The sequence below is a fragment of the Salvia hispanica genome, chromosome 5 (genome assembly GCF_029641045.1).
Source record: "Salvia hispanica isolate PSC_SH4W2 chromosome 5, Shi_PSC_v1, whole genome shotgun sequence".
Taxonomy (NCBI): Eukaryota; Viridiplantae; Streptophyta; class Magnoliopsida; order Lamiales; family Lamiaceae; genus Salvia; species Salvia hispanica.
In genome coordinates this window covers 19,962,613-20,027,506 of record NC_142696.1, presented here as the reverse complement: position 1 = coordinate 20,027,506, position 64,894 = coordinate 19,962,613, and the positions used below count along the sequence as shown (strand labels likewise).

The 64,894-nt window shown below is 37.5% G+C and overlaps 7 protein-coding genes and 1 non-coding gene across 11 annotated transcripts; 5 read left to right on the top strand and 3 right to left on the bottom strand.

The window, feature by feature from the left end:
- The first annotated feature begins 13,906 nt into the window (after positions 1-13,906).
- On the top strand, positions 13,907-14,170 carry LOC125186266 (hydrophobic protein RCI2A-like). 2 transcript variants are annotated; one of them, XM_048082621.1, is made up of 2 exons: positions 13,907-13,985; positions 14,085-14,170. In XM_048082621.1, the coding sequence occupies exons 1-2, from the start codon at positions 13,907-13,909 to the stop codon at positions 14,168-14,170; spliced, it is 165 nt and encodes a 54-aa protein (XP_047938578.1). The 2 variants fall into 2 exon arrangements, with proteins under 2 accessions (XP_047938578.1, XP_088914012.1); XM_089057886.1 differs by having other exon boundaries at positions 13,907-13,987; positions 14,093-14,170.
- Positions 14,171-21,316: 7,146 nt separating this feature from the next.
- Positions 21,317-24,871, top strand: LOC125188826 (CDPK-related kinase 5-like). The gene is made up of 11 exons (XM_048085886.2): positions 21,317-22,111; positions 22,387-22,517; positions 22,644-22,685; positions 22,767-22,875; positions 23,064-23,142; positions 23,220-23,516; positions 23,605-23,717; positions 23,800-23,907; positions 23,983-24,045; positions 24,137-24,304; positions 24,402-24,871. The coding sequence occupies exons 1-11, from the start codon at positions 21,524-21,526 to the stop codon at positions 24,540-24,542; spliced, it is 1,839 nt and encodes a 612-aa protein (XP_047941843.1). The 5' UTR covers positions 21,317-21,523; the 3' UTR covers positions 24,543-24,871.
- A 2,680-nt stretch (positions 24,872-27,551) lies between these two features.
- LOC125188963 (BTB/POZ domain-containing protein At3g50780-like) lies at positions 27,552-30,797 on the top strand. Of its 2 annotated transcripts, XM_048086095.2 has the most exons (3): positions 27,553-27,879; positions 28,403-29,015; positions 29,635-30,797. In XM_048086095.2, the coding sequence occupies exons 2-3, from the start codon at positions 28,605-28,607 to the stop codon at positions 30,619-30,621; spliced, it is 1,398 nt and encodes a 465-aa protein (XP_047942052.1). In that variant the 5' UTR covers positions 27,553-27,879; positions 28,403-28,604; the 3' UTR covers positions 30,622-30,797. The 2 variants fall into 2 exon arrangements, with proteins under 2 accessions (XP_047942051.1, XP_047942052.1); XM_048086094.2 differs by having other exon boundaries at positions 27,552-29,015.
- Positions 30,798-35,669: 4,872 nt separating this feature from the next.
- Positions 35,670-39,121, top strand: LOC125188377 (protein DA1-related 1-like). Of its 2 annotated transcripts, XM_048085177.2 has the most exons (13): positions 35,670-35,793; positions 35,898-35,975; positions 36,331-36,452; positions 36,542-36,629; positions 36,748-36,886; positions 37,193-37,313; positions 37,426-37,509; positions 37,619-37,738; positions 37,824-38,036; positions 38,110-38,172; positions 38,247-38,362; positions 38,434-38,492; positions 38,641-39,121. In XM_048085177.2, the coding sequence occupies exons 3-13, from the start codon at positions 36,339-36,341 to the stop codon at positions 38,961-38,963; spliced, it is 1,440 nt and encodes a 479-aa protein (XP_047941134.1). In that variant the 5' UTR covers positions 35,670-35,793; positions 35,898-35,975; positions 36,331-36,338; the 3' UTR covers positions 38,964-39,121. The 2 variants fall into 2 exon arrangements, with proteins under 2 accessions (XP_047941134.1, XP_088914840.1); XM_089058714.1 differs by lacking the exon at positions 35,670-35,793 and having other exon boundaries at positions 35,800-35,975.
- Positions 39,122-39,264: 143 nt separating this feature from the next.
- Positions 39,265-41,720, top strand: LOC125188376 (serine/threonine receptor-like kinase NFP). Its single transcript, XM_048085176.2, has one exon. It carries the CDS (start codon positions 39,711-39,713, stop codon positions 41,535-41,537), a length of 1,827 nt encoding a protein of 608 aa, XP_047941133.2. The 5' UTR covers positions 39,265-39,710; the 3' UTR covers positions 41,538-41,720.
- A 51-nt stretch (positions 41,721-41,771) lies between these two features.
- Positions 41,772-43,574, bottom strand: LOC125189721 (GDSL esterase/lipase At1g54790-like). The gene is made up of 5 exons (XM_048086964.2): positions 43,331-43,574; positions 43,066-43,266; positions 42,679-42,845; positions 42,336-42,606; positions 41,772-42,253 (listed from the first exon to the last, which is right to left on the bottom strand). Exons 1-5 carry the CDS (start codon positions 43,554-43,556, stop codon positions 41,985-41,987), a joined length of 1,134 nt encoding a protein of 377 aa, XP_047942921.1. The 5' UTR covers positions 43,557-43,574; the 3' UTR covers positions 41,772-41,984.
- Positions 43,575-46,221: 2,647 nt separating this feature from the next.
- Positions 46,222-47,913, bottom strand: LOC125187241 (GDSL esterase/lipase At1g54790-like). Its single transcript, XM_048083795.2, has 5 exons — positions 47,626-47,913; positions 47,355-47,552; positions 47,090-47,259; positions 46,751-47,009; positions 46,222-46,678 (listed from the first exon to the last, which is right to left on the bottom strand). Exons 1-5 carry the CDS (start codon positions 47,861-47,863, stop codon positions 46,413-46,415), a joined length of 1,131 nt encoding a protein of 376 aa, XP_047939752.1. The 5' UTR covers positions 47,864-47,913; the 3' UTR covers positions 46,222-46,412.
- An 8,159-nt stretch (positions 47,914-56,072) lies between these two features.
- Positions 56,073-56,179, bottom strand: LOC148926421 (small nucleolar RNA R71). The gene has a single exon (XR_016131904.1). It is a non-coding gene; the product is annotated as a small nucleolar RNA R71 (small nucleolar RNA).
- Between the last annotated feature and the right edge of the window lie 8,715 nt (positions 56,180-64,894).

Here is a 64,894-nt window from a genome sequence, read left to right as displayed (position 1 = left end):
AAGATTTGGATGATCAATAAACACAACAAAAATAGCTTTTTTGGGACGAGTGAAGTTTATTACTCCCTTCGTCCGAGATAATTGGATCCAGTATTCTATTTCGGGTCGTCCCACATAATTTGTCTCATTTCACTTTTACCATTTTTGGTAGTGGACCTCATATTCCACTAACTCATTCCTACTCACATTTTATTACTCCCTCCGTCCCACTTTAGGAGTCCCGGTTTACCATTTTTGGGTGTCCCACTTTAGGAGTCCCGGTTGGAATATTCCATAAATAGTATTAGGCCTCATATTCCACTAACCTTTTTCCACTCACATTTTATTACAAAACTAATATATAATAGTAGGACTCACATACCACTATCTTTTCTCACCAACTTTCCGTTACATTTTTTAATACCCGTGCCGAACTCAACCGAGACTCCTAAAGTAGGACGGAGGGAGTATAAAACTAATACTTTAAAAGTATGACCCACATCCCACCAACTTTTTCAACTCACTTTCCATTAGATTTCTTAAAACCTGTGCCGGGTCAAAGTGTCCCAAATTATCTGGGACGGAGGGAGTATCTTGAATTTGGCCAAATATATAAATATCAAGTGGAGCAAAAAAGGATTATTGAACCTAGAAATAAAGGAATAATTTTTTTTTTCCAATATCCATGCTTGGAATTCGAATGTAACTCGGGCATGAAATTCCCAACCTTAGCCCTTGTTAGCAAGTTATTCCAACCTATGGCCCAAGTTTGGGATCCTTTAAGCTGCCCCCTAATGGGCCATACCTGCTTAGCTAAGTGAGAATGGTCAACCCAATTATAGATTAAATACAAATATATTGCGGTGAAAATTTAAATTTTAAGAGCATCTACACTGGATGCCCGATCACACGAGATCGGGCTCAGGCGTCCTCGGGCATCCACTGCAAATGCCCGAGCTCGAGTCGCGTGACCGAAAGATCGGTTGTCCCGATCTCGAGCCCGATCGGGCATCCATTGCAGCGTCAAGCCCGATGACGCCTTTTCCCCTTTTTTTATTTTTATCTATAAATATACCTTATTTTCACTCATTTTTCACGCATCTCTCAACCCTCACACAACATCTCTCCATTTCAAATTCTCTCTTTCACTCATTTTTTCTCTTTCACTCAATTTTCCGGTATGGCCGTAGAAGATATAAGTCGGGCTATGGAACGCGCAATGCTTGCTTTCGGGAACCAGATTCTCGCAGGTACTCGTGCAATACAAGAGCAAGAGCAGGCCGAAGAGCAGGTCCCGAGGCCCATCTGCCATCGGACACCCGTCCGTCGAGAGCATCGTCTAGCTCATCAACGTTTGTTCGAGGACTACTTCGCCGATGAGCCCCGTTGGGGAGTGATGGTTTTTCGCCAACGGTTTAGGATGTGGCGAGAATTGTTTCTCCAGATTGTTCACATGTTGGAGGCGCGCGACGAGTACTTCCAGCAGCGGCAAGATGCGGCCCACAGAAGCGATCTATCCCCGCTCACGAAGTGCACGGTTGCGCTTCGTCAGTTGCCATATGGCACCACAACGGACATGTTCGACGAGTATCTTTACGTCGGGGATACAACTGGCCAGGAGTATTTGGGAAAATTTTGTGAGGGCGTGATTGACGCCTTCAGCGCCACATATTTGCGCAAGCCGAATGCCGAAGATTGCCAGTTCCTGATGAGGATGCACGATAGGGTGCACGACTTTACTGGAATGTTAGGGAGCATTGTTTGTATGCACTGGGAGTGGAAGAATTGTCCGACAGCGTGGAGAGGCCAATTCACCAGTGGGTATAAGGGTACCTACCCGACGATGATCCTTGAAGCCATCGTTGACCACCGTCTTTGGATTTGGCATGCTCATTTGGCGTGGCGGGGTCAAACAACGACATCAACGTGTTGAAGACGTCGGGTCTCTTCATCGAGCAATGCAATGGCAACGGTCCGGTAATCAAGTTCACTGCCAACGGATGACATGTACCCGAGATGGCCAGTTTTCTTGATGACGATCTCCTTCCCAACGGATGCGAGGAGAGGCCTTTTTGCACAGCGACAAGAGTCTGCATAGAAGGACGTGGAGCGAGGATTCGGTGTGCTTCAAGCACGTTGGGCAATAGTGAAAGGCCCGGCTCGGTCTTGGTACATGCATCATATCGCCAATGTCATGGACAAGTATGGTTTAAGTGTGAGCAGTTTGATAAGGCTAATTTCATGCATTAGTTATAGGGATAAATTTTGTGATTTCCTGGGTCTAACAAGGTTTTATAAGCCAGGTGTGTAGAGAAATCGCCAGCCCCAGGAAGAAGACGAAGATTGCCTAGAAGAAGAAGCTGGCGAGAAAAGTGAGCGGAAGAAGGAAGAGTTACTAGACTGAGGAGCATCCAATTGGAGGGCAAAATGGGAATCACAGGAACAGTCTAGAAGCTCTATCCACTATAAATAAGAGCACGCGATCAACATGAAGATATCTCTTTTTCCACATCGGCTCTTAGCTTAGTTTTTCCACTGTTCTCTACACACACTTGAGGAGAATCATTCTGGGGAGTTCACGTTTCGGATCTAGTTGTGGTGTAATACCGTCTCTACGGAGGCGAAGATACAATCTTTTACTGTTTTTCAGTTTATATTCCGTATTTCCCCGAGTCTTCGCCGTTCGAAGCTCGGTTGTGTTTTGATTATTCTCTCGTGGGATACTTCGTATTTTGCTATGGATATTTCTATTTTGGTTTCAGTTATGATATTGTCCTTTTATTTGTTTGCTTTGGTGGATATTGTTGGTTGATTTGAGTTTGGAGTTTGAATTGCTTGGAAGTTGTAGTTGATCGGTTGAATCTAGTTGAATATGTGAAGATCGGAGATGGAAATGGTGTTTGATTGTTGTGGATGGCTTGGATCCGGAGTGGATGAAGCATCCGACGTATAGATCTGTCGCACTTGCATTGTTATGATGTTTTAAATTCTATTTACTTGTTTGCCTCGTCTAGTAGTCGTGGATCTGTGTTAGTTTCAGTGGTTCTTTGAGTCATCGGTTTAATTTCGTCTGTCCTGTTTCGATCTTTGTTTGCTCTGTTTTTCATCGGTTGTTTCGTGATAAAAGTTAGAGAAGATGATGTCGCTGTTAGTTAGTCCTTTAGTTAGTTAATTTGCAGCTTTTTCCAGTCGTACTATGTCGTTTTAGGAAATGGTCCCCACGTTTGGCTTTTCCCATGTCTAGGTTAGCTTAGGAAGTTGTTTACCCAGTCAAGTAGTCATTTCAATTATTTTCAGTCATCATGCATGTTCCTGCCTAGATCTAGCTGTTAGAATAGAATATTATATTTACTCAGTCTAGGAATTAAAGCTCAACCCCGAAAATTGCGTGGCAGCAGCCAAAAATAGCTTCCAGGTCTTTGAGCATGTTTACTTACACATCTGTCTCTGTGGATTCGATCCCTGCTTCCCTATACTAAATTTTTTTAGCTATAGCGGGTTGAGGGTTTTGAAGGGCGAAGGAAGTGATTGTGTGCCCAACGACAGGTTACCCTAGGATTCTCTGAGTTCCTAGACCCGGTGTCTAGTGGATTCTCTGGATCGAGAGATTTAATTTCAAACACACCTCGCTAACCGTTCGACCACTCTTCAATGAACAATAAAAATGACAAAAATAGCTTTTTTGGGACGAGTAAAGTTTATTATCTTGAATTTGGCCCCATATATAAATATCAAGTGGAGCAAAAAAGGATTATCGAACCTAGAAATAAAGGATTAATTTTTTTTCCTATATCTATGCTTGGAATTTGAATGTAACTCGGGCATGAAATTCCCAACCTTAGACCATCTCCAACCATACTCCACAATTGAGTTTTGGTGTAGAAACTTCTTTAACCATACACCAAACTCAAACTCATTTTTGGTGTTTTTTATGAAACACACCAAATATAGTGTAAATTTTGAATTTGGTGTAAATGGTTGGAGTAAAATTAGTTTTTGGTGTGACGTATCCCCAAAAATGGATTTGAGTTTAGTGTAAATGGTTGGAGATGGTTTTAGCCTAGATCAGCAAGTTACACCAACCTATATGGCCCAGGTTTGGGATCCTTTAAGCTGCTCTCTAAGAGCATCTCCAATGGCAATAGGCCAGCCACAAGCTAGCCACTCTCTCCCTCCCATGTCATCAGCACTAAAAATCCACCTGCCACATCATCATTTTAATCAAATAGGCTAGCCTAAGGCCAGCCACAGGCTAGCCGCAATAAAAATGATTCAAAAACAAATAAATTATGGAATTAAATTTACGAGACATATACGGGAAAATTCATTCATTTCATTAAAAAAAAAAGAGGTACATAGATAAAAAAAATACATGATTTTTATAAAAAGCGGGCTTCCACACACGAGCCCCGCCGCTCTCTATTCCTCATCGTCGCCACCGTCGTCGCCGCCGTCCTCGCCGTCGCCACCCGGGACCTCCACATCGGTGTGGGTATCTGAGCCCGCGTCTGAGCCCCCCATCAGTGCCCTCATGGCATCGAAATCCACCTGCATGTTGTCGAGCATCGAGCGAAGAAACCTCTTCTCCGTGGGGTCAGTTGCGGCCCTCCACTCTTGGAAGACCTTGTACATCCGTTCCTCCATTTTTTGACACGAGAATAAGGTGTATGCGCGTGGGGGGGGGTGCCGAGATGACCTCCTGGGGCGATAGGGGGTAGGATCCCCTCACTGCCCGTTGCGCCCGCTTTTGGCCAACCGGGCGAGAGCGACGAGCAAAGGATGGAGGGGACGGAAACTCCTCAGCATCCGGGGGGAGGTCGTGGGATCCGCCGCTGCTGCCGCTGTAATCGCCGGAATAGTTCTGCTTCTACTTCTTCGGCCACCCAGCGTCGCACCCAATCCGGAATTTCTCGGAGTCCTTCAGCACCAGATAGCATTCCCAGAAGGTGAACTCCCTATAAGTCCCCTTCACGGGGAAATGACTCTCCCCTATCCTCCGGACGTCCTCCTCAGTCTGCCCACTAGTCAGCATGCGGAGGGCATTGGTGTACAACTCCGAAAATCGGCCGACCGCGGCCCTGATGCGTTCCTACCCCTTCCGGCACTCCTCCCCGCTGTACTCCTTTCCGTGCGGGCAGTTCCTCCTGTAGACTACTCTAATCTTAGCCCACATGTTAACGATCCGCTGGTTGTTCGCAACTAGCGGATCGTTGCAAACCGACAACCACGCCTTGGCCAGGCCGACGCACTCATCCTCTGTCCACTTCCTCCGCGTGGGGGTGTCGTCAACAGCGGGCTGCGACGACTCGCCGACCATCTTGCTCTTCTTCTTCTTCGGCGCGGCCCGACCCGCTGGAACGGGAGTGTCCGGCTCCCCGATATCGATCCTCATCTAATGCAATGACAAAAGGTCATCCCCAGTGAACTGCGTCTCCACGGGGGTCGACGTGTGAGACGAAGCCATCAAAAAATCAATAGAGGGACGATAGATCGTTTCCCCCCCCCCCCCCCCTCGGTGACCCCTGCATCCCGGGATGCATACCGGACTGCATCCCTCATTGCCATATCGGTATCATCACCATCATCCGCTGCAGCATCTGCTGCTGCATCTGGGGCATACCTCCCCACCCCGGCGTTGCCTGCTCGCCGCTGGCCTGCCCCCTGCCCGGCATCCCCCACTGCATCCCCCCCCCCCCCCCCCCGCGCTCCCGCCATCATCCCCATCAACTGTTGCCAAGGGACGTTAAACCCTTAGCCCATCTACCCGCCCATCTGGCCCCATCCAGATCCCACGGGTACCATGGGAGTCTGAGATCCGCTCGTCGCCGGACTGGACTTGTTGTTGTTATCCATCGCTCGATGTTGCTCTTGTACAGAAATTTAGAGAGAGAGAAAACTCGTTAAAACAAGTGGTGCAAATAAAAATGAAACTAAAATCGCGTATATATAGTTTTTCAAAAAATTTCAAAAATAAAAAATATAAAAGGGGCGCTAGCCGATCGCTCACCAATCGGCACACCACAGTGGCGGCCAGCGCATCAGCCAGCGCCTGGAAATCGGCGTGCGCTCGCTGGTTTCTTCGCCGAAATGCCGCTGGCCGGTTCCAATAATTCGGCTAGCCGACCGGTTAGCGAAGTGAATCGGCTAGCCGGTGGGCTAACCGCTATTGGAGATGCTCTAATGGGCCAAAACTGCTTAGCTAAGTGAGAATGGTCAGCCCAATTATAGATTAAATACAAATATGTTACGGTCAAAACTTAAATTTTAAGAATGGAGTACTATTTAAGAATAAAAATTTATATAGTTCTTGTATTGTGAAAACTACGGTGAATAATTACTCTGTCTAGTGATTTCATGGTCTATATTCTATAATATATTCGAATCCAATAGGAAAACAATATTCCATTTTTTTTGAAATCATTGATTTTGACAACGAATTCATCATATTCTTCTAGAAAAAAAAATCATTATATTTTAGATAGGAAGATTATACTAAAAATTAAAAATATATAGTACCTCAGATTTTAAGGAACCCATATCACATCCTCATTACATAATACTACTATATTATAAAAAACCCCTATATTATACTACTACTTTATATGTCCTTTTACAGATTAAATTCATAAAAATCGTATTTAATACTACTACATGGAGATTTACATATAAATAACATTTTTTAACAAAAATAAGTCTAATCATGCTGTGTTATCCAATAGCCAAGACAATGTATGTTGAGATTCACAACACAAAATCTGTTTAGAAACTGTGTCAGTGCATCGGTGTGTGGCTTTGGTTTCATATAAATTTTAAAAACAAAGTAGCAATTATATGTAGTATGTTCCATTCAAAAAGACAAGTATTCACCCAAAATTTGAGAGTGATGGATCGTTGGTGTAAGCATGCATGAAATGTATGTTTCTTATCAAAGTAAGGGATTTGTTGACCTCTCTCTCTTCTATATACTACTCCTATGATAGATGCTTCAGATTTCAGGCAACCTCGAACTTGAGTTTTGAGTTTATTAGCTCACAATACCATACAATATGGTCCTTCATATTCTCAATTCTTTCTATATGTTCTTTTTTATTACTCTAGATAATGACTAAGCACGTAGTACTATGTGTTAAATCCCCATCATGATTTCAAAGTGATATAGAATTGACATAGGCAAGCCGGATGCAATTAACTCATTATAATTCAAAACGTTGTAAGTTAATTACACAATTAGCTCATCTACACTACTAATCAAACGACCCACCTAAAATTTCCATCATCATTATTTTCAGTTTTCCCATTGTATAGCTGGAAAGTTTATTATATTTTCTACAATATGTCTGTGGGAGATGCAGCACTAATAATTTTGGCACAATGTTTGCTTGTTATTGTGAGTGTGCACGGGCAACTACTATCATGTTTTTAGGTGACACACGAATTACTGTCTAATTTGAATAAATTGACTATGTAATAAACCATTGGAGATGGTCTAAAGCAAAATAGAACATGTATTTAAAACATGGTAAGAGCATACATTTATGTAAAAGAGATTTCAATTCCGTTTCACATAAAATAAGCCATGGGTAAATAAATTGGTCGTCTTTCACTGAAAATAAGATATACAATATGCTTATCGAAATTAGCTATAGTACTACATAACTTATCAAGAATTACTTTTAAAATATCCAACTGTTCAAGATGTGAAAGGGGGAAGGAAGTGTATTTATTGGGCTTCATTTATTATGGATTTGATTCATATCTCTTAAATTTTTATTTTATGAAGTTATTTGCAATCAAATAAATTGTTTAATTATAGTTCCATTTGTTTCATAATTATTAAGCTATAGTAATTGTAGAGTAGAATTATTGTGTGTTTATTGCATAGAAACAAAAGAAATTATCAGTATACTGAAAATACCAGAATACATAAATGAAGTAGTTAAATACTTATATCGCACCATAATTTTAATTTTAGGGTTAATATTTGGGGTGTATAAGCTGAAGATAATGGCACAGGCAACAAACTATGGGGCCCGCCAACAACATTCATGGTAGGTAGTTTTATTTTGTCCACGACGAACTCAACTTTTTTATGTTTAACCTCTATCTCCTCTTTTATTTCAAGTTTTCAACTAACTTAAATCTTATTTACGTTTTACTATAAAGAAAATGATGAACCCAATTTCCTAGGATTGTTGATGTCCAATTCCTAGCAATTTCAGGGCCGCGGGAATGTGCAGTTAATTAGCTAGCATTTATCGGTCACAATTAATGCGCTCGGACAATTTTTTGACGGTTAAAGTTCTCGTGTGCTGTTGCGAATCATTTCCAAGCTCATATGTATGTGCTCGATATTAGAAATGGGTCACTCACTCCTTAAAAAGCCTCATAAGGGGGAGGGTTATCCATCCTTATATAAAAGAGATAGGATCATCATCAAGCCGATGTGGGACAAGATATTAGAATTTTAAAAATGGGCCACTCACCCCTTAAAAGGCCTCATAAGGGGGAGGGTTATCCATCCTTATATAAAAGAGCTTACCATCCTTATATAAAAGAGATAGGATCATCGCCAAGCCGATGTGGGACAAGATATTAGAATTTTAACACGCTCCCTCACGTGTGGGCCGGAATGACACATCGGACTTCCATCACGTGGGTAGGCAAGAGAAGAGATAAAGAAAATAAACTCCATCATCGACTTGGGCCCGCTCTGATACCATATTAGAAATAGGTCACTCACCCCTTAAAAGGCCTCATAAGGGGGAGGGTTATCCATCCTTATATAAAAGAGATATGATCATCACCAAGCCGATGTAGGACAAGATATTAGAATTTTAAAAATGGGCCACTCACCCCTTAAAAGGCCTCATAAGGGGGAGGGTTATCCATCCTTATATAAAAGAGATAGGATCATCACCAAGCCGATGTGGGACAAGATATTAGAATTTTAACACGCCCCCTCACGTGTGGGCCGGAATGACACATCGGACTTCCATCACGTGGGTAGGCAAGAGAAGAGATAAAGAAAATAAACTCCATCATCGACTTGGGCCTGCTCTGATACCATATTAGAAATGGGTCACTCACCCCTTAAAAGGCCTCATAAGGGGGAGGGTTATCCATCCTTATATAGAAGAGATAGAATCATCACCAAGCCGATGTGGGACAAGATATTAGAATTTTAACACTCGACAAAGACATTTTGTCCAAACATAGTTCCGGTGCTCGAAAATTAACGAGAGGTTCCGTGCTCAGTGAAATTGTGTTGCCCGAGCACAAAAGCAGTGCTCAGACATAATGTGAGGTGTTCGGAAAACTAGTTTAGTCAATTTCACACTTCAAATTATTCAAATTTGCCTTCAAAAGGGCATTATAGATGTTGAGCAGAGTGCTGGACATAAAATTGACTCTTCAAACTCATACTTATGCATGTATGCATATGATATGCGTTTTGCTACTAACCCTTAGACTGGAAATAGTACAAATCAATTGGATAAAAAGTGGATTACACACACTTGTTTGGCTACTACAAATTCACTAATATCTTTGATGATTGTTAATAAATAGTGCACCCATTTTGATTTCCTTGCTTTTCTTTACTCGAGTAAAGAAGAAAAGAGTTTGGTAATCTAAACACGGTGAAGTTAATGGATTGAGCAAGCAGAATTAAAGAAAGAAAACAATATTGTATTTTCCTATGATAGATATGGAGGTGGCCTAAAGAATGAGGGGTCCATGCTTTTGACTTTGCATTGGACATTTGGAACACAATACTATTTAGAAATCATACTTCATCATTGTCGGTCTTATTTGATTTGAAGTCAACACGAAGATATATAGGACAATTAGCCTATATATGGAGAATCTAAACACGGTGAAGTTAATGGATTGAATAAGGATCTTTTTTAATTATTATTATAAATAACTAATTTAAGTTATTTTCTGAAAAGTTGAATGCAAGTACAGAGCTAGTTTGATTGTTGCAACTAACAAAGTTTCCTAAAATATGTTAATGTGGAAATATTATAAATTGTGGTCCATGATTTGCCCCTTGTAGGAATGGTGAAACATGGCACATACATAAACTGTGGGATATGACGGAAACATGAAATATATACTCTGTCACAAAATATTTTGTGCACTCGCCGTGACTAATAGCCATGACACTTATTTTAATATAAAACTTAATGATGTATGGTAAATAAAATGTAACTGAAAATAATTTTAATGTAAAATAGAAAATTATCTCATTAAACAAAAACTAAAAGAAATATAAGAGAATAAACTTTTAATACCAGCAAAAATATGACTATTGATTGTGGAGAAAGAAAGTGCTATTAATTACAATGAAGAAATCAAATGATATGAGGCTTGTGCAATAGTTCTTAAGTCTCACATTCCGGTAGAATGGAACGCTTAACTAACATATTGTGGACTTTAGATGGCGGAGGGAGTTACGCGGAGGAGGGGTGAGGTGGGTGACATTTCACCATGTACCGGCCTCTCTCACTCAATAGGATCTCAACATGAAGCCCATTCGTGAGTGTACTTAACTTTTTTAGATATTTAATTTAATTTTTTCAATCGAGAAAAATATTTTTAAATTTAAAATCTGTCACATTATTCAATATATTCATTACTCAGAAGAGTTCTATCCACTTTTATTTTTAATCTTCCAATATCTTTTATACCCAGGTATAACTACTACATTCAACTTAGAACTGACAATTTTCAACATGATACGATATAAAAATCTGACACGAACACGTATGAAATTAATGGATTTGATTAAACTTTATTGGGTTCGTATCTTTGTTAGAAAAACAGGCACGGAGTTTGTGTTCATGTCCGGTGCATTTGCCCAACTAGATGACTACTTATTAATTAAATGTGTTTTGTATGATTAATTAAACGTGTTTACTAATTATAACGGAAAATAATTAATTAACATTATACAGTTATGCATGTGAATGGGTGAAGTGATACAATAGAATATAAATGTATTCATCCACGCACCATTTGACACCTAGGCGTATTTAAGCAAATTCAAATTACAACCACTCTTCATCATATGATTTGTTATCATGATATATTGGATCATCAAAACTAAATGATTCACGCATGAAGAAGAAAACGAATTATTCTTCTAGAATAAAAAAGTCAATTCCATTTACTGTTACTATAGTTTTGTATCAAGTCTATTTTCCTTTTGAATTTTCTTTTCTGCCCTTTGTTTGGCTCACATTCTTTGTTAAGTTTGTGTTTACTTTGGAAGCTTTCATTTCTTTGTTACTAAGTTATTCTCAAATTTTTTATTGTTTTCTAATTCTTGATCTAACTTTGATTCGGACTTCGGAGGATACATGATCTTCTAAATCTCGATTTCATGATAACTTATCGATATTGCATGAAGATAAGTAGAAAAAAAAAAGAAACATAAAGTGGTGGTCGAATTTTCCTTTTATGCGTGTATATTTAATAATTGGTATTATTATTGTTATTATTATTATTATTATTATTATTATTATTATTATTATTATTATTGTTATGGGTATTATTATTATTATTATTATTATTATTATTATTATTATTATTATTATTATTATTATTATTATAGCACAGTCATACTATATGGTTAGAGGACCTTATCGTAATCAACTGAAGCAAAGCAAGTTATTCCATGGAGTTGGTTGGTGCAGTTGTTGAAATAAATTTGAAATCTTGCAAGGATAGTTGTCTATCGTTTTTTCGATGATAAACAAACGCTCAAGCCATAAAACGGCGAGCTATAGAAAGGCAAGCCAGAAGGCAAAGTCACCAAAAAACAAAAAACCCCTACCTCTCAGAAAAAGGAACCAAAACAAGCAAAAAGCAACCTAAAAGCAGCTCCACTAAAGCAACAAACCAACCATCTCCTCATTAATCCAAAAACAACAAAGCCACAAAAGAAGGAAAAAACAACAAGATCCCAAAACTCAACTAAAAGTCAGCATAACCTACCTACCTCTTCGTGATAGTTGTCTATCGTGATTCTATTTTTGGGTAATTTTAAATTTTAGTTATTCGTTCATCAAATATATTTCATGTATGTATATGTGTTAGTGTACGTGATGTATATATACTTGATATGAGATGATGATCGATCGGTATAACTCTAACATCCAATAAATTATGTCATACTCCTATTACATATTTATACAGTGTGGTAGATATCGATCGAGCCAGACCATAAATTTAACAATTTGTGTATGTTGTATGATTTGTTGATTTTTACAACAATTGCTCACCCAATCACATAATTAAGGGTGCGGTGTGGATAATTGGTGACAGAAATATAGTATAAGTAGTAGATATAAAACAGAGAGTATGTTACTAGATGATATGATGAAGGATAGGAGAAGAGCTAGTGAAAGGAATGAATAAGATAGAAAAGGTTTCAACTTTCAACAATGAATTGATGAGGTTCGCCACTTGCATTATTGCAATTTGCTAACGTCTTTATTACAACTAACACAAAAATGGGGTTAAAATATTTATGGGACAAAGATTTTTATGTGCCTGCCATATATCTTCTACGAGTAGTAATTTTCTTTCCTATTTCTTTTTTTTTCCCTCGTGGGTGGGGATGTTCCACTCCTAGGAATTTTACTACTCCTACTATTAATTTTAATTAATAAATTAAAAATAGTACTCTAGTAGAAGTAGTATAATTTTAATTGCTACACCCTACATAATACTTAGTACCACCTCATTTCTGATTTTTCTTTATCGCAAATATTTTAAAAAAAAATCAAATTTCATGTATTTACATTCAAAATAAAGTTTTGGATAAAAGAGAGTATGTATTAAACGAAAAAATAACCCTATTCAATTTAAAATAGATAAATCTAAGCTAATTATATACTACTAAAATTTAAGAGGTTTTTTTAGCTCATATCATACTTAATAAATTAAATCAATAAATATATATTAAATTACTAAATACTCCATATTTGAAATTAACATAACTCAAGAGAATGTTATGGGTATATCAAAAGGTAGAAGAATATATATAACACATTTGATTATCAAAAGAATATCATGTCCTCGTAAGTGTTCATGTATATTGTGCCTAGCTATTCCGAGTTCTATACACCCCACATACAATAAGCCCCCTCCGAATCTAATTTTGTTAGTTTTTATGTTTAAAGTAGAAAAAAATATAACTTGTGAGAATTATAAGGTACATTTACTTATAGTGTGCAAATGGTTGTGTTTGGGATTGGAATTTTATGGAATTGAATTAGATGTTATACTATTTTAATTCAATTTAAAATTTTTTGTTCCATCGAATCACGTTATTGTAATAAAATTGTATTCTAATTCTAAATTTAATTTTTAGTTATTTATTTATGTGCATTATGTATTTCTAGATTAATTTTCAATAGATTTTGAGTTGTTTGTATGAGTTTAAGTGTTCTACTACATTGTTGTGTTTGTGTGTGTGCAATATGTATTTCAGAGGTATAAGGAATTCTAAATAGTACTCCTAGTATTTCTATTTACTTTGGAAGACTGGAAATTATAATTTAATTCCATATCTAAATATTTTTATAGTAATCTATACAATATATAAAAGGACAGTTTTGGAGAAATTTACAAAATTGCCATTTAATTTAAAAAATTATATTAAATTAAATATATATAATTTAAAGACTATTAAATGTGTGATTAAGTGGAGGGAGTGGAGGTTTTATATAGTTATATGTAATTAAGTGGGAGGCTCTTATACGGATGTTGCGGTTTAAAAAAAGGTCGCATGAGGAATCTTTAAACCCATTAGTAACTTCCTCCCCATTCTCACTTATCTTCTAAAATTTCTACATTTCTATCTTCTTCTTCTTGGAAATAAAAAAAAAAGAGAGAGAGAGAGAGAGAGAGAAGAAAAATGGGAACAACAACTTTTATCGACATTATCGTGGCCATTCTTCTTCCTCCATTAGGTGTTTTCCTCAAGTTTAGCTGTGGGGTACTTCTATTTCTCTTTCTAATTAATTTTCTATTCTTTAATTTGATAGTATACAATTACTACTATATTTATACTATTTGATTTTGATGAAATTAACGGGTTGAGTTTTGGATTTGCTTCTTATTGACGCTTTTTGGTTACATTACTGGAATCATTTATGCTATATATATTCTCACTCAGTAGACATATTCACCTCCCTCTCCCATTCTAAGATAAATAAATACTTTTATTCTCTATTTGTCACTTTGATTAATGTTAATTAAATACTTTTATTCTCTATTTGTCACTTTGATTAATGTTAATTTGTAATCACTATAGCTTTATCTTCTTGATTTGAATGGCTAGGGAAGCCTCCACAAAATGGAATAAAATTGACAAGAATAAAATTATTTTTTGTCCTTTCATCGAATGCATGGGATGTGAATTGTTCGATTGTGTATTTTCATGGGACTCATACATCTTATGCTTTGCTCTACGGATGATCGCTTTAATACATATTGATTATTGATTTTGTGCATTGCAAATTGATTTTGTTCTTTATTTTATTGTAGTTTTAGGTGAGGCAAACGACTTATTTTACCTACGAATTCTGTTGAAGAGTGACGAATTGATGAGATTGATTTTAATTTTAAAGTTAATATGGTGTATAAAGAAGTTTTATAAATGATGAGTAATTATCCATTGTGTTTAATTCTTTATTGTGATAGATCTTTATCTTCCTAGTCCAAGATTTAATGTTTACACATTATATTATGTGATTTGTTTCAAATTTATTATTCTTCAATGTTGATTTGTACAAATTTTTTATTCTCATATAACTAAAATTGTTACTCATATTGTTCATAATTAATTTGAAAATTTAAAATTCATAATTAATTTGAAAATTTAAAATTAATATTTTAAAAATAGATTAATCTGTGTATAGCACAGGCGTGATACTAGTATATTTAAAATTTAAGACTTCAATTTCAAATCCACGTTCTCATTCTTTATGATACCAAACGAAACTTAAGTTTTTATTCTGAATAAGTGTACAATCTATTCAAATAATTTTTCATTATACTCAAAATATTGCATCTTAAAATCCTAGCATTTTCTTCCAAATTGTTTTTTAGAGTGAGTTAGGGTGTCTTATTTTTCTTCTAAATTTAGAAAATAGATCATTTGCGGCCTCTCGGCTGAAATTCTGGCTCTCTATTTAGAAATGTGGTTAAATAAAAACATTTTTATTCGAGGAATTTTAGAACTGTTAGAAGTAAGAATTAACTAAAATTTGTGCAGTTCTTGTAAATTATATGCATATATGCAATGTACAAATTATATCATGAATTCACGTTATTTATTAGTATGGACTATAAGCGCATTAACTTATAATAATTTTACCACAGATCTCAAATATATATTTATAGAGAAAAGTTGAATTTAAACATGATCATCAATTAAGATCAAATATCAATTTTACTACTATTTTAATATCAAATTGGGTTAATAATACATGACAACCAAATTTAATTACTAATTAGTAATTATAATAGCTAGTCAAAGACTCAAAATTAATGTCATTCTGATCTAGCTAGATCGCATTTGACCTAATTATCGTAATTTGCATGGGGAAATATAATAAATATGTATCTTTTTTAAAATGTAAAATAGTGAAGTAAATAAAATATTACGAATTTACGATGATATTAATTTAACGTTATAATGATGTTATAGTTTATGATTAAGTAATTGTACTGTTTCTGAGTGGGAGTAATATAAATTAACTTCATGTTTTAAAATATAATAAGTATATTCTATACTTGTTTTAAAAACAATGGACGATACCGACTTATTTATAAAAAAATTATTTTTGCTTTCAAATTTATGTGACGTTCTTTAATGTGATACTCTCATTTGAAAAATTCCAACTTCCCTAGCTGTTCAGTCACTATTTTCAAATCATCATAAGCTGTATAATAACTGACAACCATAATAAATTTAACATTTAAATATTACACCACCAATTAGTAAGCCACGTAATTGTAAGTGAAATTAATACTATAAAATATTAAATGCGATAGGGCAACGTCTCTAATTTTACCAAATTCGTTTCGGAGTTATCCCTTTTTATTTTTTTATTTGGAACACATCCAATTTTACTGACGTACTATCAATATGGACATGGAATTTAAATTACGCAGCTGATGTAAATCGTCGGCTGAAACACCGTCACGCTGTATGTCCTATTTCTGCTTTATTTCGTCCAATTTTGACTATAGTTTGAACATATTGCACATCTATACATATTATATTTGAATAATATTTTATAATTGATAGAAAGATTATTGATATTCTGTGGTTGGATCGACAAGATTTGATTTGCCACCCCAATGTGATTGTTGCGTACAAATCAATGTAGGATTATTTTAATTCATGCATCAACTACTCATGCATATAAAATATCTGTACCTTTGATGCCATAGCGAAACAAAAATATAATTAATGATACAACTTACAAGTCTTCGAAAATGAAATAAGACAAGAAAATGGGCTTGTACATGTACTTGCTGCGGACATAAGAGACAAAATAATTAGATTTTCACAAAATTTATTTGTGTCTTCTAAATGTGAGTTGAATTAGGGATAAATTGGATAATTGTCGAATAAATATAATTTTAATCACATTCAATAATTCGATACAGTACATCATTTGTAAGACTTCAGTATAATATACTCCCTTCGTTCCATAGTAATGAAGACATTTCATTTTGCGCATTCGTTTTGAAAAAATAATTATAAGTAGTTAAAGTGGAGAAAAAGTAAAGTAAGAGAAAGAATAATGTAAAGAAGAGTCTTATCTATAATATTCTTTCTCTTACTTTACTTTTTCTCCATTTTAACTATTTATAATTATTTTTTAAAAACGAGTGCGCAAAATAAAATGTCTCTATTCCTATGAAACGGAGGGAGTATATATATATATATATATATATACATATATATATATAGGGGTGCGATCATATCATAACTCATATTTATGTGATAACCTAATAACCCTATCATTTTATGGGTCAAAAGTATCATTTTTACTAAAAATGATATTTATACACGATAAAATGATATTTTTTCAGCATGCATAAAATGATACTTTTATTCCATAAAATGATATTCTGTTCCATAAAATGATATTTTTTATCCATAAAATGGGGTTATTATGTTATCACCATATTTATGGGTTATGATATAATCACATCCCTATATATATATATATATATATACCACTAGGTTTTGATTAGTCATAAATTTAACATCTACGAGTACTATATTTTGTTTAAAAGTCTATTTCTAAAACGATGTGGTTTATGCGCGCATAGAAAGATGATACTGGTGTTAAAATATTTAATATATGTAGAAATTACAAAATGTTTAAAAGGAGCAAATTACATTAATTATAACCTAATATTCATATGTTAGGGGTACTTGTTTTAGAGTATAGTAAGTATGTTTTTATTTTTAAAAAGAAACAACTCAAACCACTCTAGAGTGTAGTGATCTATGTCAATCCAACCCATAATATGTGAGTCGATCTGAATAGTCTGATAAAATTAGCGAGTTAGGACTGTAATTTCGCAAGCCGAATACAAAACGTGCTAAACGGGTTAGCCCATTAGGGTTGACGAGTTAAACGAGTTGGCTCGAACGGGTTGCGGTCAGCCCAACGGATTGTAGTTTTTAATTGAAAAAAATATTAATTTTTGGGTTTTTCTTGTACTTTTGGAATTCATATGCCACAATTTGCCTGTCATTTTCAATTTCCATTTCACACCTTTTCACTATGTTCCACGCTACCAACTTTCAAGGTCTACATTGACACATTCTTACGTCGTCCCATTATCTGCCACAACCAGTTTACCACCACCAAAGCCAATCAAAACAAAATTGCGAATTATTCCATCAAAATCTCAATATATTTATCGTTTTAATAGTGATTCATCTAAGATATGATTTCTAAGTTTCGTAAAGAATTGATTATGATCAATGCCAAAATAATGACACAAACAGAAACTTTAATTTAAATTGATTTCTTTTATTTTGATTTATATTTGTTTAAGTTGTTGGTAATCAAGATGAAAGACGCAACTCTAACGTGGAGGAGTATTTCAGAAAAGTTATGAAAATCTGAAAATTTTATATGATTCTATAACTAAAAAAATAAAATATCTAATATTCAAAATCATTTTACAGAGGTATATTTTGACCTCAAGAGATTGTTTTCGAAAGCTTTTTAGCCCGAATAGCCCGATGGGTTAGCCGAAACCCAGTGAATTAGGGTTAGGATTGAAAAATTATAACAAAAAAAATTCATAACCAGAATAGCCCACATCCAAATAGCCTGACAGTTCGAATGGGTTGACCCAGTTGACATCCCTACTAGAAAGGATGAGTGGAAGGAAACAAAATCCAGTAGAAAAAAAACCGCATAAGAAACAATCTAGAAGAGATTAAGTAAGAGGTGCACCCTCCAAATAAAAAATTAACAAAAAAGTCAATTTTCAGCAAATACCACATTAAAAATTAATTGTTACAATTATTTATATCAAACTCAAATTAATAAAAATTATATATTTATTTATTTAAAAAAAAAATCAATCATACCCCTACTTTATATTTGATATTGATTACACATTAACTTCACAGCGCGGTGCCGAACATAAAATAAAATAACATAATAAGAATTGGTTATTAATGTATTTATATATTAAATGTATTGTTTATTGGATACAAAACTACATAACTTGAGAATTAAAATACATCAAATATACTACACTTACATTTAAACTTAAATTAGAACATATTTAATAATATCACATTACGAACATATCAGAATACAGACATAAAATTGCTTAATTTTAGGATTCATAAATTTATATATTGGTCATACAAATGATTGCATTTTTAAAAATCAAAAGGTAAGTAATGGATTAAAATAAACGAGAGATGAAAATAAAAAATTATCTATGAAATTAAAATAATTATGCATGATCCGAAAGATCATGCATATTTCCAAGATGAGAAAGAAACATTTAAAAAAATATTTCAACAGCAAGATCAACCAAATTACGGAGTACTATACAACTAATTAATACATATTCTTCATATTTTCATAATATTAGAGAATCTGGTTCTAATTTACCAAATTATTTGATTGAGTTTTTCCTTTTTGTTATTGTAACTTTGTTGTTTGTATTTTATTTCGATTTTTATGTATTTGAAATAAGATGTTTATTGGTTGGATTTTGTGTTATGGTGACTGGCGGAGGAGTAAAAATTCTATGGTCCTTCCAAATCATGATGCATAATGATTTGGTGTGCCTCACCAATACCTTTTTGACAACGAAACACATGCCATATCACTTGGACATAAATTTGGCAACTTTATATTATCTAAAGGGTTTTTGGCTTTTTAAACCAAAACCTTTCCCCGAATTCCGGTTTTTCCCATGAACTATGAGATTTGTTTTTAAAACCACGAACTTTCATTTCGTTGGGATTTTTTCCGGGCGGGTCAACGACGAAACCCGGGTTGTCTACATGTCAATTTTAATCTTATTTGTCACTAAATTGATTACTTGGATCCTATTTGGCATAATAATACATACAGTCACAATTATTACATAACAAATGACAACTTTTGAATAAACAAAACACAACTTTAACATTTTGAATTATGCTATTCGAGTCGGAAATGTGCTATTCGGGTCGGGCTGGGAAAATCCTAACGAAATGAAAGTTCGTGGTTTTAAAAACAAATCTCATAGTTCATGGAAAAAACCGGAATTCGGGGAAAGGTTTTGATTTAAAAAGCCAAAAACCCTTATCTAAATTTGAAGACATCCATTTAATTATTTTATGGAAAGTGAAATAGTATTACATATAAAATAGTAAGAGAGAATTGAAAAAAGTAAGAAAGAAGGAGAAAAAGTAAATGAGAAGTAGTGTTAGTGGAATGATGTGTAGGGTTATTATTTGTTGAAAACTTTTCATAAATGTGTTCTATTTTTTGTGGACGGCCAAAAATGATAATTGTGCTCTATTTCTTATGAACGGAGGAAATAAAATAGAAGAAACGAAATGTTGCTTTTTGCCATGTAAAAAAATGTTTAACTTATAATGGAACGCCACCAAAAGAAATATTATAATACAGTTTTGTTATAATATTGAGTACTCTAAGTCTATACAAATAATCTTGTTAATAGAAGACACGTATTCTAATACAAAATTAATGAAAAATAATTAAAGTAATTGAAGCAATAATAGTGACTCATTATAAATGGACTAATTTTGCGGACATAGTAAAATAAAACTTTTTTTTTGGACGATAGAATAAGTTTCTCTAGCATTTGTTCATTGTTATAGTAGTAATATTTTTTGTTAATTGTTATATTATACTTAATTTTAAATATAGACATATTATAATCTTATTTAATACATACATACCAACTGATTTTATATACGTATAATTTCAAATTTGAGGACCCTTGTTATGATTGGAATATGAATTCATAATGCAAGTCAAACTAAATAAAATTTTCTTTGATTTCCTGGTCACGCAATTGTTTTTTTTTTAAATACAAAACACAAACTAAACTAAACACAAAAGACAAAATGAAATATTTTTAAATAAAATTAATAAAAGTTAATACTACCTTCACATTTGTCATGTTATCGAATTTGAAGTTTATCCAAATGTTTAAAAAACAGGTCTCAATTATACATAATTATATGTAGAAATAGGTAATTTTGCTTATTATTCACTGTGAATTACACGTCTCTTTATAGACAAAGAAAAACTTATACTCCATGCAAGATAAATTCTAATTTGGAAATCATATTTTGTAATTATGGCTACTGCTGATCTGATGTGATTTTTTTCTTGAATTGTAGAATTATTTTGATTTCTTTCCAACATTATATACATCTAATAGGAGTATTCAGTTAATCCCTTTTGGGGTTTCAAACTATTGCGGGAGAAAATACGCAGTAAAAAACAAAAAGAAATATCTTGATAATCCAAAAGAAACAAATCATACAAATTAATCAAGAAATTCCTTCGTCACCCATCCCAAAATATCATTTAAAATCCACTTGTTTCCAAGTAAAAAAAAAAGAAAACAAATTCTATTTCTCACTTGTTAAATAAAAAACCCAACACATCATGCCACGTGGATCTCAACTGTACACCCTGGACCACTGTGCCCTACATTCATTATCGTTAATTATATTTCCAGAATTCGATTTCTTTTTTTCAAATTTTCAGTTTTGATATTCGATTTTTCCTTTATACTCCAAAGCACCCATCGTCGTTTACTTTTTATCACCTTCTCCGCAGATCCCTCTCTCTCACTTGCTTCACTTTCTTCTTTCCTACAGATTCAAAGCTGCAACCCCTTTATGAAAATGTGTTCAAATCTTTGAACTTTCAAACAAGGTTTTCAGCTAATAAAAGAGAGAGAGAAATTAAAAAAAGTTGAGATTTTGGGTGTATAAACGGAAATGGGAGTCTGCACTTCTAGACCCAAACCCTCTCAAGAGCTCAATTGCCATTCATCAGGTGAAATTGGTGATAATTACGCCCCGAATCAGAATAACGGTGAGCACCAAGTTCCGGCGAAGAACAGCCGCGAGAATGGGAGGACTTCTGGAAGCTTCGAGAAGAAGAAGAGCGAGGAAAAAGGCGAAGCAGGAAAAAAGTCTCCCTTTTTCCCCTTCTACAGCCCGAGCCCGGCTCATTACCTCTTCTCCAAGAAGTCTCCAGCGAGATCTCCGGCGCCGGGGAGCGGCACGCCGAGGAGGTTTTTCAAGAGGCCGTTTCCGCCGCCGTCTCCGGCGAAGCACATCAAGGCCGTGTTGGCGCGGCGGCACGGCTCGGTGAAGCCGAATGAGGCGGCGATACCGGAGGGGAAGGAGGTGGAAGGGGCGGGTTTGGATAAAAGCTTCGGCTTTTCGAAGAATTTCTACAGCAAATATGAGGTTGGGGAAGAAGTTGGGCGAGGGCATTTTGGGTTTACTTGTAAGGCCAAGTTCAAGAAGGGGGAGCTCAAGGGCCAGGAGGTTGCTGTTAAGTTCATACCTAAAGCCAAGGTGAGGAACTCCCCTCTCTCTCTCCAATTTTGGTGATCTCATGTTTCTTTAATCGTGGTGGGATTTTGTTTTGTGGAGATCTGTTCTATTCAGAAAGGAGGTTGATTTTGTAAAATGTTTTTGAATTTAGTATCTCTAAGAATATGAGGTCTGGAATTGGCTAATTTTGTTGTTAGTTTTATGGAGATGAAAGATATATGTCCAGAACTCCAGATCTTGCTTGCCGTTTTTTTGATAGTGTTTCTAATGCGTTTTTGTGTGATGTGTGTTGCTAGATGACTACTGCTATAGCCATTGAAGATGTGAGGAAGGAAGTGAAGATATTAAGAGCATTGACAGGTCACAACAATCTCATCCAGTTTTATGATGCTTATGAAGATCATGACAATGTTTATGTAGTCATGGAGTAAGTTCTTGCTTGCCTCTGATTCTCTTTTGAATTGACTCGATCCGACTCCATTTTCGCTTATAAAGTATAGATATTAGCATGATCTTGAGTTTCTAACCCTTTGATTTTGACTTCATTCTTCAGGTTATGTGAAGGAGGCGAACTTTTGGATAAAATACTTTCGAGGTATCAATTTGTATGATTTTACTTCGTTTTGTTTTGAGAGGGCGATATCCTTTAACTTGGATATGTTTCGTAATCTTTCAGGGGTGGCAAGTATACAGAAGAAGACGCGAAATTGGTGATGATACAAATACTGAATGTTGTTTCGTTCTGCCATCTCCAGGGTGTGGTACATCGGGATCTTAAACCTGAGGTAGGAGCTTCTAGTCTTCTATTTCGTGGCTTGAGTTACAAACAGTTTATTAGAAACCTAAGTCACCTTGTCTCGTGTTGTTATAACGTGTCAGAAAATAGTTGGATCTTAGTGTTGTGTTTTAGCATGTTAGATTTGTTAATGCTATTTAAGCAGTATAATCTAACTGTTGCTTGCCTCTTGTTCAGAATTTCTTGTTTACAACCAAAGAAGAAGACTCAACATTGAAGGCCATTGATTTTGGATTATCAGATTTTGTAAAACCAGGTTTGTCCCATTTGTTTCTCTCATAAAATATAATGGAAATGACGATTGATAAATTGACATTGATTCATTCTTTGTAGATGAAAGGCTTAACGATATCGTTGGCAGTGCATATTACGTAGCGCCTGAAGTTTTACATAGGGCATACAGTACTGAGGCCGATGTTTGGAGCATTGGCGTTATAGGATATATATTGTTATGTGGGAGCCGGCCATTTTGGGCTCGAACTGAATCTGGCATCTTTCGAGCCGTTGTTAAAGCTGAACCAACTTATGAGGAACAACCTTGGCCAATTTTGTCCTCTGAGGCCAAAGATTTTGTCAAGCGTTTGCTTAATAAGGATCCCAGGAAACGGATGAGTGCAGCTCAAGCCATGTGTGAGTGTCCAATGCTAGTAACACTTAACTACCGCTGTGAATGACAAAAGAAACTTATTTACTTACAAATACAAGTTATCTATTTCAGGTCATCCGTGGCTCAGAAATACCAGTAACATAAAAGCGCCATTGGATATATTGATATTTAAGCTCATGAAATCGTATATGCGATCATCTCCCCTAAGAAAAGCTGCACTACGGGTGGGTGAAGTGTATATTCCTTCGATTTCTGTGTTAACTTTCTTGTTGTTGTTCCATAATTTCCGTTCATCGATCTCTGCAGGCTTTATCGAAAACACTGACAGCTGACGAACTCTTCTACCTGAGGGAGCAGTTTGCACTGCTCGAGCCAAACAAAAACGGCACCATATGTTTAGATAATATCAAAATGGTTGGTAATCATGTCTCGTTCTTGCTATTGTCTTTTAGAATCAAAACTCGGTCTTACTATCTGTAATATCCGCAGGCCTTGAAGAAAAATGCAACTGATGCCATGAACGAATCCCACATCTTCGATTTTCTTGCTTCGGTGAGGCTTGGGATAAGACTGTGTCCTGAATTGTCAATCAACTATAACTTGCTGTAACACACACACTTTACCTTTTTTGTATATGCAACAGCTAAATGCACTTCAATATAGAAGAATGGATTTCGAAGAATTCTGTGCTGCTACTTTGAGTGTGTATCAGCTGGAAGCTCTGGACAGATGGGAGCAACACGCACGTTGTGCTTACGAGCTCTTCGACAAAGATGGCAACAGGACTATCATGATCGAGGAACTAGCTTCGGTAACACATACTCCTACATACAATCTTCTAGCCCTCCTTATTTTCGTATGGAGGTTGGATGGAAACTGAAAGAAAACTCGATGAATTGTCGTTTCAGGAACTCGGGCTTAGCCCTTCGGTCCCTGTTCATGCTGTTCTTCACGACTGGATCAGACACACCGATGGGAAGCTCAGTTTCCTCGGATTCGTGAAGCTGTTGCACGGCGTGTCCAGCCGGGCTCTGGCGAAACCTCATTAGGATGATATTCTACATAGAGCATGAAAGATCTGGCAACAGAATTCAAGAAAAGAAGTTCTGCAGCCAGTGTAAAGCCATAGTTAATTTTGAGAGCAGGCTGAAGTGGACATTCATAGCACACCCATTTCGTCTGACATACGACGCTGCCTGACATAACCTTCCTTGTATCTTCTTCCACCATCTAATCTATTCATTCTCCTTTTTCTTTTTTATTTTCAACAATATTATTTAATGGAAAATTAATGTGAAACACGAACCTATGTACAGAATTGTTCATGCGTGGAGTTGTTGAAGTTCAAATATATATTTGCTTGTTCAATCAAGCCAAATGAGATGAGTATTTTCCTATTCAATTCACCAATCCAAGACAAACAATCTATGTTACACTAGCGTGGATCTAGAATAGAACAAGGGGGTAAAAGTGTATCCCCAAAACATTGAAATAAGATTAACTATGATGTTGTAGATTCGGTCAAGGCAGTGGCTGTTTGATGTCGCAGTTCCAACGACTGTTGACATTGCAACAAAATGTTCACCTTTTAATGATCCTAAATAGGTACTTGATGAAGGCCTTGCTTTTAGTACTTTTATATATTTAACTATTGAAAATTAATCACAAATTTCAAACTAAATACCTAAGAGCATCCACAATGGCGGCTAGCGCACCGGCTAGCCGATTCGCGTCGCTAGCCGGTCGGCTAGCCGAACCATTGGGACCGGCCAGCGGCAATTCGGCGTAGAAATCGGCGAGCGCACGCCGATTTCCAGGCGCTGGCCGCCATTGTGGCGTGCCGATCAGCGAGCGATCGGCCAGCGCCGTTTTTTATTTTTATTTTTTTGAATTTTTTTGAAACACTATATATACGCGATTTTAGTTTCATTTTCATTTGCACAACTTGTTTTAACGAGTTTTTTCTCTCTCTAACTTTCTATACAAGAGCAACATCGAGCGATGGACAACAACAACGAGTTCAGCCCGGCGACGAGCGGATCTCAGACTCCCACAATACCCGTGGGGTCTGGATAGGGGCAGATGGGCGGGATGGGCGGGCAGATGGGCCAAGGGTACAACAACCCTTGGCAACAGTTGATAGGGTTGATGGCGGGCGCGCAGGGGGGATGCAGGGGCAGATGGGTATGCCCCAAATGCCGCAGCAGATGCTACAACAGATGATGGGGTTGATGGCGGGCGCGCAGGGAGGGATCCACCCCGGTATGCAGCAGTCCGGTATGCATCCCGGTATGCAGCCCGGGTTGCAGGGGTCATCGGGGGGGACACGGTCTATCGTCCCACTCTTGATTTTTTTACGGCTTCGTCTCACACGTCGACCCCAGTGGAGACGCAGTTAACTAGGGATGACCGTTTCTCATTACATGAGCTGGGGTTCGATATCGGGGACATGGAGACTATAAGAGGGGAGTCGTCGGGCCGCGCAGAAGAAGAAGAGCAAGGGGAAGAGCAAGGTGGTCGGCGAGTCGTCGCAGTCGGCTGTTGACGACACCCCCACACGGAGCAAGTGGACGGAAGAGGAGTACGTCGCCCTGGCCAAGGCGTGGCTGTCGGTTTGCGACGATCCGCGGGTTGCGAACAACCAGCGGATCGTCAACATGTGGGTTAAGATCAGAGCAGCCTACAAGAGGAACTGCCCGTACAGAAAGGACTACAGCGGGGAGGAGTGCTGGAAGGGGTGGGAACGCATTAGGGCCGCGGTGGGCCGATTTTCGGGGTTGTACGCCAACGCCCTCCGCATGATGCATAGTGGGCAGACTGAGGAGGACTGCGGAGGATAGCGGAGAGTCAGTTCCCCAAGCCGGGGGTTTATAAGGAGTTCAACTTCTGGAACTGCTATCTGGTGCTGAAGGACTCCGAGAAGTTCCGGGCGGGGGTCGACGCTGGGTGGCCGAAGAAGTAGAAGCTGAACTATTCCGGCGATTACAGCAGCGACAGCAGCGACGGTTCCCACAACCTCCCTCCGGATGCTGAGGAGTTTCCATCCCCTCCATCGTTTGCGACCCGCACTCGCCCGATTGGCCAAAAGCGGGCGCAACGGGCAGCGAGTTCCCCCCTATCGCCCTAGGAGGTCCAGTCGACAGTCCCCGCCCCCTACCCGCGTACACCTTCTCGCGTCAAAAAACGCAGGAGCAGATGTACAAGGTTTTCCAAGATTGGAGGGCCGCCACTGACCCCACGGAGAAAAGGTTTCTTCACTCGATGCTCGAGAGCATGCTGGTCGATTTGGATGCCGTGAGGGCACAGATGGGGGGCTCAGATGCCACCGATGTGGAGGTCCCGGGTGGCGGCGGCGACGACGACGAGGAGTAGAGAGAGGTAGGGCTCGTGTGTGGAAGCCCGGTTATTTTTTTTAAAAAAAATTATTTACTTTTTTTTATGTATGTACCTTTTTTTTAATGAAATAAATGAATTTTTTCGTATATGTCTCGTAAATTTAATTTCATAATTTATCATAAATTTAATTCCGTAAATGTAGTTGTTTTTGAATTATTTTTATTGCAGCTGGCCTATGGTTGGCCTTAGGCTAGCCTATTTGAGTAAAATGATGATGTGACAGGTGGATTTTTAGTGCTGATTACGTGGCAGGGAGAGAGAGTGACTAGTCTATGGCTGACCTATTCTTAACGTGGATGCTCTAATCGATACGAAAATTTCAAATTAAGAATATGACTAGAGGAAACAATTCAAAACAGTTAAAAAATTTGTTTGAGAGCCTCACCATGGATCTCATTCACCTTTATTTTCTAAAGAAATTTCGAAGGCAAGGCCATCTCCGGCCCTATTGCAAAACACAAATTGCAATATTCAATTAGATATATGGAGTAATATTTTACTAACCCAACATTAACAGAGTACAAATGTAAATAAAATTATCTCTTAAGTCCATATCTCAACCACAAAATTTCATTTTTTATACTAACAAGTGTACAAAATTACACGAATCGAAAATAAACATTAGAAAATAAACTTGTGGCAGTCTGTAACGAAAACACTAGAGTATTGCAACGCAGGAGACATGATGAGATATATGCAGACCCACAAAAAAGAGTAATCCAAATTTCCAATCAACAAAGCATCCATAGTAGCAACAGTTAGAGAAATATCCCTCTTATTCAGTCATGTCATGTGGCTTCTTTAACAATACCCAGAATTTTTTAATCTTAAAGAAAGATTAGTTTGGCCCTCATCATCATTCCACTCTGTTTAACTCGCTTTTCTTAAAGCGGTTCCCTTGATGCTTGACATCGAAGCTCCCTTCAATCATCTGTCAAAGCTCATATATTAGAGAGAGAGAGAGAGAGAGAGAGAGTAAAAGAGACTCTGGTGAGTTTCAATGTTTTTGTTGTTTTCGTATGGTTTCAGGGAACTTCTTGAAGATTGGTGCCTGAAAAATTCAATCTTTATGCTTCCATTGTTGTGTAGTGGAGCCATAAATTGAAGGGTTCTTGTTGATTTCCCCTTCTCAGATTTTTTGTTTTAATTTTGCGTGGGCTGTGTTGACATTATTAGTAAATGCAGTTTAAGAATATTGTGGTTAGTTGTGTTTTGCTTCGTTCTTCACAAAGGGGGTAGATATTATAGATTTTGCAGTTATTACAATTGAGTTGGTTAAAATTCTATGGGCCCTTTTGCTTATTTCTTGGCCATTTTGATTGGAAATGGAGGTCAATCAAGTTGGGATTTTTGATGTAGGGTTTTTTCTTTAACTGTAAATTCGATATTGAGGAGATCTGTTAGGTTGGTGGTGAAGCATTTCATTCATTAATTTGATGTTTAATAGTATTGACTTTACTGGAAAAAATTGTGGTTAAATCTTGTTGAGTATGGCTGAAATTAAGTTTCCTAGGCTAGAGCAGGGCCAAACCAAAATCAAGAGTGTTCCAATTGCTGTAACTCCAGAGGGATTTTGGTGTTGCCCTTCACCCACTGTGTTTCAAAAGACAGTAAGGACTCAAAATCCATTAAACAAGCCCAAACCATCTCCTCCCAACCAAACAGCTTCATCTCAGAAGAAGCAAACCTCTGTCAATGAGAAGAAGGCAAGTTGTATGGCGCCTAGAGCCAATGTTGTTTGTGATGTGCAAACAACCCATGCTTCAGATGCACTTGCTGCAAATGCTTCACTGGCAAGCGAGAAGGCGCCTCGCTCTAGGCCTGAGAATGCGCCAAGGAAAGTGACAATCGAGTTTGGTGAGCCCGGAACGAGTGATCTCAAGGTGATTTTGCTTGGGAGGCAGGGAGTAGCTGTGAAGTTGAGTGTTCACAGGAGCGTACTAGTGGAACATAGCCGTTTCTTTGCCAGTAGAATATCAGGACAGCAGCTTGTTTTCCCATGTCTTGAGATTGATAACTGTGACGATGCTGAGATATATGTGGAAACTATTGGGCTCATGTACTGCAGAGACCTCAAACAACGCTTAATCAAGCAGAGTGTTTCACGTGTTCTACGCATTCTCAAGGTAGCTAACAGAACTATGCCTCGTGTTTTTTTGTTGATATAAGACTGGAGTTCTCAAATTCTGTGAGGTTTAATTCATTTTCCCTAATGAATATAGTAACTTGCTTTAGAATTGAATATGTTTGAATTAGGATAGTGCACCTGAGTAATTTTGCTTGTTTTGTGCAAGATTTTGCCATAACATTCTTGGTTTGCCGGTCTAAGCTGAATAATTTCTTAACATTACTAGGCTTGTTGTTCCATATGCGAAAAACAAATAGCGTTTTTGCTTGATGGGCCGCAGGCCGATAGGGATCATAGTTTAGGGTTGTGGCTCATACATACTCTTATGGAATAGAACTTCCCTAAAGATATCGTTTTGCTTCGTCCAATATTGGTTTCGCTGTAGATATCGTTCAGTAAGTTGAAGGTGACTTATGCAAACAACTTGACCAACTCTTTTCTGAAAGAAAGCATTGCTTTTCGAGCATCTTACTGTTTACAACGTATCTTACATCAAAATCAATCGTAGTGGGCTTTACAAAAGCTACTATCTTGTTCACTATCTTGTTGCTCTAATACTGTGAGCGTCTTTAAAATAATGTTATGATTCTGTTGTTAACTGATTTACTGGTTTATAGGTCAGCGAACAGCTTGGTTACACCACGTGCATCCGTTTTTGTTTGGAGTACTTGGAAGCTGTCCCTTGGGTGGGACAAGAGGAGGAAGACAAAGTGGTTTCTTTAGTTTCGCGTCTTGAAGGTGAGGGCATCGTTGCAAAGCCAGTACTAAAGCGAGTGTCTCCCGAAATCTCAACACCACCTAATGACACCCTCTCTCACATATTGGAGCTGGTGCTTAAAAGCAGAGAAGACAAGGGTAGGCGAGAAATGAAGTCCGTTGTGCTGAAGCTCCTTAAGGAAAACAATAGTCTCGCGAGCTCCTCCGCAGGGCCGTCTGACTTGTGCAACGATACTCTTTACAGCTCGTGCAGAAGCTCCTTAGATTCCTTACTGGCTGTATTCAAACAAGCTGCAGAACCTGATTTTCTTGACTGGGGTGTGGATAAGCGGGAGCCAGTGGTGAGGTCGATCTCTCTGGAGGCAGACAATATGTTGTGGCTGCTCGATATCTTAGCTGACAGGCAAGCAGCAGATGAGTTTGCCATAACGTGGGCGAATCAGCAAGAACTGGCCTCGCTTCACACTAGACTTCCAACGGTGTGTCGCCACCACGTTAGCATGATCAGTGCAAGGCTCTTTGTTGGGATAGGGAGAGGGGAACTCCTTCCATCCAAGGAGACTCGCCATCTGCTGCTGAAAACATGGCTGCAGCCGTTGATCAATGACTACAGCTGGTTGCAGCACGGGTGCAGGTCATTCGACAGGAAAGTAGTGGAGGAAGGAGTAGGCAGGACGATCCTAACACTCCCGTTGGAGGATCAGCAGAGCATCTTGCTCTGTTGGTTGGGAAGCTTTCTCAAGGGTGGGGATAGCTGCCCGAATCTTCAACGAGCCTTTGAGGTGTGGTGGAGGAGGACGTTCATCAGACCGTACGGAGAATCAGGGATTCTCGGGCAGCCGGAGAATTTAGATACAAGTTACTGTGTTGATGGTAAAGATTGTTGATTGAGGTCTAACAACAAGGCTGTATTGCTCAGTTTCCAACAAGGTAATTGTTGTATGCTTCATTTGTGTTGAAGGTGAAGAAGCCCAAGATCCAGTATTTGTAACAGTTGTAACATTTGTGCAATAATAAAAAGGAATATGTCTATGCTGGCATTTTGCCTCATGCTTTACTAAAACTTCTTAGTCTTTTAATTTTGTTTAAATTAATTTAAAATCACGTTTTGTAGTAGTGCGAATGAAGTCCAAAGTAGACATTGAAGTAAACTTATATGAATCTATGACAACTTACGTTCACTTCGAAGTGGGATTTATAAATTTTGTATGGTTCGTAAATTATTAGTACTATGCTATTCATTCCATAGATATACTCAATGGCCGATGCCTACCAAAATAGCGATTGAATTATTGGCCTTGCCTTCACTTTTGTTACACGATTTAACCTTTTTTAGGTGTAGCCATCAAATAGTAGAGCTAGTTTATTAACCAAACAACCATTATTTAATTATATAGTAATAATGCAAACTAACAGTAAGTGTTCGTTATAAATTGTTGAATAAGATATAGTGTTTGGGTTAGATATTTTTTCATGAATGAGCTTCTATTCTAGTTTGTTTGTTACTAGTAGTATTTAGAAGTAACTTTTAGCTTTGAAGAAAAAAAAATTCTGTTATTTGTGAGTGGGCTTCATTTTTGAGCATTTTCCATTATTTGTGTTTCGAAAAAAAATCATGACAAATAATTTTATATTCAAACACTATTCAAATACTCTCATTACCCAATAGATTTCCATCCACTTTTTTGTTTTTTATTTTTTCTTCTCTAATTTATTCAATTCTCATCTATAAATACTTCATTCTACTCATAATTTTTTCACACCAAAAAAATATTCTTATACTCAATTTTCTCTCTAAATTTTTGCATTTTTTTTACGGATGATATGCCAATTGCTAACATGTCGGATGTCTCCACGTTTCTGGCTACAATGGGCACCCCTGGATCTAGTATAATTATATAATTTGTTGGTGTCTCTAGGATTTGAATTATGTAATTTTTGATTTTAGGATTTTAATTATATAATTATTAATTAATTACATATTTAATTATGTAATTTTAATTAATTGTATAATTTAATTAGAATATATAATAAATAATTTGTAACAAGAAATATCTAATATAAAAAAGTGGGACTTATGAATAATTAAGGAAGTGGAATCATAAATTCTGATTGTATTTGAGTAGTGATTTAGAGACATAATGTCTCAAAGCCATAATACCCTTATGGCATTTTGACATAGATATATATTTTATAATGACTACTTTACCCAATATCATATTAAATGGATACAAATCTAATAAAGGAATATTAAATCAAATTAAATATCTTTATTTAAATGCATATTTATTGATTTGATTGGAGATAAGCTACAATCATGCTCGAAACTTTTTATATGTTTACATATCATTTTTTTCATGTTAATTTTATTACTATTTTATTTATTTAAAAATCATGAATTCGGATTATAAATTAGTTACTATAATGCATACTAAATTATTATTTAATAATAAAATAATTTGATAACTTCATATTATTATTTTTTCAAATAAATTTTTATCTAATCAGTTGATAATTTAATTATGAGTTATTTTCTCTTTTTTATGTTATACTTTAGCCGGTTAATTTTATTATTTTCTTTTGTTAAATGTCTTATTCAAATTTGAATCGTATGATTAAATAATAGTAGTAGTTATTATGATGAATCATTTATTTGCGTTATCTTTTGTATTTTTGTATTAATTTTCTTAACTTTTATCACATGTATCTTTTTATATTTTGATTGACAAGTACTAGTTAGCCTTCGACTCTATAAAATTATGCTTAGAAAATTAACTTTATAATGTTTCAAAAATAAATTATTTTTTTTAATGCAAAAATAATTGGATGAATCAACTTTTCTCATTTTAGATTATTTAATATATCGTACATCAACTAATTATATTAAGAATTAAGAAAATTAAGAATCATAAGTTCCATTAATAATATCCTTTTTAAGTTAGTAATTTTAATATAAGAAAATGAGAAGATTTTAAATATATAGCTTTAAAATGTTAAATATAAGAGTATTAGTTTAGAACATGTGATTTATTTTTTTTGAGTTGTAATTCCAGAAATAATAGTAAAAATGAAATGTAAAGAATTAATATTACAATTTAAAAAATTTTTAAATCAAAATTACGTACTCAATTAGTATTAAAAATCAAAATTGCATCTCAAATAATTTTAAAATCAAAATTGCATACTCCAAATTTGTTGCTACATGATATAGTAAAATTTCAATATTTAATAAAGAAAAGTAAATATTAATTATGGTCAATACTAGCATTAACAATGATGTAAAAAAATAATAATTTAAAGTTATTCATATTTTAAAATATAATTTAATTTTTCTTGATACAGTAAATTTAGTTAAGAACTCTATATTTTACAAATAATCAAATTAACCTTATTGAGATCTTAATTAATACTACTTCCATATATAAATGCAGGGGCAACAAAGTACATATACAAAATAAAAAATTTAATTTAAAATTAAATGTAAAATAAAATTACTACTTTAACCTCATTATGTCTCGTTATGTCTTAGACCATGTCTCCAAAATATTTTTTTTGTTTAAGAAAGGTGTTTGTTATTTGTGGGTGACCCAACACCATTAAAAATTATGACTATATTACTAGTATACAGTATTAGATAATTAAGGGAGGTTATTGGCCACTGCCCACTGATCAACTTATTTGAGTGCACTAGATATTAGGATCAAGAAATCATTTCACGTGTTGCACAAAAAGGGCATGTGAAATCTCCGTTTGAAAAATTCTTATATCATACTATTACGTATTAATAAAAATAAATTGTTTGATACTGAATTGGCAAGACTTGGTGTGGACCTTCATTCTATCAATATAGATAGAAAATCAAAATAAACGCTAGCGAAGCACATCGATAATCACCACAACTTATATATTGAATCATTTCTGATATTAATGACAATATTAGGGGATTAATGACAATATTAGATATGATATCATACCAACCAAAAAATTCATCGATAAATCCCTTTTTTTTGTAGTGGAAAGATTTAATGAGCCCAACCCATTTCTAGTGAAAAAATTTAATGAGTCCAGCCCATTTCCAATAGGAAAAGGAAAAAAAATATCTCATCATTTAACAATACTAATAAAATTTGTCTTTTAGCCCTTATTAATGAAAAATCCGACTTTCATTCAAAAGATGCACATAGCAAAAGGAGAAAATATCTCATTATTTAATAATATGAAAATAATACTCCCTCCGTCCATGAATAATAGTCCCATTTTTTCATTTTAGTCCGTTCATGAATAAGGGTTCCGGTTTATAATTATCATAAATGGTAAAGAAACTCACATTCCACTAACTCATTTCACTCATATATCATTTAAAACTAATATATACAAGTGAGACCCTTATTCCACTAACTTTTTTCCACCAACTTTTCTTAACATTTCTTAAAATACGCACCATTTAGAAATGAGACTCTTAATTATGGACGGGGGAGTAATAAAGTATGTCTTTTTCGCCCTTATAGTAAAACACGAATCTGACTGCATTCAAAAGATGCAAACAAATTTTGCTAAATTGAAAATATTATAATAATTTAAATACGTTATTACACAATTGAAAAGAATTTACCAAAATTGTAATTTCTTGCACAAGAAATTGCATTTTCGCAAATTTCTTATAAATCAAGTAAGAATATTCTAGGGGTTTTGGCTTTTTAAACCACGAACTTTCATTTCGTTAGGATTTTCCAACCCGACCCGAATAGCACATTTCCGACCCGAATAGCACAATTCAAAATGTTAAAGTTTTGTTTTGTTTATTCAAAAGTTGTCATTTGTTATGTAATAATTGTGACTGTATGTATTATTGTGCCAAATAGGATCCAATTAATCAATTTAGTGACAAATAGGATTAAAATTGATATGTAGACAACTCGGGTTTCGTCGTTGACCCGCCGGGAAAAAAACAAATATCATAGTTCATGGGAAAAACCGGAATTTGGGAAAAGGTTTTGGTTTAAAAAGCCAAAAACCCTTTTTTCTATATATTTATACTAATAGACACTTTTTCCTTTTATGTTTAACTTTGGCTAAAATAGGCGTGGCCTCATATTTAAAATTTATCAATACCTTTGAGTTTCAATTAAGAGAACTGATATTCGGTGAAGAAACGTGGTATATTAAATTTTCCAAGTAACTTTAAAGTAGCTCCACTTTTCAATTGACTAAATTCACTTAAATCATAAGATACTTGCATAATATAAAATTTTTAATTCATTCAATACAAGAATTTTGTTTACCTCGAAGAGGCAAAAGGAAAATTTCTATTTTTTTTTATAGTAGGAGTATAAATATATAAAAGCAGAGAATAATATTTTAATTTAATTGACTTCTCAGCTACTTAACAAGCATGATGTTGACTTGCGGACAATCATATTCCAACTCATCGTTGCATCATTTCTACGATAAATTATAGGTACATCCCAATTTTTGCTATTAAATATTTATACATATACACTACGTAAATTGTGGTAGTACTAGTAATGATGATTATTACACCATTTGGTTTTGTAATCGATTTTTTTTTCAAAGAAATGCATCAAAACTTTCTTCATAAATGAAAAAAAAATTAAAGGAACACTGTTATAGTGTGATTCCATAAGAAAACGATGTTTTATTCTATATCCAAGAGCATAGAACATGCTAGGAGCAAAAGTCAAGCAAATACTACCAAAAAACAATGACGTTCTAATTGCCATAATATTTTCTTCTTATCCTGTTATCAAAATAAATAAATAAATAACCGAAAGCTGCCTTAGTTAAACCATAAACGACGGTCTCCTCTTTTAAATTATTTAATCATCGACTAAATTATTGTATACATTTATATTCATAATGTAAAAATTAAAATAAAAAAAAGAGGCAAAACCAGCCTCATATTTGGACTAATCTTGGTTTTCGTCAAATATAAAGGCTAATAATAGTGGTTTTGACATTTAGTGGAAAAGTGGGACTAAAAGGTGTGGAAGGGTCTAGCCTATGACAAGTACATGAAATCTTCCTTGGATTTTATCTTGGTCTGTTTGTTACAAATTCCTCTGCACAAATAGAATTCTGGTCTTGTTATCATTAAGCAAAAAGATGGTATTTTTATGTTGTTTTACATATTTTGTTTGTGTAGATATTTGCAGCAGATAGAATTTTATGATGGTTTGTCTGATTTGGGATTCATCATATACCTTGGAGTTCTTCTGATTGGGTAAGACTACTTTTTTGACACTTGTATTTCTTTCTCTGTTCCTTTCTGCACTTCTTGATTTTTTGTGGGAAAGTTGATCGACTTTGAGAATTGAGAAAATATGTTGTTAATTTGATGGTGGAGTGGTTGGATGCTCAGATAATAATCAAAATCAAATCTTTCTTCAAGGAGTGGATAATCCAAGCCAGACAAATCCACAGTGGATTTGTCTGGCTTGAATTGAACACTGAGCCAAACAAAATCAGTGAATTCTGCATACATACTTCTATATTGATTAAAAAGGCTTCACGTTTCTATAACAAAATCAAGGTTTTGTGTGATATATATGTGGAATTGAGCTTCACTCTCCAAACAGTTGGAACTATGGGGTGGCTGACCAAGATTTTAAAAGGCTCCAGTCACAAAATCTCAGAAGAGCATTTTCATTGTGATCACAATGATGATGAGGTAAATTGGGAAGCAGCTCGTGTTTCGCGGGTAATGACCATTGTCCATGTATATCGATGCCATTTTGATTCCTTGTGTGTATGCGTGAGATTGTTGATGCTGTCCAATAATGAATACAGGGCTCATCAGATTTTGACAGAGAAGAAATTGACAGAGCAATCGCGCTTTCCATTGCTGAGGACGATGAGAAAGGAAAGAAAGTTATAGGTGAGCCATGAGATCATCAGAATATGGAAACTCTTGCAGTTGTGATATCTTTGTGTTACTTTTGGAATGTGCATATGTTGATGGCTTGCTAATTTGTCCCTTTTCCCTTGATTATTAGATACCGATTCTCAGTTAGAAGAAGACGAACAGCTTGCTAAGGCGCTTCAAGAAAGTTTCAATATCGAGTCTCCACCTCCTCAGCTCGAACATGGAAGTCTTTTTGCGCCCTTTCAATTCCTCGATCCTTCAAGATATAGGTCCATGTCTTACATTCCTAAAGTTTATTATGCCAATCCAAAATGTTGCTCATCAACATTATTGAATGATCTATACACATTTAGTACAAATTAGGATCTGATTAACGCAGAAGAGAAACTCTTAACATAGTATCTCTCTTAAGTACCACCTACTTATATTGACATTTCCTCCGAACAATCGATCACAACTGCACTGGATTACTATTAGAAATCCTGACCTAAATGCATCAGATGTTTAGGGAAAAACATTTACTCCAAGACTGCAGATAATGATTTTTCCGTTAACAATATGATCTTTTGATGTAGAATATGTGCTGGTTGTAAAAGCCAAATTGGACAAGGGAGATACTTGAGCTGCATGGGAGCTGTTTGGCATCCAGGATGTTTCCGTTGTCGTGCTTGTGATCAGCCAATATCTGAAATAGAGGTGATGTTTTGATCCCTGCATAACAGACTTACTTTGGTTGTAAAATCTACTATTGCTTTCGTGATATCAGTTCCGATTATGGTGATAAAATTTAACATCTTTTGTGTTTCAGTTCTCTATGATGGATGACCACCCGTACCATAAATCGTGCTACATGGAGCTGCATCATCCCAAATGTGATGTCTGCAAGAATTTTGTAAGTGTGAATTCACCAATTATAAAACTTCAGATATCATTTCCAGAGAAGAAAGAACATTTTAATTAGACTTGGTAGATTTTGATGGCTCTTTTTGTTATTGAAGTAGATCCCAGCAAATGCTGGTGGCCTTATTGAGTACAGAGCACATCCATTCTGGCCTCAGAAGTACTGCCCTTCACACGAGCGTGATGGAACGCCGCGATGCTGCAGCTGCGAGAAAATGGAGGTGAGTGGAAAATCATTCAGAAATAAACCTGAAATACAGAAGGAAAAAAAAAAAAACAACTAAATTAACTGCGTGGTTCTTGTAGCCGGTAGATTCTAGGTATTTGCATCTCGAGGATGGAAGAAAGCTCTGCCTAGAGTGTTTGGACTCGTCGATAATGGACACTCACGAGTGCCAGCCTCTTTACCTTGAGATACAAGATTTCTACGAAGGTCTAAACATGAAGGTGGAGCAGCAGATTCCTTTGCTCTTAGTTGAAAGACAAGCACTAAACGAAGCCATCGAAGAAGAGAAAAAGGTTAGCAACTTACTCTTATATGGAACATGAGGCAGATTCTTCGAGCTGATGTCTTTCTACTATTGTTGGCCAGGGTCATCACCGTGTGTCTGAGACTCGAGGACTTTGCCTGTCTGAAGAGCAGATCATTACCATGGTAAGAACAGAACAGCTTCCAAGAATATAATACCATGATCTTAATCATGTCTGACCTTCCAATCTTGATCACAGGTGTCGAGGAGGCCAAGAATTGGAGGCTACCGGATACTAGACTTGTTTACTGAGCAATATAGGCTAGTCCGCCAGAGTGAAGTAACAGCAATTCTTGTTTTGTATGGCCTTCCAAGGTAAATGTTGTTTCCCTCTTCAAATTCTGCACTTACATGAATAGAATTAGACAATCTCTTGTTATTTTCAGGTTGTTGACCGGATCCATCCTCGCCCACGAGATGATGCATGCTTGGTTGCGCCTCAAAGGTGATTTTTCTTTATTTTTGATGGACAAATGAATAGAAATTTTAAAGGCCGCATCACGACTCTTTTGATATTGACAATACCTAATATATTAACCGTTTTTAGATTTCCTTTTCGAAAAATGTAGCCTTACTATTGAATTCGGTTTCAGGTTATCCAACTTTGGATCCAAAGGTGGAAGAAGGTATTTGCCAAGTGCTAGCTCACATGTGGTTGGATTCTGAGATTGCGGGTGCTTCAGCTTCGGCTGCAGCGACATCTTCATCGTCCTCGTCTAACTCGAGCCAGCCATCATCGAAGAAGGGGCAGCGGTCCCAGTTCGAGAGAAAACTGGGTGAATTTTTCAAGCACCAGATCGAAACAAGCTCGTCTCCGGTATATGGAGATGGTTTTAGAGAGGGAATTGAGGCAGTGGAAAAGTATGACCTAAAGAGGACTCTTGATCACATTCGCTTAACCGGTTGTTTTCCATGATCATCCTACATTTCTTCCTGCCCTTTCATATGTATACACACATTAGATCAGGAATAATTAATTGTTTTCAAAGAAATATATATAATTGTTGAGGCTACATTGGAAAATAAAGCCTTCTTTATAGTGTAATGCTTATATCATATTTTTTCTGATTTTCACTTCCTTCTATCTATATTTATGCTCACATATACCAGAGGGAGCTTGGAGCTTGTTTACACCTCTTGATGTAGCTCTTTCAATCTCTTGCAGTGTTTTAACTTTTGTTGAACACTCATTTTCCCTCTTCTAAACTTCAATATATGAAATTTAAGTATTGTGAGTGTAATTAGGAGAATCTTTAGTTGTCTGGTCTAATAGATCCTCTGGCAAGAGGACAAATTGATGGAAGCCTGTTTTTCCTATTTGATCTTTAGTTGTTTGCATCTATGTTTAAAGCCTTGAGCAATTAATATAAAAAAATTTAGTTGCTGTAGTCATCAACTCCTTTTCTTTTAATCCTAAAGTTTCTGTCTTACTTTTGAAATTCAGAAGCAAAGACATGTTCTTGTGCCGTCTCAACTTGGTTTCTTTTTAAACAATTCTTGAATTCCTGTGATGACAGCATATGTACAACATAGAATATTAAAAGGTGTGTCACCTTTTCCTTGTCGACTTGATTTGCCATTTTCCACCATAAATTTATGAAAATTGACAAATCAAAAATGTCTATGATAGTAGTAGCCCTCTTGTAATTTTAGCTTTCAAGAGATGGCAATCTCACTTGATATATTTTTGATAATCATTTCACAAATTCTCATCTTTTCTGCTGCTTCTCAGTTTGTTAACAATACTGCTGTTACTGACTTCACATCATCATCGGACTCACCATCATCGTGTGAGGCGTACATTACATATCGCGTTAGGTCACCTTATGTCGACCTTGGAAGTATATCTGATCTGTTTGGCACGAGCAGATTAGAGATAGCAGCAGCCACTAATCTAACGTCGGAGGATGCTCCACTGATTCCGAATCAGCTGTTGCTGGTTCCAATCACTTGTACTTCAAACGGGACGCACTATTTTTCCAACGTTACCTACAAGATAAAGAAGGATGACAACTTATACTCCGTTCAAGTGAAGGCTTTCCAGAATCTAACCGACTATCATTTGGTTGAAAACACGAATCGGGAGTTGAATCCTACCAACTTGACGATAGGGGAGGAAGTTGTGTTTCCTTTGTTCTGCAAGTGCCCCGGAGAGTCTTACAAAGGAAAGGGAATTCAGTTCCTCACTGCTTATGTATGGCAGCCAGGCGACGATGTAGAGACTGTGAGTGCTATGTTTCAGACAGCAGCTTCAGATATTGAGACAGCAAACAACAACAGAAATTTCACTGCTGCAGTCTGTCTTCCTGTACTGATTCCAGAGAAGGCGCCGGTTCTTGTGCAACCTTTTCCCACTTCAGCTTCGCGTGATAAATCCAAACGCCAACGGATTCTAATAGCTAGTTCAATTGCTTTGGCTTTGATAGTTTTAACAGGTTTTGTAGCATTCTTTTTTATATCACTCAAGAAAAAGAAGATGTTGGATCAAAATAGTCCATCTCTGCTAGAGACGTCGGATCTTTTTGCAATTAATCAAGCCTCCAAAGACGAGAAGTTAGAAGCAAAGACGGGACAGGACAAGCTGCTCCCGGGAGTATCAGGCTATCTTGGCAAGCCGATAGTGTATGATCTAAATGTGATTCTGAAGGCAACCATGAACCTGAGTGAACGGTACAGAATTGGAGGGTCGGTCTACAAGGCCACGATAAACGACCAGGTTCTTGCTGTGAAGAAAACACGAGATGCAACGGAGGAAGTTCAAATACTACAGAGAGTGAATCATGCAAACTTGGTGAAGTTAATGGGAGTCTCCTCTGATAATGCTGGTAACTTATTCATAGCCTATGAGTACGTCGAGAATGGATCGTTGGACAACTGGCTCTCCTCGAAAGCTTCAGCTTCACTCAAATCCCTTGTTTGGAGTCAAAGACTGGTTATAGCTCTAGACGTTGCCAACGGTCTACACTACATGCACGAGCATACTCAACCGAGCATCGTCCACAAGGATGTCCGTACGAGCAACATACTCCTCGATTCCAACTTCAGAGCAAAGATATCCAATCTATCTTTAGCAAGGAGAGCTACTTCTCCCATCATGCTAAACATTGATGTGTTCTCTTTTGGAGTGGTGCTCCTGGAGCTGCTCTCGGGAAAGAAAGTCGTGGAAACGAAGGATGATGGCGAAGTCGTGATGCTGTGGAAGGACGTGAAGGGAGTGTTGGATGTTGAAGATCAAAAGAAGGAGAGGCTGAGAAGATGGATGGATCCGTACTTGGAAAGCTTCTACCCTATTGAGAACGCACTAAGCTTGGCGACACTGGCTAGAGCTTGTACATCGGAGAATTCCATGGAGAGACCGACAATGGGGGAGGTCGTCTTCAATCTTAGTGTCCTCACTCAGTCATCTCCTCAAATGAGTGAAACATCTTGGGTTTCCAAGTTTGAAACAGAGGAGATCTCCCCTGTTATCACTCCAGTCGAAGCTCGATGAAAGCTTTGGTTGTTGCTTCTTGGTCCTTTTTATAGTTTAATGTGAATCAAGTTTGATATCTCTTCTTGTTTATACATACCATTGCCACCAACAGATTTTTCTTTTGAAGCAAAATTAAGTCTGTATATTTTTCATTATGTGTGTGATCTATGAAAATGAAAAACATTAATTCATGTCATGACTAGCTAATCTAAAACATGTGCATAGCCATGGTTTGTTGGAATAGGATTAGACTAGATATAATTCGGAGTCGGAGTTGGTGTTAGTAATAAAGAAAGAGATGATGAGGTGATATTGTACCTAACTGCCGGCCTTCTATTCCCTTCACACTTTTTATTATGGGAAAATAAAAATGTACTCATTTAGCCCCATAAATTAACTTAGTCATACTTTTAGCCCAACTTTCAGTTATGAAAGGAATAGGATTACAGGTGTTAAGAAATAAAATTAGAATGATGAGAATTTGAGGAAAGGCATTTTGTCAGGAAAGGGTGGATCAGAGTATTTTCCAGTGAGAATCTGTGAGGTAACATATTGATTTGCAGCGTCAGTGTAATGGATTCCATCCCAGCTTATGTATTCTGTGGTGTCATTGCATCCTTTGGCCGTCACTGAACTCCCATTCAAAACCTTTGTCTCACCGCAGGAAATCCTTGCGTCGTAGTTCAATGGCGGTCCTCCATACCCGCAGCACGCCATCAACGCCTGCTCGAATCCTAGGCCACGCCATATACAATATTAGTATTCATTATTTCAACAAGAATGAAGCTGTTTTGAAGCTCTTTTGTAACTCATTACCATATCTAGAGTAGTTTGCAATGAGGTTGGACTTGATCGTGTAAATGTCGACGTACGTGACGTTTGCATCTTGATACTGCCCCTGCAACTTTTTGCAGAGAGCGTGCAATTGCAAGTTGAAGAGTTTTGAAGCTTGATTGTGAGAGGCGACACACCCAAGCTCATCTAGCTTGGAGGGGTCACCTCCGAATTTGGCCATGTTTTGAGGCAAACATCCAAGGGGGCCAGTGTTGTGAATCCACAAGTTTCTAGCCCCTTCGTCGTACAGTTTCTGCAAAAAATTCATCCAAGTTATATATGGTGATTCATGTATGTATGATTAGAACGTATCGGTGTTGGCTACCTGAATCCCATCTTGAAATGCTGATAAAATGACCGGGATCGAAGCAAGAACTTGATCGAGCGTCTTGGAGTAGAAGGCGCCAGCGAGATCATTTTGGCCTATGTCGAACGTGTAGAGCGCCTTGGCGAAGTAATCCTGAGCTGGCAGGTATTTGTCATATTTCCTGGCTGTTCATACCAAACCAGTAAGTCTGGAATTGAATTTTTAATTATTATTATTGCATCTATAAAAAATAGTCTTGTTCCTAAGTCTTTTCTGAGTCTTATTCCCTTAAAACACTAAAGTATATTTCTCTTTATTTAATTTATTTTACCAATTTTGTATTAAAATTTTTGTCGTTTTTTTCGTGTACATAGTATTATGTGATTGGGAGATTGGTCTACAAACATTTAGTGAGGATATCCATAGCTTTTGCCTTGAACCTCAAAAACTGAGCTATTTGAATCTTGTACGAAAACGGGCAAACCGAGTTAGCCGTGGCCGGAAGAGTGGTGGCGCCTGCAGCCGCAAAGTTGCAGCCTCTTTTGAAAATCGGCGCTGCAATCGACTCCAAATATGGATTCAACAAGGGCAACTCCATTGCATCCACTGCACACAATCCATCAAAATTTACAATTTCGATAAGAACACCATTTTGTAAAAGAATGCTTACTTAGAAAGTCGATGATCAAGCGGCCATCGCAGAACCTTCCCGAGGGCTTCTGGAAGTAAGTCTGGCCGTTGGGCGGCTGAAGGTTGTCGGCCATGCCAGCCACTAGGTTGCCACTATCAGAATTGGAGTCTCCGAAGTTGAAAACAGCCGGATAGCTGAAATCAACGGCGGTGACTGCTGCAGAGAAGATGAAGAAAATGATGATAATGAGCAAGGTAGAAGCCATGTTGAATACATGGAAGCCTATTGTTGTAGCAATACAATATAAAGGGTTGGCATAAAGGGGTGGGGACAAGTCATAGTGTACAAGGTAGCCAATGGCCCTCTCAAGATATAAGGGTGCTTTACTGTTACATGAATCACTTTTTAAGCAATATTTTTTCTTTCTTTCGAGTAACAACTGATGTTATGTGTCATCTGCTGCTGGCCAATGCCTGTATATGGATCAAGTAACCTTAAGTTGCACCATCTGTTTTGTTTCTATGTATAGAGTTGGAAAATTTTAACCCCAAAAAAATCCTACCCAATTAGCCAGCAACCTGAGAAAGGTTGATTTGAAACCCAATAATTCGATCCGATTGACATTCCTATACGAAACTTGGAATACATTTTTTCTTTCAAAATCTCTCTTTTTTAAGAAAAATCAAATTGAGCCTAAAGTTGTCAATTGGGCCTTTTTTTTCAAACACAAACCTAAATAGGATTCATAACTACAAATCACAATTATTCTTATTTTAATCCTAACATAATTTTAATTATATTTATTCTAAATTTTTTTAGTACTCTCTCCGTCGTCCTTGAAGTATAAGTTATTTTCATTTTAGTTCGTCCTGAAAAATATGAATTTTCTAATTTTAGAAAATTTTTTCTCTCTAATAAGGTGAGACTCATTCTCCATTAACAATACTTTAATTAATTTTTTTTCTATCTCTCTCTTACTTTAGCAATTATGTATTAAAACTCGTATCGAACCAAATGTTCATACTTTTCAAGAACAGAGGGAATATAATTAATAATTTTAAAAAAATTTCGTGTAATGTGATTTTTCTCGAAAAATAATTGCAATATAGAAAATTTGAATATGTAAACATTTATTAATAAATATTCATGTAATATTCGTGTAAATCTAAAATCATCCCCTTGAATATACATGAATTATAAGTGAAAATACAAAATCTTATAAATGTAACTATTTTTTATTTATAATACTTATCTAATACTCCCTCCGTCCACGAAAAACAAGGCATATTTAGTGGACAACCAAAAATGACAAATGTACCCTATTTTTCGTGGATAGAGGAAGTATAAAATTTAAAAATACATAAAAATCTACAAAGAAATGTAAAAAAATAATTTTCTATTCAATCCAACTTCTCTAGTGGGCCTGGGTTGAACGGGATACGAATTTATGGAAAGAAATTCAATCAAACCCATTTGACACCTCTAGGTGCACTAAATTGCAAGTCAACCAACATTTTCTTTTAAAATTTTCTCATGTATTAAAAAATAACCAGTTATATGTCTCTATACATATATAAAAGGATACTTTTTTCGAAAATTTACAGGAATGACATTTTGAATTGTATTGGTGGGAAACATCATGAAATAATTTTCAAGCTTATATTATATACATCTGATGCATATTATACAATTTTAAGACAAGCTTTGTACTCCATAAGACTGACAAAAAAAATAAAGAGGGAACATCTTTTTTAGTCCACGAACTTTGCCAAAGTATCATTTTAGGTCCGTGAACTTTGAAAATATCATTTCAGGTCCATCAACTATGGGTTAATATCATTTGAAGTACTTTTTTACTATTTCTAAGTTTTTCTGGACGAAAATACCCTCGATACCTTAAAGGATATATATTTTTAATAAACTTATCATATAGTCATATTTTTTATAAATATCTTTACAATATATTTTTGACGAATTTTTTAAATATAATTTGACCTTCAATATTATCACTTAATTATTTGACAAGTAAAATTGCTTCTTCAATTTTTATATTAAAGAATTTTAAAATTGAATAAAGAACTTTTCTCTAATAATAAAAAATTTAATAAGGATCTTTTCTTGCATGTCACTTAATTACAAAATTAAGTGATAATATTGAAGGTCAAATTATATTTTAAAAATTCATCAAAAATATATAGTAAAAATATTTATAAAAAATATGAGTATAGGATAAGTTTATTAAAAATATATACCCTTTAAGGTATCAAGGGTATTTTTGTCCAAAAAAAACTTGGAAATAGTTAAAAAGTACTTCAAATGATATTAACCCATAGTTGATGGACCTGAAATGATATTTTCAAAGTTCACGGACCTGAAATGATACTTTGGCAAAGTTCGTGGACCAAAAAAGATGTTCCCTCAAAAATAAAATTGTTCACTGGTTGATACATGTCCATTGAGCATTGTGCATGTCATGAACAATGTGCAAGCTTGCTTATAACACATTTACCGCAAGCATCCTTCTCGAGCCATGTACTCTGAATTATGAAGCAATGTTTATTGATTAAAGTATTTGCAAGAAAAGAAAACATGTAAAAGAAAGTTTATTATTGAAGTTGAACCAATTCCTAATCCTACACATCTACCAATTTTTTGTGTGAATGTTAATACATTAATTATTTTTCCCTCTGTTCATAATTTATCTTCAGCTAGTTTATTTTTTCAATATGTTAGAAGATGTAAGTAGTATTATATACTCCTATTACATACTCCACAACTACTCTCTTGGCATCAAGAATCAAGAAAAGAAATAAAGGGAGGGAAGAATAGCAGGCTTAAAATCTCAGTTTAAGATGTTCATCATCCCAATCGTATCTGCTCCTGCAGTTTATAAGTTTTGAAAGATTTCAAGTTTCAGATTTGGACACAACTGAAAAACAATTATGGGTTTATTGAAGGTTCAAGCATGTGTGTGATCTATGAAAATCATCGTCGGCTGATGCTGCCTACAGATATAATCTTGTCGAATTCAGACATTTGTATACATAATAACATTCATTCATGTCATGACTTACCACTTCAAAACATGTGCACAGCCATGGCTTCGTGGAATAGGAGTAGACTATTTGAGGTTTAGAAGGAAAGGCATTTTGTCAGGAAGTGGTGGATCAGAGTACTTTCCAGTGAGAATCTGAGAGGCAACATACTGATTTGCAGCATCAGTGTAATGGGTTCCATCCCAGCTTATGTATTTTGTACTGTCATTGCATCCTTTGGCCCTCACTGAACTCCCATTCAAAACCTTTGTCTCACCGCAGGAAATCCGTGCATCGTAGTTCAATGGCGGTCCTCCATACCCGCAGCACGCCATCAACGCCTGCTCGAATCCTGCAAGTTAAGGCCACACATATTATTCAATAGTTCAACAAGGAGCTAAGAAGCTCTTTTGTAACTCATTACCATATCTAGAGTAGTTTGCAATGAGGTTGGACTTGATCGAGTAAATGTCAACGTATGTGACATTTACATCTTGATACTGCCCCTGCAACTTTTTACAGAGAGCGTGCAATTGCAAGTTGAAGTGCTTTGAAGCTTGATTTTGAGAGGTGACACATCCAAGCTCATCATCACCTCCGTATGTTGCAATATTTTGAGGCAAGCAGCCGAGGGGGCCGGTGTTGTGAATCCACAAGTTTCTAGCCCCTTGGTCGTACAGTTTCTGCAAGAAATCCACATCCAAGTTATTATATGGCGATTGATGTATGTGTATGAGTATGAGAAAGTATCAGCGTTGGCAACCTGAATCCCATCTTGGAATGCTGATAAAATGATTGGGATATAAGCGAGAACTTGATCGAGCGTCTCGTAGGAGTAGAAGGCGCCTGTGAGGTCATTCTGGCCTATGTCGAACGTGTAGAGTGCCTTTGCGAAGTAATCCTGAGCGGGCAGGTATTTGTCATATTTCCTGGCTGTTCAAAATTGAAACCAAACATGTAAGTCTAGGTATTGAATTTGTAATAATTAATAGGAGTATTATTATGTGATTGGAAGATTGAAACACAACATTTTGTGAGGATATCCACAGCTTTTGCTTTGAACCTCAGAAACTGAGCGACTTGAATGTCGAACGAAAACGGGCAACCCGAGGTCGGGGGAGGGAAAGTGGTGGCGCCTGCAGCAGCAAAGTTGCAGCCTCTTTTGAAAATTGGCGCAGCAATTGAATCCAAATATGGATTCAAGAAGGGCAAGTCCATCGCGTCCACTGCACAACACAAACCATCATCAAAACTAGCATTTCCAATATAAGCATTAATTTGGTATAGTGAATGGGTTACTTAGAAAGTCGATGATCAAGCGGCCATCACAGGACCGGCCCGAGGGCTTGTGGAAGTAAGTCTGGCCGTAGGGAGGCTCAAGGTTGAGGGCCAGGCCGGCCACTAGGTTGCCCGTATCGGAATTGGAGTCGCCGAAGTTGAAAACAGCCGGATAGCTGAAATCAACGGCGGTGGCTGCTGTAGAGAAGATGAAGATAATGATGATGTTAATGAGCAAGGTACAAGTGGTCGAAGACATGTTGAATATTTGACCATATCTTGTTGTTTGTAGGCTGTAGCTATACAATACTAGTACTCCATAATGGGGTGGGGTACTGGTAGGGTGCTTTAGTGTTACATCAATCAATTACTCCATTAAACAATAATTTACGTTTTTTTGTGTCACCTGCTGCCGTCCATCATATTTGTCATTTTTAGTTAGGTTGATTTATTTAATTAAGAGGAGTACTAATTTTGTCCTCAATTAATGAATTTAATATTGTTTGTGTCTTTTTTCTTTCCTAATTTCACTTTTTGGTCAAATTGAAAAGCTGATTTGGTAATAATTATATGGCTTGAAAAATGTTTGCTGGTATGTATAAATTTTTTCTCAATTACTTGTGGAATAGTAATTTCAATTTTGTTGGGAGTGGAATAACAGACAATGCGAAATATGTGCACAAATATTCAAATTATGTAATTTTTATTTTGTAAGATTTTAATTATTTAATTTTTTATTTTTAGGCTTTTATTTATGTAATTTTTAATTTTTTAATAATTTGTAATAGCAGTTCGGTATTTTTAATGCATTTTAATATTGTGGAAATGATTTTAGTAATTGAAGTATTTTAAATTGAATAATAGTTGGCAGGACCCTTGAGCATGTTCGTGCGGAAGAGCATGTATGTGTGTGTTGTGCTCTTGCGGAAGAGCAGAGAGTAAAAAATGGATAAAAGTGGATCCGGGCCTACATCCATGCTCTTGCCAAAGAGCATGGATGTGGATGCTCTTACACTTACATTCTATTATAAAACTAGTATATAAATGTGGGCCTACATTCCACTAATTTTTTTTAACTCACTTTTCTTCACATTTGTTAAAACCGCGCCGCGTCAAACATGAACAATATTTTGCGGACGGAGGGAGTAATATACTAATATTATAGTTTCTCTTTCCACCTAACACACAGAATAAAACCTCCCAAGTCCTAAAATCTCGTGTTGTCCTACAAGTGTGACATCTTTTGTGGGACGGAGGGAGTATATGAAAGTAGGACTCGCATTTCACTATCTTTTTTCACCAACTTTTCTTTACATTTCTTAAATTTTGTGTTGAACTCAAATAAGACTCTTAAAATGGGACGAAAGGAATGTAAATTAAAGAAAAATAGCATGAATAGAAAGTGCCCCATCATTCCTCCACGTGGCTCCGCCCATGATGCAATGGTTCCACAATCATTGGTAGAGCAAAGTGAGAGATACAAGGACTAGCCTAAAACTCAAATATTTAGGTTGGAGTTACAAATTTTTGACCTGAAAAAAATTCAACCCAATTAGTCCGTAGTCCGAGTTAGGTTGATTTGAAACCCAGTAGGTCAATCCAATTGATATTCATACACAAACTAAAATATATTCTTACTTTGAAAATTTCTCTTTATCAAATTGAGCCTAAAGTTGTCAATTGGGCTTTTTTTTTAATTTTAACATAATTTTAATTATATTTATTCTAAATTTTATAGTACTCCCTCCGTTCGTTATTAGAAGTTCCATTTCGTAGCGGCACATGTTTTAAGAAATGTTAAGAAAACATGTGAAAAAAAGTTAGTAGAATGTAGGTCTTAGAGCACTCCCAATGGTGCCGGCTAAAAGTCGGCGTTTTTTCGCCGTCTATCGCCGAGTTATCGCCGACCAATGGGAGAGGTCGGCGATAATTCGGCGATTTTTCCTCCCGTTTTATCGTCAACCGGCGAAAAATCGCCGGATTATCGCCGACCACTATGGGCGATAATTCGGCGATATATATATATATATATATATATATATATATATATATTTTAATTTCCCCCCTATAAATACACACCTTCTATATTGACGTGAAATGTCTTATTCTCGTTAATCAGTATTTTACTATGTAATATTAGTAATTGATATGTTTACACACCTTCCATTCCTGTACTATTTTTTTTTATTAATTTTCGTCGTTGTAATGTTTACCCGTGTTTAATACAACGAACTTTATTACTATTATTTGTTTTGTCTTATAAATTAAATTAGCTAGCTTTATTATATACATAAATAAAACAATTAAATTAGTGATGATGTAAAAATGAAATGTTGAGTTAGGGAGAAATAAGGGAGAAACCATTGGAGCAGTTGGCTAAAAGTTGGCTAAAAACTGGGGATAAATTATGGTGCTGATGTGGCAGGAGTTAGGGAGAAATAAGAGAGGTTTTAGGGAAACTGTTGGGAATGCTCTTACTTGTATATATTAGTTTTAAATGAAATGCGAGTAGAATGAGTTAGTGAAATGTGAGACCCTATTACCAGTTATGATAAAAGTGAACCGGAACTCCTATTCGCGAAAGGAATAAATTGAGAAAATGGAACTCCTATTCTGAAACGGAGGGAGTATTAACTATTTTTATTTATAATATCTAATATAAAATCTAAAAATACAATAAAAGCTATAATAAAAAATGTGAAAAAATAATTTTCTATACAACTAACCCAACTCTACCCAGCTCATTTCAGCCCACTTCTCCAATGGGTCTGGCTTGAACAGAACATGAATTTATAGAAAGAAATTCAATCCAACCTATTTAACACCTCTAATTGTGTCTAGAGGTGCCCACGGTTCTGGAACCGGCGGTTTCAATTTTGGAAATTGCCGAACCGAAACCGAACCGCAAGGGTTTTCGCGGTTATAGTTCCAGTTCTGTAAGAAATGGAGAATTGTAATCTGCAGATTTAGGGAAAAAGATGGAAACCGCTAAAGAGAGGAAAAACTATGAATGGAACAGGAGAAAAAACTTAAGCGTGTATTCACTATTGACTACATTGTGGCAAAGTTACAACAAATTACAATTAAGAGCTTTATATATAGGCCAAGTAAAAGGCAAACTAACTAATAAAATGCTAACTAATTACATTTGATTTTTCTAATTTCAACAGGTTCCAAAATCGTCAGCTTCAGTCCCGAATTGGCGGTTTTTTGGTGGTTTTTCGCAGTTCTGGCTTGATTTCATGGTTTTCCGGCAATTTTTTGCAGTTCCGTTAAGGTTTTGTTTTTGAACCTGAACCGAACCATGGCTTAAAAAATTTATGGTTTTGGTTCGGGTAAAATCTTACAGTTTCGGTTCGGAACCATAACCGGCGGTTACGATTTCGGTTTTAACCACCGGTTTGGTAAACCTTAGGCAGGTCTAATTGTGTCACACTTAATTGCACGTCAACCAACATATTCTTATAAAATTCTCATCTATTAAAAATATAACCATGTCTCTATACATATATAAAAGGACATTTTTTTGAAAATTTACAGGAATGACAATTTGAAATGTTTTGGTGCGCATCATGAAATAATTTTCAAGCTTATATACATCTGATGCATATTATTTTATAAGAGCATCCGCAATGGCGGACTTCCCGCCGGACATCCGACTGGCGTGCCAGATGTCCGCGCGGAACGTCCGCCATTAGGTTTGGGAGGGGCGGATGCGGACGTCCGCTGCGAGTACCTCACATCTGCGGCTTTCTGGCGACATCCGTCGGGATGTCCGCCATTGCGGTGCCACGACGGACGTTCCGATTTTTTATTTAAAAAAAAAATCTATATATACGGTTCGTTGAACTTCATTTTATTCACACCACTTGTTTTAACGAGTTTCTCTCTCTCTACTTTTCTATCAGTATATCCAAAATGTCTAGTGGTGGTGGTAGTGGTAGTGGTGCGGTTGGTAGTGGTGGAAGTGTTGATAATGTATGCCGGCAAATTATCGAAGAGGTGCGGGCCATTACACCCTGGAAGATAAATCGCCTAATACAAGCGGCCTTGTAGCAGCAGCAACAGCCGGCGGTACCTCGCCCCATCCATCGTCGAGCTATAGTACTCCGGGACCACATCGTTGCACACCGTCGGTTGTATGAGGACCACTTTGCTCCAGAGCCGCGGTTTGGGGATAACTTATTCCGGCGACGTTTTAGGATGCATCATCCGCTATTTATGCGTATCGTGAGTGCTTTAGAGCCGCAGTTTGATGGACTATTTCAGGTTCATGGAGGATGCGGTTGGTAAACCCGGTCACACGCCCATACAGAAGTGCATTGCCGCAATCAGACAGCTAGCGTACGGAGACGCGACCGACATGTTCAACGAGTACCTCCACATCGGCGAGTCGAATGCCCCCGATTGTCTGAAATATTTTTGTGAGGGCGTTAGGGAGACATTCGGGGATAGGTTGCTGGGGTTTGGTGCCCCTTGCACAGCGGAAGACTTGTACAAAACAAATAAATCAGATACGGATCTATTTGACCGATTATGCGATTAATCAATTTACATGTTAAATAGATAATTGCGTGCTAGAACGCAAATAATTCATGCTCATAGAAAGTAAATCCTAAACATGATTTCTACGGTTTAGAGTTACCGATTTGATTCTTCAAAGAATCGACGATTGCTCGCGCCTTCTCCACGTGATGATCTTCGATACTAGACCATAGATCTTCTCTCTGGTTCCCGAACTGTATCTCGATATCAGGGTGGGCTGATCTTATCAAAATACTAGGACTCGAATAAAGAAGACAGAAGAAATCATTCTCCAATTAGGAGAGAAATTCGAACTCCTCTAGGTAGAGGGGGTCGAAAATTATGAGTAATAATAATGAATTCTTTCTCTTTATTCTCCTATTTATATTAAGTTCCTTTTTGGGTCCAGACAGGGATCTATGGAAGGTTTTGGATATAGGCTCCCCCAATTAGCTTTTTACTAATTAAATTGAACCCACAATTTAATACAAGCTTATATTGGAATATTACGAGCAGCCACTACAGAAGTAATATTGAACTCTCCCCATCCAAATCCGAAATTACAAGTAATCCGGGTTTCCGTTATTTATATTATTTATTTCCCGCGCTTAAGATATAAATGTCCATTAATTAATTAATTTCTGCTATGGATTTAATTAATTAATATCTTATTAATTCCAAGAGTGGACTTAGCAAGAATCATTTATTTATTATTCATAGAGCAATAAAACTCCAATTGGCCAGTTTTCTGAATAATAAAACCTTGTTCGAGCTCCTCTTGAGGAAATTATCAAACGAGACTCACCTCGCGCACGTTTCAACATAATAACAATCCTAGCACCGCTAGATATTAATCACCACTACCCAATATATTAGGATTATTGGGTTGTGAAAAACCCGCACCATTTGATAAGTCAAAGTAGTGCATAATCAATACCGTATGCTCAATGCTAACATATGTAGATTAAGAAATAGTATTTTATCAAGACCTAGTCTTTCAGTAGATAGCATAAAGACACGTCTTGCTGTTAGATCCGTTTAGTGCTATACCACACCAATGTCATCTTATTTCAGTAAGGCTTAGAAATATGCGGACTTACTTTGCAACATTTCACGATAGGTAGCCAAAGCCTATCTAGGTTGTGAAATTCTTCTTTTACTTTTGCAAAGCATTGCATAGATCTGACCGTGTTACCTTAAAGTGGACGACGCCCACAACCGGTCTATTAAGCAAAAGACTTAGACTTTGTTTACTTTTTATGCATTTAAATGTTTGTAAAACATCTTATAAATGCACAAGCAAACACAATGTAATAATAATAGTGATTCTATTCGTGCGAGACTGCTCGAATAATACTGAATCGGGTCAAAAGTGGATTGTAGAGTTTTACGTATACAAGCAAGATTCTATTCGCGCGAAACTTGCTCGAAACATGCTTTTCACTATACCAAACCTAACAATCTCCCACTTATACTCAAAACATGCTTTCGAGTATACCCACTGCCAAAAACTCTCCCACTTATACACAAAGCAGGTATTGATGCTAGATATATCGAACTACCATTCATTTCACAAGGTGAAAGAAGAATCAGCTTGGTTGTTCTCTGATTATATCTTTTTCACCATAATTTCTTTTCTGCGTACTTGATCTTTAATTAATTTCATACCCATATGTGATTGCTTAGCTTAATAAACTCGTGTGTCCCTTTAGTTAGCCTTCACTAGAGTAGTAAAAAAAATAATACTCATAGGCATACTCAAACTTACGATTAAAGCTATTAGGTAGATATTCCTAAGATAAACTGATACGCCCGGATTTTGCACTGTTTTAAGGCCATTATTTGGTCCGTTTTTGTTATCAAAATCACTCTACATGTCCATTATTTGCATATTCTATACATTTTGGTATTTTGACGTGTTTTGTGAGAAATGTGCATATTTGAGCCGAAAAGGGGAGTAAAAACGCATAGTCTGGAAATCTGGAGTCAGACGGCGACCGGCGACCGCCGCGAAGTTGTACGGCGACCGCCGGCGCCCGGCGGTTAGAGCTATGTGGCGGCCCGCCTCGGAAATTTACGCTAGGAGAAGAGTCTCGCCCGGCGACCGCCGGAGGCTATGTGGCGGTCCGCCACCGAAGGGTCAGAGTCTCTGGACTCCAACGCGGCGACCGCCGGCCAAGGTGCGGCGGCCCGCCGGAGAAAGGCGGCGAATCCGACCAGCCCTAGATTTGCTCCAAGATTTACCAAATTTTGAAGATCTTTTCCTTCTATGATGAGGAATAATCTTCCCCTATAAATAGGGCCTCAAGCTTCATCAAAAGAGAGTTTTTTTTTCCGACACACAACAAGAACACATTCATAGAGATCAAAAGCTAGAGTACTTCAATTGTGCAAGGAGTTGAAGAAGGATTTCAAGAACATCAAGAATGACAAGGATTCAACCTACGGGTTTTATTTGCTTTAGTTTTATGTTCAAATTGCTTTCCCTTCAATCTATGTTTTTAGTTTATTCAGTCATATGTAACTAAACTCATAGGATTCTAGGGATGTGTTAGTAGCAACTTTGGTTATACAATTCCGTTTTCTATTTAATATCCGTTTTGTTTTTACTTTGTTTCTTCCCTAAGTTAATCATGATGCTTCATAATTGAGTGACACAATTATGTATGATTCAATACAACTTGCTTCATAACTGTGACAGAGTTCTAGCGAGTTAGATCCACTTAGTAGACACTACAGTTAGCTTCCTTTAATACGGCACTGTTAATTGAGAGTGAGGACTTTTCAAGGGTCTTAGGAGCTTTTTGGAGTTACGTATTAGGATTGACAACCCTAATGTTAGTAATCAACGTTTGTATCGCATGAGCATAAGCTAGGTGACTCGTCCTTTCAAAGTATTAACTGTGCTAGGGTATTGTAGTTTGGAATTTGTATAACCATTAAAGCAAAAGCACATCCCTGGAATTCCCCTTATCTCTATACTTTTCTCTCCGTGATTTGCTTGTTTTTAGTTGTTTACTGTTTTTAATATTTACTGTTTTCAAAAAGTTACAAAAAATTCTTGTTTCTCAAGATAGTAATTGAGTTCTAGTAGAAGATAGACACTTTGTGTACATCTTCCCCGTGTTCGATACCCGGTACTAACCTTTTGCTATACTATACCTACTCTGTATACTTGCAGGTATTTATAGTGCAAATAAAAAGTGCATCAAGTTTTTGGCGCCGTTGCCGGGGAAGACAATTCACTTTGGAGTGATTTCTTCAAACGGATAATTTTACTACTTTGGATTTTAATCGCTTTCATTTTATTTTTATTGCTTTCTGTTTTAATTTTTTTAGTTTAATTTGTTTTTGTTTTCGAGTCTTGCAGGTTTTGTATGCGAACGCGTTATGGGAAGTACATCTTAGAGCCGCTTGATTTAGAGCTTGAAAGAACTCATAGACTAATAAGAAGTGAAAAAGGATCAGGAACAATGGGTGACCGAACAGATATTGAGAAGCTGCAGGAGATGGTGAAGTTGCTGATGGATGAGAGAGATGCGGAGAGAGCAGCCCGAGAAGCCATGGAAAAGAAGAAAAGAGAAACATTACCTGTGATGAACATGTTCAATCATGGGAATATGATCACTTTTCCTAACGGCCCTCGTATTGATGCTAACAATTTTGAGTTACGCATGCCCCTTATCCAAAGGGTCGAGCAAACTCCTTTTGCAGGTAGGGCGACTGAAGATGCTAACCGCCATCTCTCCAAATTCGTGGAAATCGCAAACACTCTGAAATTAAATGGTGTCGACGACGATGCCATACGGGTAAGACTTTTTCCATTCTCATTGATTGATTCTGCTAAAGAATGGTTTGAGTGTATGCCACCAGAAAAGGTCTCCACATGGAAGGACATCGTAGCTACCTTCCTCGACAAATACTACCCGCCAGGCACTATTTTGAAGCTCAAAAGTGAGATCTTTCAGTTCGCACAAGGCCATGACGAGCCCCTCTATGAGGCATTTGCTCGTTTCAAAGCTCTTCTTCGAAAGTTCCCAAACCATGGTTTTTCCATAGACCATCAGGTAGGAATCCTCTATAATGGATTTAACGAGAAGATATGTGCTATGCTTGATTCAGGGGCAAATGGAGGATTTCTAAGAAAGACAGGAGAGGATGCCATGGCGGTGATCGAGGAGTTCGCCACCAACAGTCGGGGGTGGTCTAAGGAAAGGCATGCCACGAGAAGAGTAGCAGCCATAGAAGAGGCCGAGGAAAGTTCTTTTGCTAAGGAGTTAGCAGAACTTAGAGTCAGGATTGATCAAATGGACATCTCGAGGAAGGAAGATCCAATTCCGGCAACTTCCATAGTGGCAGTCAATGCACCCGAAACTGCCATATCAACTGTGGAAGAAATAAACTACGTGCAAGGAGGCGGTCCCAGAAACTACAATAACAATTATCGCCCTAATCAGGGGGGCGGTAATTTCAATAATTATAATGGGAACCGTCCGCACCCAAATCTTTCTTATTCTAACAATAATTACTTGCAACCCCCTGCAGGATTTAATGTTAGCAAAGGAGGAGTGGTTGAGCCGATGAAGAAGGAAGATAAGTATGAACAAGGAATCACGAAGATCTTGGAAGTAATTACGCAAGATAGGAAGATTAATGACACCAAGATCGGAGTGGTCGAAGCAAGGATAAACAACCTCGAGCAAGGAATGAACACAATCTCGGCAGCTGTAACCAATATTACCACTCAAATGGAGCAAATTCAGAAGAAGTTAGATGAGGATAGAGCAAAGGCAACAGCAAGAGTGGATGATATTAACAAGAAGTGGGTGGCAAAGCAGAAATCTGGGGACTGCCCAGTCGCCGGCGGACCGCCGCAGACCACGCAGCGGCCCGCCACTGAGACGGCAGAGACACAAACCAGGCAGGACCGCCCAGTCGCCAGCGGACCGCCGCACACCCCGCAGCGGCCCGCCACTGACAAGGCAGAATCGTCCACTAAGCAGGAGCTTGTGCGGCACAACGGGATTGTACTCCCTTTTAAGCCAAAGAGGAAGTTCAAGCTTGAAGAGCAGTTCAAGCATTTCCTTAACATGTTTTGCAAGGTCCATACTAACATTCCTCTTGTTGAATCGTTGCAGGAGATACCAAAGTATGCAAAGCTACTAAGGGAGGCGGTAATGAGGAAGAAAAAGCCGACTAAAGCCGACCTTAAGCTACCGCATCATTGCAGCGAGATCATCCAAAAGGAAAGGGCAATGAAGCAAAGAGATCCGGGCCAGTTCATCATTAGGTGCCGAATTGGAGAAGGGAAAGTTGACAAAGCACTGTGCGATTTAGGATCGTCCATCAATCTCATGCCACTGAAGTATTACGAAAGGCTCAACATTGGGCCACTCAAATCTTCAGACGTAACACTCAGGTTGGCAGATAACTCGTCTATCAAGACTGTAGGTATGATTGAGGATGTCCTAGTTAAGGTTGATGATTTTATTTTTCCCGCCGACTTTATTGTGCTTGACATGAAAGTAGACAAGAACGTCCCTCTAATCTTAGGGCGAGATTTTCTTGCCACTTGCAAAGCTTTGATTGATGTAGGTCGTGGCGAGATTACAATCAGTGATAATCATAGTCAATCCACCTATAAGATCGAGCGCGAGATGCTAAAATTTGAGGAGGCAAAGCGGGCAAAAATGGAACAACAGTGCTGAGCAGTCATGGCTACCGACTTGACCAAGCCCAAAGATCCCTTTGAAGCGGAGGATCCTTCTACCTCCACTATCTACATTGTCAAATAGGTAAGACACTCTTCTATGCTAATTCTTCTACATCTGCTCCACAGAAGAAGAAACAGAAGAGAAAGAAAACACCCAAAGAGGACCCCGAGATATACGTCATCAAAACCAAAGAGGGGAAGTACAAGTGGTGGAAGAAGCTAGGGACCAAGTTGCTCCCTATGCCAATTTTCAACACTCGAGTTATTGATCCGCCCAACTAGTGGGCCACTTCAAGTCGAGCTAACGACTTTAACAAAAGCGCTTAGTGGGAGGCAACCCAATTTTCTTTTATATTTTTTTTTTATCTTCTCGTTTTTTTTATGTTATGTTAAAAAAAAAAAATTTTACGGGTGGCGGTCGCCGCACTTAAAGCACGGCGGTCGCCACACGCGTGTTAACATGTGCAGGAAGGATCGGGCTTCGGGCGGGCCAGAGTAACCGCTGCACGGGCCACGGCGGCCCGCCAGGATTGCTGTTTACGAAGGCCCGTGTGGCGGCCCGCCACGAGAGACGCGGCGGTCGCCACACGCAGTCCAGAGACGGGAGTGAGCCATAAAAGGTATGTTTTTCATTCCTTTTCCCATTCCTTCTCAAATTCTTTCCTTGCACACCACCCCCACTTATATAAATCACCAAATTCACACACCCACACTATCATTCTCTCAATTCTCTCCAAGTTTAGAGCTCTTCTTCTACAAATTCTCTCCACAAAAAGGTATGAATCCTAACTCAATTTCTGGGTTTTTCTTTACTTCTTCCATGGATTGTGATTTATTTTGGGTGAATTGTTCGGTAGAATCTCTTAATTCATGATGGGGGATGATTATGTGTATGAATTTTTGAATTCTATGGTTTAAAATTTGCTTGATTGGTGATTATTAAGTTGTGAATGATGATTCTCTCTTGGTTTATAGTGTTTAAAAGTTGCAATCATGTTCATAGCATTGTGAGGCTATTATTACTTCCATGAATTGCAATATTTGTGATTTTGTAGAGATTGTTGGTTCTTATGGATATTTGGTTGATACGTCTCTGCATGCGGGATGAATTCACGTTGGGGGATGATTTTTTGTGTCCTAATTTTGTTGATTTTGCTTAACATTTTATTATGCTAAAAATTAGGATGCTATTGTACCCAAGCTTGCATATAAGATCTTATTTCTTCATTTTTACTTGGTTGAATGCAAGTTTGGGGGAACTTTTGATCTCCCACTGGTTGATGCTCTTTTAAGAGTGTAATTTCTTTTGTAGGATAATGGGATCAAAAGGGAAACCGGAGAATGCGAAGAACTATGGCATTAGCCTTGCCACGGAAGAGCAAAAGGCTATGTGGAAGAAAGTGTCGGCCCGAGAGACGGCACCTTCTAGATATCCCCACGATTTCCCTCTCCAAACTTTGGGGATCATGGAGGATTTTTGGAAGTTGTGCGACGTGGGTGATGGGAATGGCCTTGTCTACATGTTCCAAAGGAAGTGGCCATCGTTTCGAAAGTATACTCTCGAGTTCCTAAGCTCGCTAAGGGTTACTAAGGATCGCCGCCAAAATTTTCCACTTAGCATCGATTTCCGCCTAGGGAACCGTTGGCACTCGCTCACCATGGAAGAGCTTAGTGGGATCTTCCATTGCTTCGACCCCAACCCCGAAGAAGACAATAAATATGAATTTTCAGAGGTTTGGGGGGCGATGACAAATGAGCAAGAGCATGCAGCGGGCTATGCCAAGTCTTCATCAATTCGCAACCCCGTCTTGAGGTACCTCCATCGTGCTATGACTCGGCTTATGTTTGCTGTATCGATGGGGGAAGTGTCTCCCAAACGGAGCTCAACGTGATGTGGTGCCTACTCAACAAGAAGGGAATCGATTATGGGACCCTTTTTACTTACTATGTGGATAGGATCACGAAGAAAGACGGGGGCGTCATTTGTTGTGGGGGATTGATTACGGCAATTGGTGAACATTTGGGGGTCTCTTTTGCCGGTATGACGGAGGATGGTGGAGAAAAGTTCATCACTTATGAGGTGCTATTTTCGGTGGGGCTTTTGAAGACCGATCAGTGGGGTCAAGGGTATTTTATGCAAGTAGCGGGGGATCACTTTCCCGTTCCACTCCCGCAATTGACCAAGGTCGATGTTTGGGCAAACCAAGCAAATTGGAAGCTCGACACACCCGCCCACCGGAGAGCTATCGAGGCTAACCCCGTCAATGGGGAATTTAGAAAGAGGAACATTTCCTCTCGCATTCCTCAATTTGAGCCCGATGAGGATTCCGCGTTTGATGCCATTGATAACTATGAAGAGGGCGCGGAGCATTCACAAGCTCAAGGGAATGAAGCACCGCCACCACCGCAATCCCAACCACGACGAGAAGAGGAAGAAGAAGAAGAGGAAGTGGAAGGACATCGCCGCCGGACAAGAGCGAACCGCCGCCGCGGAAGGCCAAATCCGGAAGAGGAGTTTCAAGTCAACACCTCCGCCCAATTAGGAGAAATTTTCTCCTACATGCAAAACATGTCCAACACTTGGGACAATCGATGGGCGGAGCAACAAGCGGAGAATGCCTACAACCGCCAAGGGTGGACGGCTCAAGGCGATTGGTGCACGGCGGAACAAGAATTTTGGGAGCAACAACGTTTGGAAGACGCTCATCGGCGTCAACAATATGAAGAGCTCCGAAGGATGGCCGCCGAAGCTAGAGAGGAACGAGAGACAATGAGGAGTGATATCACGTACCTCGTTGGAGCTTTCGAGGATCTTAGCGTCCGTTTCCCTCCACCTCCTCAAGATTGAAGAAGTCAAGCTCGATGACTTTAAATGAGCATTTGTACCATGTTTTTGGATGTTTTTGAGACGTTTTATTTCCTTGATTTAACAATTTTTGCTTTATTTTTAAGTATTTTTGGTTTTGGTTTAATTTTGTGCTTTGCAAAAATTTTCGCAGGTTCTGACCTCTCCGTGGCGACCGCCGCAAGCTCTGCAGCGGTCCGCTACCTGAACGCTGGAAAGCTTCTTTGACGTGCGGCGACCGCCGATCAGCTGCGGCGGACCGCCACCGGGGCACATTTTTCCAGCGCGATTTTTCGAAATTCTTCGAAATTTCGCCCCGCTCAACCTCTACGCGAAATTTTTCAGGGTACGTTTTTGTTTTCAGTAGTTTACTCACGTCCCTACCGACTCTACAAACTTATTTTACACTTTGTTGTAAATAAGTTTGGGGGGATGAAGTGGTGGACCGTGAGTTTAGGATTTTTCTTTTTGTTTATTTTTGCTTTAATTTTCCAAAAATCCGTAGGAGATTTTTGTGTTCTAAAAATGTTTTCTTGAATCCATGTCATGAACATAACTTGAAGAACTTAGAAACACGCATGCTTAGGGACACATTAGACCGAGTTGCCAATGATATTATATTCCATCTATGTTTAAGTGTGGCTTAACGTTTTGATATGATGGTTGGGTGAAAAGGTGCATAATTAGTGAATTGCTTGTTCGCCTTGAATCGTGCTTCTACCTTGTGAGATTTGAGCCTTAAATTCTTTCTTGTGTGATTTATCTGTATGCATGTATATGTTTCTAGAACTTGCTCCTAGTCTGCCTAAGTTTACATAGTGTTTAAGTTGATTTAGGAGGATGTTAGGCCGTCTTTTCTTAGCTACTTTTATATCCAAAATTTTCGACCCTCTCAATTTTTTCCTTTGGAGCCAATTTTGAGCCTTTAAGCCTTTTCTTTGGAAGCCAAAATAAATGGGGAGACAATTCCTTGGGTTAGTATAGTTTTTGTTATCTTCTTTTGTAAAGGAATTGGAGAGATAAGGAGGAAAGTATAAAAAGTAGTGTGCTTAATATTAAGAAAGTACAAGTTGCGAAATTGAGAAAAATTCCAAATATGTGCTTGATCTTAGAAAAAAAAAAAAGAAAAATATGTGTGAAAGGTTGTGAAAAAAAAAAACGAAGGATTGAAAGTAAGTTGAAGGAGAAAAATAAAGTGTTAGAAGTGCCTTAAGTTTTAGAAAAGTGGAGTCATCTTAACTCTACTTGGGATATTTTTATAGTTGAGTCACTTTTTAGCCAAATATTCCTCACCTACCAAAGAGCCTACGTTACAACCGAAAAGAAAGACCTTTCGGACTTTTGATGCTTAATCACATTGAGTAGAGGAGGGATTAGACTTTGAGCAAGCCTATGGTAAACGTTGCATGATGCATGATTTGAGTGAGTTACACTTTACCCTTATACACTTTGAGAGTGAGAGAAAGAACACTTCCCATCTTTGGAAGTTTGCCACATGTGAGTGCTTGAATTCAAGGTGTTCCACAAGTTAGTAATGAAAGTGCACTATTAAGCCTTGCTTGATTTGATTGTGTTAATACATGCTTAATCTATTCTTTCATCTTTTGAGGCAATTATGACGTCTAGTCCTTGTGCATTCCGTGCGTCTATTCTTGTGTCTTTAGTGTTTTGTTCGAGGACAAACAAAAATGTAAGTTTGGGGGAGTTGATACGCCCGGATTTTGCACTGTTTTAAGGCCATTATTTGGTCCGTTTTTGTTATCAAAATCACTCTACATGTCCATTATTTGCATATTCTATACATTTTGGTATTTTGACGTGTTTTGTGAGAAATGTGCATATTTGAGCCGAAAAGGGGAGTAAAAACGCATAGTCTGAAAATCTGGAGTCAGACGGCGACCGGCGACCGCCGAGAAGTTGTACGGCGACCGCCGGCGCCCAGCGGTTAGAGCTATGTGGCGGCCCGCCTCGGAAATTTACGCTAGGAGAAGAGTCTCGCCCGGCGACCGCCGGAGGCTATGTGGCGGTCCGCCACGGAAGGGTCAGAGTCTCTGGACTCCAACGCGGCGACCGCCGGCCAAGGTGCGGCGGCCCGCCGGAAAAAGGCGGCGAATCCGACCAGCCCTAGATTTGCTCCAAGATTTACCAAATTTTGAAGATCTTTTCCTTCTATGATGAGGAATAATCTTCCCCTATAAATAGGACCTCAAGCTTCATCAAGAAGGTAGTTTTTTTTTCCGACACACAACAAGAACACATTCATAGAGATCAAAAGCTAGAGTACTTCAATTGTGCAAGGAGTTGAAGAAGGATTTCAAGAACATCAAGAACGACAAGGATTTAACCTACAGGTTTTATTTGCTTTAGTTTTATGTTCAAATTGCTTTCCCTTCAATCTATGTTTTTAGTTTATTCAGTCATGTGTAACTAAACTCATAGGATTCTAGGGATGTGTTAGTAGCAACTTTGGTTATACAATTCCGTTTTCTATTTAATATCCGTTTTGTTTTTACTTTGTTTCTTCCCTAAGTTAATCATGATGCTTCATAATTGAGTGATACGATTATGTATGATTCAATACAACTTGCTTCATAACTGTGACAGAGTTCTAGCGAGTTAGATCCACTTAGTAGACACTACAGTTAGCTTCCTTTAAAACGACACTGTTAATTGAGAGTGAGGACTTTTCAAGGGTCTTAGGAGCTTTTTGGAGTTACGTGTTAGGATTGACAACCCTAATGTTAGTAATCAACGTTTGTATCGCATGAGCATAAGCTAGGTGACTCGTCCTTTCAAAGTATTAACTGTGCTAGGGTATTGTAGTTTGAAATTTGTATAACCAATAAAGCGAAAGCACATCCCTGGAATTCCCCTTATCTCTATACTTTTCTCTCCGTGATTTGCTTGTTTTTAGTTGTTTACTGTTTTTAATATTTACTGTTTTCAAAAAGTTACAAAAAATTCTTGTTTCTCCAGATAGTAATTGAGTTCTAGTAGAAGATAGACACTTTGTGTACATCTTCCCCGTGTTCGATACCCGGTACTAACCTTTTGCTATACTATACCTACTCTGTATACTTGCAGGTATTTATAGTGCAAATAAAAAGTGCATCATAGCGTAGCAGTTAAAATCTCAAGTTTAGTCTAATTTCCTCAACCCAAAAAAATGCGTGGCAGCAGCCAACCCAAAAATAATATCCAAATCCTTGAGCATGTTCATTACGCATCCATCTCTGTGGGATCGATCCCTACTTCCCTGTGCTAAGTTTTAGTATAAGTGGTTGAGGGTTTTGAAGAAGTGCTCTGTGTGTCCGACGACCGAGATTTTCCAACGACCAGTGAGTTCCTAGACCTTGTGATCTAGTGGATTTGCTGGACCTAGGAAACTTGTTATTCATTTCTGTGCACACTCTGACAAATCGGTATCTTCAAATGGCGTCGTTGCCGGGGAAGGATGGCGTTTATTGTTATTGCGTTTGAGGTTGGGCTAGTTCATCTGGGTCAAGGAGCGGCCGATACAAGTGGCAAGTCAAAGAGTCTACGTCCACTATCACCACCAGATCAGGTTTAAGGACGGTGGACCCATTTCCGTTCGAATCAGAAAGTGAGAAGGAGTGGAATTCGTCAGGAGAAGAAGACCCGAAGTCGTCAACAGAAACAGAGCATTCTGAGACTAGGGAGGAGGAAGACCCAAATATGGCTCATTTAGTAGATCCCGATCCGGAGATAGGGTCACTCACCGCACATCTCAACGGTGAACCCGCCCATGCTATAGTCTCAAACCCGCGTCGGAGGTCTATTGATATCAAGACAAATGTGCTCGGAGTGTTGCCCATATTTTCTGGACGAAGGAACGAATGTCCTTATGAATTCTTGAACGAGTTTAGTAAGCTGTGTAGCATTCAAAAGGGCCCCAATGAGGCGACTGAGGAGGACTACTGTTTACGTGCAGTTCCGTTTGCCCTCAAAGGGGAGGCTAATACTTGGCTACTAAGGCTTCCACCAGACTCGATTAACACATGGAAATATTTCAAGCTGGAATTTTTGGATTATTTTTTCCCTTCCAACAAGAAGGAGATTGAAGCGGAGACTTACTATCTGTTTTACGAAGGAGCAAACCCTGAGTCAAAGGACTTGATGAATTCCTCGAGCGGGGGAAATTTTACCAAGAATAAAGCAAGTGAAGCCAGAGAGACTTTGGGAAGGCT

Excerpts from the sequence above, each read along its gene's own strand:
- LOC125186266 (XM_048082621.1), top strand. The coding sequence starts at position 13,907 with ATGGGAACAACAACTTTTATCGACATTATCGTGGCCATTCTTCTTCCT. Across the intron at positions 13,986-14,084 it reads TTTCCTCAAGTTTAGCTGTG|GGGTTGAGTTTTGGATTTGC; the intron begins GGGTACTTCTAT and ends GATGAAATTAAC.
- LOC125188826 (XM_048085886.2), top strand. The coding sequence starts at position 21,524 with ATGGGAGTCTGCACTTCTAGACCCAAACCCTCTCAAGAGCTCAATTGC. Across the intron at positions 22,112-22,386 it reads AGTTCATACCTAAAGCCAAG|ATGACTACTGCTATAGCCAT; the intron begins GTGAGGAACTCC and ends GTGTGTTGCTAG. Across the intron at positions 23,517-23,604 it reads GAGTGCAGCTCAAGCCATGT|GTCATCCGTGGCTCAGAAAT; the intron begins GTGAGTGTCCAA and ends TATCTATTTCAG.
- LOC125188963 (XM_048086094.2), top strand. The coding sequence starts at position 28,380 with ATGGCTGAAATTAAGTTTCCTAGGCTAGAGCAGGGCCAAACCAAAATC. Across the intron at positions 29,016-29,634 it reads GTGTTCTACGCATTCTCAAG|GTCAGCGAACAGCTTGGTTA; the intron begins GTAGCTAACAGA and ends ACTGGTTTATAG.
- LOC125188377 (XM_048085177.2), top strand. The coding sequence starts at position 36,339 with ATGGGGTGGCTGACCAAGATTTTAAAAGGCTCCAGTCACAAAATCTCA. Across the intron at positions 38,173-38,246 it reads AAGAGCAGATCATTACCATG|GTGTCGAGGAGGCCAAGAAT; the intron begins GTAAGAACAGAA and ends TCTTGATCACAG. Across the intron at positions 38,363-38,433 it reads GTTTTGTATGGCCTTCCAAG|GTTGTTGACCGGATCCATCC; the intron begins GTAAATGTTGTT and ends TGTTATTTTCAG.
- LOC125188376 (XM_048085176.2), top strand. The coding sequence starts at position 39,711 with ATGGCAATCTCACTTGATATATTTTTGATAATCATTTCACAAATTCTC.
- LOC125189721 (XM_048086964.2), bottom strand. The coding sequence starts at position 43,556 with ATGGCTTCTACCTTGCTCATTATCATCATTTTCTTCATCTTCTCTGCA. Across the intron at positions 42,607-42,678 it reads CATTTCAAGATGGGATTCAG|AAACTGTACGACGAAGGGGC; the intron begins GTAGCCAACACC and ends AATTTTTTGCAG. Across the intron at positions 42,254-42,335 it reads TGCAAACTACTCTAGATATG|GATTCGAGCAGGCGTTGATG; the intron begins GTAATGAGTTAC and ends GGCGTGGCCTAG.
- LOC125187241 (XM_048083795.2), bottom strand. The coding sequence starts at position 47,863 with ATGTCTTCGACCACTTGTACCTTGCTCATTAACATCATCATTATCTTC. Across the intron at positions 47,010-47,089 it reads CATTCCAAGATGGGATTCAG|AAACTGTACGACCAAGGGGC; the intron begins GTTGCCAACGCT and ends GATTTCTTGCAG. Across the intron at positions 46,679-46,750 it reads TGCAAACTACTCTAGATATG|GATTCGAGCAGGCGTTGATG; the intron begins GTAATGAGTTAC and ends CTTAACTTGCAG.